Source organism: Rhododendron vialii, chromosome 6a, assembly GCF_030253575.1.
Source record: "Rhododendron vialii isolate Sample 1 chromosome 6a, ASM3025357v1".
In the NCBI taxonomy this organism is placed as follows: domain Eukaryota; kingdom Viridiplantae; phylum Streptophyta; class Magnoliopsida; order Ericales; family Ericaceae; genus Rhododendron; species Rhododendron vialii.
In genome coordinates this window covers 36,446,014-36,516,179 of record NC_080562.1, presented here as the reverse complement: position 1 = coordinate 36,516,179, position 70,166 = coordinate 36,446,014, and the positions used below count along the sequence as shown (strand labels likewise).

The window sequence follows — 70,166 nt, the reverse complement described above, 5'->3', positions numbered from 1 at the left end:
ACCGGAATTTTTTGTCAATTTAATACTTGAGTCAAAAGGTGTATTAAAATCTTTTAAACCGAGATGCTTAAATTTAAGAAGCATCTTATCAATGTAGTGCTCCTGACACAAAGCATAGCCCCCACTATGCTTTCTCACTTTAATACCCAAGATAGTATCAACTTCTCCAAGATCTTTCATCTTAAAACTTGAAGCTAGATACTTCTTGGTTTCCAGAATTCCAACCATGTTCGTGCCTATGATGAGCATATCATCAACATACAAACATACGAGCACACCATAGTTTTTGGTAAACTTGGAGTAGATGCATTTATCAGCACTATTATGAGTAAAACCAAATGCCAAAATGCATGAATCAAACTTCTGATGCCACTGTTTAGGTGCCTGCTTCAGACCATATAAAGACTTAGTTAACTTACACACTTTTCTTTCATTTCCAGGAAGGACAAATCCTTCGGGTTGATCCATATAAACCTCCTCATCTATATCACCATTCAAAAATGCAGTTTTCACATCCATTTGATGAATTTGCAAGTGATATATAGAAGCCAATGCCATAAGAATTCTTATAGAAGTAATTCTAGCAACAGGAGCATATGTGTCAAAATAATCAACACCCTCCTTTTGTCTAAATCCTTTGGCTACTAGTCTTGCTTTGAAAGTATGTACTGTGTTATCAGTATTATACTTTCTTCGAAAAACCCATTTGCAACCAATAGACTTTGAACCTGGTGGTAGATCAACTAATTTCCAAGTACCATTAGACAAAAGTGAATCCATCTCATCATTGATGGCTTCTTTCCAAAATGCAGCATCTCTAGAACTAATGGCCTCTGTAAACGTCTTGGGGTCAGCCTCAATTTGTAACACCATGGGGATTTTATTTGTTACCACTTCTCTATCTCCTTCTACTAAAAAGATAATAGATTGAGATGAGATATGATCTGGATCTAGGCCTTTTTCTTTTCTTTGCCTTGTACTTCTTCTTGGCTCTTCATTGAGCACGTGTCGTTTGACACCGTTCTGTGGTTCTACTTCTTGATTAGGACTAGAACCAAAATTCTCAGTCACCACACTCTTAGAATCTGCTCGAAATTTATTCTCAAAAAATTCCACATCACGAGATTCTACTATTGTGTTAGACTCGAGATCAAGAAGTCTATAGGCTTTGCTATGTTCAGCATACCCAACGAAAATACTTTTCATTGCTCTAGGACCTAATTTGGTCCTCTTAGGATCTGGAACCCTATAATATGCCAAACACCCCCACACTTTAAGGTATGACAAATTAGGCTTTCGCCCTTTCCATAACTCATATGGACAGAGATTAGTTTTCCTTGAAATGATTCTATTGTGTAAATAACAAGCAGTGTATAAAGCTTCACCCCACAAATATAAAGGAGCATTAGCATGCACAATCATACAATTTGCCATTTCTGTAAGCGTGCGGTTTTTCCTTTCGGCTAAACCGTTTTGCTGTGGTGAGTAAGGTGCAGTTTTTTGATGTATAATACCATGCGTTTCACAAAAATCATCAAACTCATGAGGAAAATATTCCATGCCTCTATCACTCCTTAAGACTTTTATTTTCTTGTTCAACTGATTTTCAACTTCATTTTTATAAGCCTGAAACTTGTTGAAAACTTCATCTTTTGTTCTTAAAAGATAAACAAAAGTGAACTTTGAAAAATCATCTACAAAAGTGGCAAAATATCTTTTCCCTCCACGAGTTAAAACTCCATTCAATTCACATATATCTGAATGAATCAGATTTAGAATTTCAGAATTCCTTTGAACACTAGGAAAAGATTTCTTAGCTATTTTTGCCTTAGCACAAATTTCACACTTATCGCAAACATTATCATGGTAATTGATCAAACCAAATCTGCTCATGTTTTTGATGGACCGAAAATTTAAATGTGCTAATCTATTATGCCATAATGAAAAAGACTCAACAATATAAGAAGAAGCTGTGTTATTCTCATTGATACTCAACTTAAACATCCCATTACAACCATACCCCTTTCCAACAAACATCCCATTCTTAGTAAGGATTAACTTGTCGGATTCAAAAACAACCCGAAAGCCTTTCTTACAAACGAGATCAACAGAAACTAAATTCTTTCTCATATCCGGAACATGAAGAACATTCAGCAAAGTCAGCATTTTTCCAGATGTGAAGTTCAATTCAGCACTGCCTTTTCCAGCAACCTTGGCGCAATCATGGTTTCCCATTTGCACTTCTTGACCATCCAGTTTTTCGTATGTCTTGAACAGCAATCTGTCCTTGCACACATGAACCGTAGCCCCGGAATCAAACCACCACCCAGAAGATGTGTCTGCCATATTGATTTCAGTCACCATTGCGACCAACTGCTCTTCCACCATATTGGCAGAAGTTTTTTGCTTCTTGGAGCGACAATCTTTAGCGTAGTGCCCTTTTTTACCACAATTGTAGCATTTATCGTTCTTCTTCTTATTGTTCCTCTTCCTTTTGTTGTTGGGACGGTTAGAACTAGAACCAAATCCAGATTCAATGTTATGAACATCAGTTTTAAAAGAATTCTCTCCCTTCTTATCTCTATTACGAGATTCCTCTTCAATTCGGAGATGTTTCTGAATTTGCTCAAGGGAGAAATCTTCCGCCTTATGCAGAAGTTTCTTCCTGTAGCCTTTCCACGACGACGGCAATTTTGCAATAATAGCCCCAACTTGAAAAGCCTCAGGAAGAATGATGTTCATACTACTGATGTTATTAACAACAGTTTGCAAAGCATGAATCTGGTCTAAAATGGGCTTGGTATCAATCATACGAAAATCGAAGTATTCGGCAATTAGAAATTTGTTTGTACCTTCTTCTTGAACCTTATACTTGAATTCCAGAGCATTCCAAATTTCTGTTGCAGTCTTTGTTTCTTTGTAAAAATCATAGAGACGATCTGACAAAGCATGCAAAATATGCCCACGGCACATCAACGCATCTTCGGCACGTTGAAGCCTTTGTTCCTTGAATTTATCTGCTCCCGACTCCGGAGGGTCTGGAATTGGTTGAGTGTTCGGATCAAGGATGTAGTATAACTTCAATGCAGTTAGAAGGAAAATCATCTTGTCCTTCCAACGGGTGAAGTTGTTGCCATCAAACTGATCCAATTTGATGAGATCCTGATTCATCATCTTAATAGAAGACTCGTTCTTCGCCGCTGCCATGATCGGAAATTACGTTCTAAAATTGTTGGGACAAAAGTTAAGATGATGAGATTCGAAGACTTTGAAGCGTATCTAAAGACACTATCTTTAGAACGTAATTTGCCCCCACTCGATAGAGTTTGTTGTTGAGTTCAGGCAAAGTCGTCCCCAGGATTCAACAAAGCCTTAGGGTGAAGACTTGCAACCAACAAAATTGAAAGACTTCCAAGAAATCCTTTTTTCTACTGTAACTATTATGAGAGAGATGATATCTTTTGTGGAGCAGTAAAAAACGTTGGGGTGGAGGAGTTTATATTGATACATAAGTGCTCTTTGGGAAAGGTTACAACTCTTGAAAGAATCACATCACTGGGAAGAGTAATCACACCCTTTCATTTAAGCAACGCACCCCTGGAGCAATTAGTTTCTTTCACACTCTTCTGTTGGAAAAACACACCCCTTGAACAATTAGTTCTCTTCACACCCATTCGTTTAAAAGACATCCATTCGTTCAATTAAAATCGGACCGTTGATCAGGCGCTCCAACTCCAACAGTTTTAGACCGTTGATTTTTGTTAACGAACCGGAACCACGCGATGTGTACAAAGTTTATAATCAAACATGAGACAAAATGTCTCAACAATACACTGCCCAGAATCACCTCGTCGCCTCCATATTCGCTACCCAAAACCCATGGCCTAAACGGCCAAAAACCCCCACCACCCCACCATCTCCAAACCTGCCCTAGTTGCCTCTTTCATCGCCGCGTGCCCTAAAACCACCATGCACCCACGGCTGAAAAGCATTAAATTTAACGTAAAGAAAAAATGACTAGCTAGTGGATACACTAGGGTTCTCCCTCCATACGATAAAGTAGTAGCTAGCTAGGTACATAGGGTCAGGTACTGGTAGTTAAGTTGGTAGGAGTAAGGGGTTGTTGAATTGCATGCATGATTTCAACTGGTGATTATTAATCTCTTCCTGCACTCTATGGGAAGTGAAGTCCACATGCACAAGGGACCAAAACGTTTTCAGACTAGTATGGGAAATAGTGATGAAAACGATCGATGTCTCCGATTCATTAGGAAGAGGTTGTGGAAGTTGGGAAAAACATGATAGGCATGGCTTGGATGGTCAGTATTCATTTCCCCCTTTTTCCCTATCCATGACTCCATATGTAACGTTAGTGGTTACTAGTTGTAATTTTGTCCATATGTAGCGTCAGTGGTTATTAGTTGTAACACAACGCAACCCGACTGTAACTCTACCTACTCAAACCAGAGACCTCCACTTGGGCAATTAGGCCCACCTCCCGTGGCGGTGGGACAGAGCCTCGTTGGCTTCCTTTTCCCATCTAGTCGATCAGTACTATCCTAGCGAAACCCTTGTTCAAGTTCAAAAATCCCAACTCCATGATTGTGGTGGACAAGTATATGACTGTATGAGTAACCCATAATTGGTACAGTGGCGGTAGTTACTTGGTAATCACGAGCTTCAAGAAATTTTCGATCCGGAATTGGATTCTCACCTTTGTACTGTTATTACTTCGCCTAAATTCGACTCTCACTTACGTGCAATTCTTGTATTGGGCCAGTTCTTGAAGAGTTTTTCTCCGTCTTTAGTTAGGACCCTTAGTAATACATGTACCCCCAAATTAGTTGGTTTGTTGGGCCAAATATCGAGTTGTGAAAAAATTTGTGTGTGTAGGCCTCTTGAAATTATGCAACATGCATGGGGTCCATCTCTGGTCTTGTATATTCATCAAGATCTTGCATTTAGATGAAATTGTCAATTGTATTTCTCTTAAAAAAATGAACATTAATTATGTATCAAAGATATGACCGTCGGTGCACAAATCATCTTGGTCCAGTGGCATACCATCTCGACCAGACTCGAGATGGACAACATTTTGACGCACAGCAACGGCTTTTGTGCGCACAATAGCTATCGTATAGGAATCGGATTTACGTTTAGATTTCTCAAGACAAATTAGAAAGTGAAAAAAAACCCTAACGTAAAAGTTTTACGGTAAAACTAACAAAAGTGCAGAAAAATGAAAAATAAGCTTCATCTAATTTGGCCCCAAAGGAAAATATAGTAATTCCGTGGTAGAAAGATGTCAACAGATCATATGGAAGAAGACATTTTCCAAGGACCATTAATCTGAATTACCAGTACGAATGTGAAGTATATATGTTGGGGGATCTGAATCATCTGACAAAGACAAGTGCTTATAATGGTGATGCAAAAACTTCTTAATGACAGGAAATTATTCGGACATTGCCGCTATTAGTGGTCCAAGGAAAAACCAAAGAGTACTCCACATGGATATCTCACATGGGCTAGCTGCATTGCACACATACGGTCCCCCTTGAGTGTCGCATAATTTAGGTGCAGGCGCGTGAGCGGGAGCGCATACGAAAAAAATGTTTTTGAAACACGTTTCAAGCTACTAAAACCCGCGAGAGAGATAATTAAGAGCTCGAGCGGAAGACGTTTTAGGAGTGACAATCCTTCCCTACTACAGCTACGGCCCAATTGATTATATGAGTTCCTATGCCCAATCCCATGTGCTGTCATGGATTTGGATCAGGCCTGGTCCATACTGCTAGTTGTTTTTTGGATTTAAATTTTTATTTCATAGGTCATGTAATGAAGGCTAAAGCATGATGTTGCAATTTGTAAGGTTTGTATATCTGACATGGAATCCACACCAATATGCAGCGATAAGAATTTTTTTGGAGCGGTACCTTAAGAAATGTGAAATGTTTTTTCTTTCTCTAAAGAGACTAGACAGTCCCAATAGATCTATCCGTTGTGCCTTGATTCGGAATTCATTGAATGATACAATTCATTTTGATCGTCTAATTTATGTTTCGCTAACTAGGAGATACGAATAGAAAAGATAAATGGCTTTAGAAGTTAAAAGTGATTCTCGATATTTCACTTTTATCATTATCACTTTCATTGTATTTTTTATTTTATTTTTTGCTAATCGAACAGATTCTTAGAGTTTAATTTAGAAAGCAAAAGAAACTTATTATTAGGCTCTGTTTGGAACATATGGAAAAGAAAAGAAAGGAAAAGAAAAGAAAAAAGGAGGAAAATAAAAGGGAAAAAAATACTATTCACTGAACTTAAAATTTTTATTTTCTTCTATTTTTTTCTCCCAACCAAACAATGGAAGGGAAAATTTATTAATTTTACTTTCTTTTCCATAAGTTCCAAAAGAGCCTTTAGCGAAAGAAAGTGAAAACATATATTTCTCTTCACGCTTTTGACCAAAATAGAACATCCGAGTGCAAAATTCATTTAAAGGAAAAAAAGAAAAGAAAAGAGCAACAGAAATAAATAAAAATAAACCTCACATATACGCAGCCTTCTCGGGCCCAAACCCTAATTCGAGCCTCCAGTTCTAACACAGAAGAGGCTTCTTCAATCAAACCCTAATTCAAGCATACCCTTACATGGAGTCTCCGACGGATAACATTGAAACGCTCTCTATCTCCTCTCCAGATCAAGCCCCTTCCTCCGGTTCCGCATCCAAGTAAGCTTCTAAAACACCTTCTTATACATGTTCATGTTCATGTCTGTGTGTACTTGTGTATGTGTTTACGGGTACGTATAATTGTACGTGTTGTGGATTGGTAAATTTGTCTTAACAGGGGGATGAGTGTGGAGGAGAAGTTCAGGATTGTGAGGAGTGTTGGGGAAGAGTGCATCCAAGAGGATGAGTTGCTAAACCTGCTATCGAAGAAGCCCGAACCCGTTTGCTATGACGGGTTCGAACCCTCCGGTAGAATGCATATTGCCCAGGTTTGCGATTGACAACGTAGTCAATTGTCCTTAATGTTGTTTACGCATTTGAAGAATTTTGATTGTACCAATTATGCTGCAGTTTCTTAAGTTCATTTTTTTGCTGTATGGTCCTTGTGTAGCTATCCGTTTCATAGTTGTCCTCAATGCTGTTACCTATTTGAAGAATTTTGATTTTGTCTGTTATGTTGCTATTTTTAAAGTTCAGTTCTTGCTGCAGGGTCCTTGTGTAGCTAACCGTTTTGTAATTGTTCTCAATGTTGTTACCTATTTCAAGAATTTTGATTTTACCAGTTATGCTGCAATTTTTAAAGTTCATTTCTTGCTGTATGGTCCTTGTGTAGCTAACCGTTTTGTAGTTGTCCTCAATGCTGTTATCTATTTGAGGAATTTTGATTTACCAGTTAGGCTGCAAGTTTTAAAGTTCAGTTCTTGCTGTATGGGCCTTGTGTGGCTAACCATTTCATAATTCAGCTATTATTGTACAAATGTTTGGGAGAGGTCTTTTTCACACCCGGGTATTCCCATCTCAAATGATAGGAAAAACAGTGGTTTAGATAATGTCACGTAGACTGGCGTGATGATGGGAATTTTTTAGATAAAAAAGTTTCCAACTACGATTCACCTAGAACATTATATTGTTTGTCATTAGAGGGGGGACACAACTTGTGTGTGTAATGGAACTCTCCATGATATTCGTGTACTTTAGAGGATCGTAATCCCCTGGTTTCCTTAAAGTGATATGCTTCACTAGTATTTAGGATGAGCATAGATATTTTTTTCCGCATTTTTTTTAATTTTAATAGTGTGTAATTACTTGAGAAGATGCAGTGGACTAAATGTAGATGTTAATATTCTGGATCGTATACTTTTCTAGTTATAGGTATGGCCAATAGTTTGTTGAATCTTATACAAATTAACGCATATCCCGTACTCTTAATCTTTTATTACTTTTGTTTTTATTTTTGTGACACTCAAAAATTACGGGATCACAAACCCTGGATATGTTGAAAGTTGAATATTTTGTCTCTGTCGTTTTTCAAAACTTTGATAATAAGTTTGGGAGAATTTGTACATGTAGATTTGCTGCTTCTTAAATATGATGGATGCATTTTGTTTTGTTGGTGAGCAGGGGGTCATGAAGATAATTAGTGTGAACAGGATGACTTCTGCTGGTTGCAAAGTAAAAATATGGATTGCAGATTGGTTTGCACAGTTGAACAACAAAATGGGGGGTGACTTGAAGAAAATTCAAACTGTGGGAAAGTACATGATTGAGATCTGGAAAGCTGTGGGTTTGAATCTCCATGGAGATAAAGTGGAATTTTTATGGTCTTCGGAAGAAATTAACTCCCGGGCACATGAATACTGGCCTCTTGTAATGGATATCGCAAGAAGGAACAAGCTTCCTAGGATATTGAGGTACCAGATTTATGATAGGAATTACTTCCTTGTAACTATCGATCTAGTCTAGTACATTAAGCTTGAGATCCTCCTTGCAGATGTGTCCAGATTATGGGTCGCAGTGAGCAGGATGAGTTGACGGCAGCCCAGATTCTCTACCCATGCATGCAATGTGCTGATATTTTTTTCCTTAAGGTGCCTTTATTTCTTACTAATCATGGGTGTATCTATATTGGTCTTGCTGAGTTCTGACTCGAAGACTTATGTCATGTTCACTGTTTAAAGTTGTCATGAATTGATACTATCATTTGATTAATTATGTGAGCTTACTAAGTCAAGTTTGATTTAAGTTCTGCTGACTATGGAGAAAAACCATCATGCCGCACACCGTGGCGGTTGCATGAGTGTGTGACTGAGTAATCATTATTAGATTGTTAACCACCAACTCATCTAAAAGCTTAAGCTGTTAGAGAGAGGGACAACTTTATTATTTATATCTTCAACACGCTCCCTCACGTGTAGCCAGGCTCTCCTTCATAAGCGGGCTAAACATGTGTAAATATTTTAACATTAGGTAGGCGGTGATGTTTGAACACAAGATCCATTGCTTGCTTTGATACCGTATTAGATTGTTAACCACCAACTCATTTAAGCTGTTAGAGAGAGGGGCAACTTTATTATTTATATCTTCAACAATCATGAAACAAAGTGTCTAACAACATTATTAGAAAAATTGGAATAAAAACCATGGATGGTAATTGTTAACGTTTTGAAACATGCAAATGGATAAAAACTAGATCTGCCTTGATGAGGTTTCGTTTCTTGAAATCGTGGCATTATTGCCTCATCCTCTTTGTTGTTAAGAAAAAGTCCGATTATCAATGCTATCAAATAAATTTCTTTTCTATCTTTGCTGGATATCATTGTGATTGGTTGTGTAACCTGTTGGTTAGCCCGTACATGCATATTTTTTATTGGCTTAACCTGTACATATTGGTGATCATGTTTGATTGATTACTTTGGAGAGGTAGCTTTGATCTGTGTTTTGATTGTGCCTAATGACATAATGGGACAGTAAACAATGTTTTCAATCTGAACAGGCTGATATCTGTCAACTGGGCATGGACCAGCGGAAAGTGAATGTTCTTGCTAGAGAGTACTGTGATGACATTAAGAGAAAAAACAAGCCTATCATATTGTCTCACCGTATGGCCCTTTTCTGATTATCCGGACATCACATTTGTTTATATTAATTTGTTTATTGTGATATGGTAGCTTCTCTTGATTACTGTTTTATGCAGACATGCTTCCTGGTTTGCTGCAAGGGCAAGAGAAGATGTCAAAAAGCGTTACAGACTCTGCCATTTTTATGGAGGACAAGGAGGTATTGTTTTGTGCTACAAAAAAACAATTTAAGGAGTCAGTTTTTGTTGTGCCTAATTAGTAATATAAGTTAATTCTTCTTCAAAGTGCCCTGTTCGTTAAGGCCTCATTCAGAATTTGACGTACTTAGTTTTTGGTGTTCGCTCAATTAATAAAAGTATGTTATTGCCGCAGGCAGAAGTTAATCGGAAAATAAAGAAGGCGTACTGCCCTCCAATGGTAGTTCAAGGGAACCCCTGTTTGGAGTACATTAAATACATTATCCTCCCATGGTTTGATGAATTCAAAGTTGAACGTAGTGCTGACAATGGTGGTGAAAAGTGAGTTTCCTCCTCCTCCTCCAGTATTAGCCATGAGTCTTTTATGCAAGCAGCCATGAGCCTGAATGTTGAAAGTTGAGCCCATTGTAGTGCTTTCTCAGATTTACCTTTCATAAGCCATGCAGGCTGCAGCTGTTCTAAATTTCTAGATTGATGTATTTGTCTGGTGCTTCCGATTCTATTTCCTTTGGAATCGCTAATTCTTATTCGTTGATGAGCTTGTCTTCTTGGGCGTTTGTGTTTGGAATTCAGGACCTTCAAGAGTTTTGAAGAATTAGTTGCGGACTATGAAAGTGGGAACTTGCATCCTGCTGATCTAAAACCTGCTCTATCAAAATCAATAAATAAGATATTGCAGGTCTTGTACTTCTTTAATCTGCACTTTCCTGCTTACATGATGTTGATGGTTTCTTTCTAAGTTTCTAGTGTAGGTATACTCCCAGTTCTTAAATATTGGTGCTGCAGACCATTGGTCCATTACTAGCTATGCACCAGCTTGAACTTAAAAGAAATAGAAGTATCATGTTTCCAATACTTTTTGGTGTGCTGTTTAATGTTTGTGCTTGATTCTTTTCCTTTTTGCCCACTCTTTTTTTTTTTTCATCCTGTGTTGTATATTGTTATACTGTTGCGACTTATCAAAAAAAAAGTTATACTGTTGCGTATCCTTCCATATTTATGAGTAGTCCTCTAGAAATTAGCGCATAATCTCATCTATTAGCAGCATTAATCTTGCATTAGATATAAGAGTTCTTTTGCTTGACGGATATGAGCATAAGATTGGACTATTTCTAAGGATCTCTTATCCGGTGTTTGGTGAAAAGTTTTACCGCTTTCCAGAAAATGTGCGACATTCAATACCAAAAACCAAACGGGTGTAGTATTTATTATTAATCCTATCCCAATTAGTCCGAAGGAATTACGAGTCCTGTGCCTTTCAGTAGTATTTTTGCCAAACAAACGGGCCCTAAGTTCATATTTTTGGACTGCATTAATCATGCATGGTGACTCAGCTGATTGTGGTTCTTTTTTGGATAAGTCTGCTGATTGTGGTTCTTGTTTGTCAAATTGATCAGTGGTTGGTCTTAGATTGGTCGGGGGGAATAGAGGCTAACTGTTGCTATAGGTTTTGATTAAGCGTTCATATTTGAATATACTGGCCATCTAGGCCAAGGAGCCTGCCCATTGCCCATTTCATTTAGAGAATAAGTTCTGTCCGGTTGATCTGGACAAGTGGGGCTGTCCGGACAGCACCCGTGTGGGCCCCCTTCGCGCATTTTTTTGGAAAATCCGAACCGTGCATCTTGTAGGGCCCGCAAAATAAAGTATCTACGCAAAAAATCAGCTTGTCTGAACATTGATAAGTATGTTGAAAGTTGAGTTTTTACACGAAGAAATGGATGACCATGAACAGTTTAACTTAAAAATAGTTGACAGATCACGGTCATCCATTTTTCTGTGTAAAAACTCATTTTTTGACATACCTATCGATGTCCGGACAAGCTAATTTTTTGCGTAGGTACATTATTTTGCGGGCCCAACAAGATGCACAGTTCAGATTTTCCAAAAAAACACGTGAAGGGGGCCCACATGGGGCTGTCCGGACAGCCCCCCTTGTCCAGATCAACCGGAAAGAACTTTTTCTCTTTCATTTATCTGGATAATAAGTTCATTTTTCTCTGCAGCCCGTACGTGATCATTTCGAGAATGATCCTACTGCGAAGGAACTATTCAAAAGGGTGAAGGTATGAATGAGTTCTTATCTTGCCTTGTTAAGATCCTAAATTTTTTCCTTATCTGTCTTTTGTAACGTTAATGATTGTTTTCCTCCAAAATTAAATCTATGGCATAGTAACTGCTCCTTTAAAAATAAAAAAGAAAGAGAAGTAAGGAAATATATATTTGTCACTGTGGTTTTGCTTTCATTTCATTAATCTGATTATTTGCTTTATTTTTTTTTATCGCAGAGCTACGATATTACAAGATGATGCGACCTCGAGTGTGCACACATAATGTTATAGGCTTTGTTATTGCAGGTCTTAATCAGAAGTTTCTTTTTCTTTGCGACGATACTTTTTCTTTTACTTACTATTTGCAACAATTTAGGTCATTTGGTGTAACTTAACTAGATAACCCGTTAATGGAGTACCCTTTATTCGATTTAGATGAACTCGTGTTCTTTGGGGGTACGATGTTTTATAATTCATCGCGGAATTTGGCAGTGGTGATTCGACTGAAGGTTTTCAGAATGAGAGCCTGTGTTACTTTTGAGCAAATCCCTCTTCAACTATCTGGGTTCCGCAATAAGATTGGTACATTTCACAGACCATAACTAAAACCTCACTTGTTTGGGTATTCTTTCGTGAGATTGAGTTCCATTTTCCACGAAATCTAAATCTCACTCTCATCCCCAAGAGTGTGTTTTTTGGTCCTTTCTGTTTAACTTGATTTCTTCCCAACTAATTTGAGGTCTGATGGCCGTTGAATCTTGAATTCGGTCTCGATGTTTGAAATCTGAAGCACGGGGTTTACAATGTTCTAGCAAAAGCTATGGTCTACTTAGGGCAATACTAACCGGACACAACTGAGTCCGGAGTCGTTTGATGCACATGGGTTCACATGCATCGAACGGCTTCAGATGTAGTGTTTTAAAGTTGTTTGTAGCTTTTTGCTATTTTGAAGTTTTGGTTGTAACTCTGTGGCCTGTGCTTATATGTCTTGGAGTCCAAACAATTAGTGATGCCTCTTTCCTATGGAGTCCAGATTACTGGTCAATGCTATTGACCGGTAATTTGGAGCAACGTTGAAGATGGACATTTTGATTCGGGCTGATTATTCTGATAAAATAGAAAGCACAGAGTAAAATCGTTAGAGCTTAGAGCTTTGGGGTCGGAGATTTTGGAGAGGATCAGCCAGAGTATTTCGCAGGTAATAGGTTGTGGAGCTGATTTGAATAAAAGTGATGCTCCTCTTCTTCTTCTACCACTGTTTTTACTTCCTCTTCTTCTTCTTCAGAGCTCCTCTTTCTGTTTGTCGACATTTTCACTCTCTTCCTCTGCTCTGCTCTCCCCTCCCGTAGCACTATTTAGAACTTCTTGGGTAACAATAAGGCCACTTGCATCTCACAGAATTTCGCAGAGGTCCAATAATGGAGGAGAAAGGAAGGGAGAAATCCATTCAAGTTCGGAAGGGAGCAACTGAGAGTATAACTTTTGGGATCTGCTACTTTTAACTCATTATTGCCAGTAACAGACAAAACTAATGATAATTGCAGCCACCCATTGTTTTGCAACAGCGGAAGAAAAATGTGAACAAGACGCTCCCAATCTCCTCTCTTAACCTAACTGAAAGTACTGAATGAGTACAAAATTTGATTGCGAAAGGGCTTGTAGCTCAATGGTATTTTCTGGTCCTCCCTTGCGGGACGCCAGGGTTCGAGCCCCATCGTGGGCGTTTGAGGTTCAGCACTATAGATAGCTTCTGAAACTCTCTGTGGACTAATAAAAAGTACAGAATTTGATTATGAATCCGATCGTCAACCCAACTAAACTTCTCCCCCTCAAATTCCCTTTACCTCCACTGTCTTCCCCAACTTATAGCACTTTTATGAATCCTATCTTCAACTCTAAAGAAGCTGCTGCCATCTATCTCTATCTTTTCCTTCCCCCAGGGTTTTATGCCCCAAAGGGTGATGGGAGGGGAGGAATTCTCCCCCTTGTGAGATCTTCCCATCTCCCGATTTTAGATCTCGGAGATTTTCTCTCTTTCCCCCTTCACCCCCATCCTCCTCCTCTCCAAACCACCATCCGCCGCCCCTCCTTCGCCTCTTCCGCTGTGCAGTCCGACGACTTTTGGATGTAGTGCTTTGCAAATCGTGGTCGTCGGAGGCGTCCTCCTCCCACCGGAGTGGGAGATCTCGGTGGGTGGATGAAGTCTGCTCCGGTACAGCGGACTCCGTTCGGTTCTGTTACCGGTTTTTCTCTTCTTTTTTTTTGTTCTTTTCTTTGGTGTTCCCTGTGTGGAATTTCTCCCTGTTTGTGGAGCTTCTATCACCCCTGTGTGGGTGTTTTTGGTTGTTTTCTGCAGTACTCCATATGTCTGCAGCGACGGGTTTAGTTGGGGTTGGGCGTAGTTTTTGAACTAATACCCTTCTATTTGGTTTCTTGATCTCTTGTTCAGTGATAGAGTTTTCTCTTGATATTATTGTTTTGGCCAAAAAAAAAAATTGGATATTTAAAAAAAAGAAGGTAAAAGTCATTTATTTTTTTTTAGTTTTTCGATTCCTCCCATTGAGATGAACTAATAATTCACAAAAGTTTGACGTGAAATCAACAAATGCGAAAAAAATTGAACAAGGGAAAGAAAAAAAGAAAACTTTTTTTTTTTTCGGAAACTAGAGTTTAGTCAAAGACAAATATTTGACGGCAAGCTGAAAGTTCCAGAATTTGGAAGTCATACTGTATTTCATAACACTACTCGCTACACCTATAAAACTATAAAAGAGAGTCCCAATCTGCAAATCCGTTGTAGTCTAGTTGGTTAGGATACTCGGCTCTCACCCGAGAGACCCGGGTTCAAGTCCCGGCAACGGAATTTTTTGATTTTTCCCCCCTTCTCGTGTTGTATTGGCAACGGGTTCAGCTGTTCGGGTTTTGGCGTCCAATAATTCTAGTTCCACACCCAACACACACCCACACTCACGTGCGTGGTGCGTAAAGAATTTTAGGGTAAGAAGGCTATTTGGGCTAATGCAATATGTGGTAAGGAAGAACTTCAGAGCATCACGTGACGGTACTCCAAGAGCAATATAATAATCTTCCCCCGCTCATTTGATGGAAAAATCGAGACTCGTCCTTCCCTTGTTGAAATTCCAAAGCTGATGAATTTTGAACCTTTTCTTTGATCGTCGTCTCCAACCGAAATATGTAAATAGGTCCTTGTGTAAGTAGAAAAGGATGCAGATATTGAGCAGAATTAATTTCGTGCTTGGGTTGTGATTGTATTTTCCCTCCTGTTGGGTTTTCTTACATAAACATATACCCATGCATTCTATCCCTCCTCTTGGGTTTTCTTACACAAACATATACCCACGCACAAGTTAGGAAAAATTGCTCCCCATAAATCCGATAGTTTGAGTTATCTCACTTGCCCATAAATCCGATATTTATCGAGTATGCGACTAGTTGTAAACATATCAACTCATTCACATCTCATATCAAATGGGATTACAACCGATAGTGGTTTATCCAAATCAAACTTCTTAGCTACCCGTCGAATTCTCTTGAGCAAAACACACATGAATAAAGTCATGATCGACAAACGAAAATATATATTAGCTAATGAGTGTAGGGAAAAATGGAGGAAAACAGAAAGTGAATTAATTTAGATCACATTAGTACATAGCAAGATAGATGCTGGAAAACATGACATAATTGGTAATTGGAAAATAAGACGGTAATTGAATTTGGAAAGTTAATCGCAAATTGAGGCCCGTGTATCACACAGTGTCCTTAAAACAAATTCGTGCAATGCCCAAACCCGCCAGCCAAGCCAAGCCCAGGACAACGATCCTCGGTCCGACAACCCAGGTCACGTCCTGGCGGCGCGCGTGTAGTAAAGGGGTCGAAGCCCACTTTATCCACGCTGGCCTATCCCATAATGTCCATCTTGGGTTAAATATACCTATCAAAGTTTACTACTGTGAGCACTACAAGGCGAAGTACAAAGAATGACTTTTTCCCTTCTAAACGTACTCACTTCGAAAGATAATTTCTTATTCATCCTTTAATAAAAATTGTTCATTCTTTTACCGGCTTAAACCATTGCTTAGGAGTACTGTGTGAGGTCCCACTTTAATTTTGGAGTGAAAATCCAAAAACTCTTAGGAACGAATCCATTTTTTCCAACAATGAAAATCTAAACATATACAATTAGGCCCTATTCGGCTAAAAAAGCCATTGGCTTTCCCGCAAAAAATAAGCCAAACAAACCCACATAAAAACAAAAATAAGCTAATAAGCCACTTTTTTCGTCTTTATTCAAAAAATATTAGATTTCGATCAAAATTTTATACTTTTTATATTCCTCTCGTCATGAAAATGCAATAATCTCCAAAAAAATGAGGATAAGCCAAGTGATACGAAAAAAATTTGAATAAAGACAAAAAATAAGCCACTTTGACTTATTTGTCCGAACACCCTTAATAACAAGGAGGTGAATAAAATATTAAGGGCTATTTGGCCACTGATTCCAACATGGCCACAGGGTTCACGAACGAACCAAACAATCGATGGTTCATTAAATCGGGTAATATTGTAAAATTACACCCACAGGACCTACACAGTATTGCACTTATAGAATCAAGAATTCCCCAAGCCATGAACTAAAAAATTGAGACTGGCTGGACATTATCTCATATCGATATTAGTATTATACTATATGTTATGAATTATGCAAATGGGTTATTGTAGTCTAGCGGAATGATTCACGTCTTCTAATCACTACGTTGTTGCTTGTTTGAGTTTTGACTTCTTAACTTTTAACGCAAACATATTTCTCTACTTGCGCAAAAAATGACTCGCGACCTAAGGGATCCCGAGTCCCTGCAGTGAGGAGAAGTCACTGCAAGCAGCAGTGCCCCAAAACAACGTTGTTTCGGGGCGAAACTGGAGTACTACTCATGTGGTCACGTGATCCCCCTCTGACCAAACTCTCTCTCTTTCTCTCTTCTGCGTTTACCGCTCTGACCAAACACACACTCACTCTCTCTCTCTCCTCTGTTTGGTTTTTTTTTTTTTTTGGGTAACTGTCTCTCCTTTGTCTTCCTAAATTCATTTTCTTCTTCAAGTGTCTTCCTCCACCTACAAGAAGTACGTGAGCTGCAACAATAATCAAAGAGGGACCAGAGCAATTTGAGTAAACCTTTGATAAATTATCAGAAGAAGATGATTACGGTACAACAAAATAATATGATAAGAATTTGATCTCTATCTTTTTGGGGATCCCGTGTTAAATGTAACCAAATTAGAGATTTGTTTTCTTTATTGGTGTTGGACTTGATATTTGATTGGGTTTATATGGGTTCTTGTGATTCAGTCTAGCTTAGTAATTGATTGGTCCAGGAAAAAAATTTCTGGATTCGATTAAGCAAAAAAAGACCACCTGTTTTCTAACTTAGGTTTCTAAACTTTTGAACCTAAAATTGATCTACGAATTCAAATCTCCATGAACATAGGGTTGGCTCTCTCTCTCTCTCTCTCTCTTTTTGGGCAAGTAAAGAAGACATATGGTGCACTTAATTCTCTCTTCTTTTAGAAATGCTTGATTATTAATTAGTTCCTTCTTTTTAGAAATGCTTGATTATTAATTAGTTCCTTCTCAAACGAAATTCTTTTCCCGTATAAGATTTGGTCTAAAAAGTTTTGCTTGATGACCATAAGAGATGGGGTATTACGGGAACAAATTTTTAAGCACTTGGAGAAGAAAACGCAGAAGAGAGAGAGAGAGAGAGTTTGGTCAGAGGGGATCACGTGACCACATGAGTAGTACTCCAGTTTCGCCTCAAAACGGCGTCGTTTTGGGGCGCTGCTGCTTGCAGTGACTTCTCCTCCCTGTAGGGACTCGGGATCCCGACCTAAGGGAACTAAACATTGTCACGACAATCAGTGACTGCGCCACAAGACAATCTTGCTCTCTATATCGAACTATACTAATATAAAAAAAATTTGAGAGACCCTATTTTAAAATCTCGCCAAAGGCCTCGAAAAATCTCAGAACCCGTGGGCCTGGGCCAATGTAAAGCAATCGAACTGCCTTTTTAACCCGCCCCATAGCCCATCTTTCTGAGTCGGCGACTCGGCGAGGAAAAAATACACCAAAGTAGTAAAACCAAATCCGAGGAGGGAGTCGGGTCAGGGTGGGAGAGAGAGAAACTGCAAGAGCATCAGAGAGGAGAGAGAAAGAACAGAGAGCCTCGAGGGTTTAGAAGCAAGAGAGAAGAGAATAGAAGAAGGGCGTTGATTAATTTTGATTTTGGTGCAGGGAGAGAGAAAGGGCTGGTGATTCGAAGAAGAAGAAGAAGAAGAAGAAGAAGAAGAGATGGGAGAGAGGAAGGTATTGAACAAGTACTACCCGCCGGACTTCGATCCGGCGAAGATACCGCGGCGGAGGCAGCTCAAGAACCAGCAGATGAAAGTCAGGATGATGCTTCCCATGAGCATCCGCTGCGCCACCTGCGGCAATTACATCTACAAGGGCACCAAATTCAACTCCCGCAAAGAAGACGTTGTCGGCGAGGTATCTATATATACACACACATATATGCATGTGTTCATATGTCATCATGTATATGTATGAATTGTATTTATCTTTGATTATATAATTGGTAAAGTCGTTGTTTTTCTTGAATATACTGGCTTGAGTTACGTTTATCTGATTTTAATTCGGCAATTTCGGCATTACCAGTGGCGTAGACAGAAATTCTTAGTGGGACACCTAAACAAACCGAGCCTTGTGTCCCATCAATTGGGATCGGCTACATGAACCCTATTTTTCTCTATCCAGGGCTACCTGTTTAAGTAGATTTAGTAAGCCCTAATCTTTTCGTATCACAGCATCCACATTAGTGAGGCACCTATTAAACAGAATTTCATTAAAAAAGTTTCCAATAAGAACACAATCAATATGTCTTTATGGTTTGTCTTGTTTATTTATTAACTTCTTGGAGAGGAAAAAAGCATCTTTTGTGAGCTTTTTGGATATTTATCTTACGTAATTATTTTTTGATTTTCAGATGAGAATTTAAAAAATAGCAAAATTGGCACATTTGGAAAAAGGACCAATAAACAAGTAATAAGCAAACAAGCCCAATATTATTGTAGTTATGACAAAACAATGCTTTTCTTGGGTTACCATTGAGTTCCATCATTGGTGTACCAATTAACTGAGTATTGCAAAGGCTGTTGCACTTGCCAGGTAGAGTTGTATTATTGTAGTTATGACAAAACAATGCTTTTCTTGGGTTTCCATTGAGTTCCATCATTGGTGTACCAATTGCCTGAGTATTGCAAAGGCTGTTGCAATTGCCAGGGATCTTGTGCTATTTTTTTTTACCAATGATAGCCATCAACCTTCTTTTCCTGCTGTCACGTTGGAGATTATGAAGATATTCCTAAGAAGGATGAGGTGATATTCAATGACATTATAATTTTTGAAGCATTGATTGGCGGTCTTGTTGTGGTTTTAATGTTGTTATTTGTACATTCCGTCTTCATAGTTTTGTGACCATTAATATGTGCCCTTCTATGCTTAGATGAGATATGCATGATTGTGTCGCTACTGGTCGACTAGCTGACTAAAATGTTGAAATTGTTTGCAGACATACTTGGGAATCCAAATTTTCAGGTTTTATTTCAAATGCACGAGGTGCTCTGCAGAGTTAACAATGAAGACAGACCCGCAAAATTCAGACTATGTTGTCGAGGCAGGAGCAACGCGGAATTTTGAACCGTGGCGTGCAGAGGATGAGGTATTGAGTTTACTTGTTTTTAATTATACGGATAATTGTTTATGTTTTGGATATCCTTTGCTGCAAACAGCAAACTTGATTTTGGGTGCTTATACAACTTGTATGTTCTATATGTCAGGAAGCAGATAGTGAAAAGCTTAAAAGAGAAAAGGAAGAAATGGGAGATGCAATGAAATCCTTGGAGAATAGAACTTTGGACTCAAAAAGAGAGATGGACATCCTTGCTGCCCTGGATGAAGTGAAGTCCATGAAGGTACTTGTTTAAATACTTCGTCATGGTATCAACATTGCGTAATATAGGATTCTTGAGATCTGAATGTCATGTAACTATGGCTTCAGTGACGTTTATTTGTCTTGATATCTGTTAATTAATGTGAGTCAACCTTAGTAATGGAAACATGGCAGGTGTATGATCCCTCCACTCTCCCCATTCCCTACCTATATTACAGAACTCCCACCCCCTCCCAACCTGTCTTACCTGGATAACTTAATGTCTTAATAAAAATCTAATTACAAAACCGGGAAAAAATTTCTCGTCATAAGTATGAAAAACTGATGAAGTGATGTAGGTCTGTTATGAAGATGGATATCGGTTATAAGCTTCATTGAGCACAATTATGTGACTTCTTTAGAAATAAACACAATTAAATATTTCTATATTTATAGATGCACCGTGCACGTATAGTTGTTAGCATACCTTATAGTTCACAGAATATTCGACTCAGGATGAAGCTCTCCATTGTGGGGCAGTGCTCAGATTGGTGGTGGAAGCCTTGTTGTATTGTAGCAGATCTGCTAGTGCATTTATTCTAGCCACCATTACGAAGGAACAAAGCACGATGACATGGAAAATCCAGGGTTAAGTACTTTCTTATACCGGGTATCTATGCTATATATATGAGTAGTCGAGTAGTACAAGGGTGTGTTGATAACTCATATACAACTAGGGGGCCGGGCTGGGGCTGCCGTGATTCCAAACTGAACCTAACACTGATGTGTAGTTTTTATTACCCCAAACCTTGCCCCACCATATGCCCGCGCAACTGGGGCAGGAGGCCGGAGACCAAAATTGTTGTTCTGTGGTCACACTTGCCATCCCTAGTCAGCATAGGCTACGCTAGGAGAGATGTTTTATGGTAAGCAACTGAACATTAATTCTATGACGATTAACTGAATTCTCAGATCAAAAAAAAAAAAAAAAAAGATACAGAATTCATGGTCTTCATGAGTTCATATGTTTGGTTAATATTTTTGGGCCCCAATTTACCTATAGATGGGAGTTTTAGCCAAGTGCATGTAAGGTTTCTGTTTCATTCATTTTCCTCAGATGGGATTCCTGTGAACCTGTGTTTATATGTATGCATTACTGAAACTATTTTTCTGTATGTCTTTCTCAGTCAAGACAAGCAACTGTCAGTGTAGATGCAATGCTGGAGGCTTTGCAGCGCTCAGCTGAGGATAAGGTAAGTGCCCTGCTAGTTCAGTTTTCAACCTTTTGGATGTAGAAACAACTTGTGAAGGCCTTGAAAAATATAAAACAATATGCATTTTGGAATTGCTTTGTTGACTTCTATATGGACTAGATTTTGCAAATTGCAGTGTTGTCTAATTTGGATTTGAAACTAACTTTATCTGAAATACAATTTGATCCTTTTAGTTATGAGTTAATATCTATGTCAGCTGTATTTATTCTGTTAGTAGACTCTTGTGTTGCTATTCCAGGCCGTAGAAATTCCTCAACCATGAGATTAATAGGATTTTGCCAGAACAATTGTAGCTACGAAACTGCCACTTGTTTTACTGCCTCATACTCTTTCAAGTGGTTCATTTTTTACTGAACGAATGGAACTTGGAGAAACTTCCCACTATTTTATATATATTAAGAAGTTGGCTCCCCTGCATAGTGTTTTGTGAATACTTATCTTCATCACTTTACTTTGTTTATATCTCACTTTTTTATTTATACAAACATGCTCTTTAATTTACCTAGTCTTCATTCAAACTAACAGTGCTTCAGTCAACATAATTTGATTTCGGTGCTTTGTAATCATCTTTCAAGCCCTAACCAAATTTCCCTTGGTTTAATTTACAAACATAACCACTTTGCCATGCTGTTATACATCTCTAAGATATGTAGATCGGGTTGTCCTGTGTCACTTTTTGTGAAAATTAACTTAAAGCAGGTAACCGTCCTTTGCCCAGATAATACTTTTGTTTTTATTTTATTTTAGAAGTCCTCCTTTTTAAATAGAGTTCAGCAATGTCTTAAAAGCAACATTGACTCTAATCTTCTGCTTATTTGGGCATAAACTTTGTGAAGATTTCGGATGAAAGTTTGCAATTTTAATGGGATGGGACTTTACGGGTTGGTTAAGCAACAGTTCAAACTGCACTCAAAAGGTAGGCCGTTTTCATTTTCCCTAGAATTTGTGTACCAGAAACAATGGTATCTCCAATTATAGCCTCTCTGGGAATATGTCTGTTCTCACCTCCAGTAGATGAGACAAATGTATGCATTTTGATTAGGGTCGTATTTTATTGTTTCCATTCTGCCATTTAAATTGATTCTACACTCTACAGTACTAAAGATGCGTATGACTTCTCATGTATTACAACCTCCACAACGATGTTGTCCATTTATTGATTTATTTCTGAGCAATGATAATAGTTTACCAGTTTGCTAGTTTCAAAGCTTGCTTACATTTAGGTTTCCATAAGAATTTTACTTGATGCAATGTATGTTGCTGCTTATCTTTATGCTTGAAAAATGTGGATTTGGACACTGTTCACCATCAATGTGTACATACTCACTTTTCTGTGTGCTCTATGCCTGTAAATGGCTCTGTTGACGGAATTCTAACTATGTCTTGGGGTTTAATTGATGACAGGAAAAGAAATTGGAAGAAGAGGATGAAGCTCTCATAAAATCATTATTTGGAGTGAGTATATGTCATCAAGCTGCTCTAATTTGCTTCATTGCTGCCTTTAGTTTCTGGTAGTTTGTTGTCATGACTTATGCGATGTACTCGGTGTTGAAATTTTCTCTCAGGGGCCAAGGAGAGAGATTATTCAGAGAATCGCCGATGATGTTTTTGATGAAGATGATGATGAGGATTTATCTCAGACTCTCTCTGAAAATGGCGAAACATCAAGCAATCAATTGAAAGTATGTTACCTTCACTATCAACTGGTTTGTTTGGGATTTTTTTTTCCTGAACTTATTGGTAGCTATCATGCAAGTCATGACAGGGTTCTGAAAAAATAAAGTGAAAAACAAAATGCTGACGTTTATCCCCAGATTTAATGATGGGGAGTGACTGAAATAATATTTGTTTCTGTTGTTGATGTCAAGTTATGATTCATATTAGTTCTCTGTCCCTTCCTTTCACACCCCGATATTTATTTCGTGCTTTCAGGCAGTGTCTCCAATTGATAGCACACTGAAAAATAGCACTTGTGTATCTGTGTTGGTGTTGGTGGTGTTTGCAGTGATTCATCTCATATCGCTGGAACAAAAAAAATGATACTAGAAGTTAATAAATTTTCATGATTATGCAATTGAAGCAATTCTTATCGAGTTCATTATGTTTCGTGTGCAGAAGAGGAGAAAGGTCTCTGAAGAACCTGCTCGTAACCCCACGGATTGTCTAGCAAAAACAAGTGACAGCTCCAAGAATGAAGGTCGGTTGAGTTTTCTGATTCAGTTGGTCATAGGTTGTGAAGTCTATGTGCTTTACTGTTGTTTCGGTCCCTTATTAGTAATGATGCGTAGCAACAGTGGTGCATATTTCTTATGTTATTTTCTAAGGATACGTAAGTTGATTTTTCCTTTTTGGAAAGTACTATTTCCTGGAGAGAAGATAAATTCAAGTTCGTGCATAAGCATGTGGGAGGAGAGGGAAGAAAACAGATGTTTATCTTGTTCTGTTCTGCTCCATAATAACTACTGGACAACTAATTGTATGCAAATTGGAAAGTATATTTCGCCTTAATTGTGTCTGTTCTGCAAAACTAAAATTCTGGTAATTTCAATAACAAGTATTTTTCTTTACAGTACCTACTGACGCATTTTTGTGATTCTGTGACAGAAAAGCAAGGGGCTTCCTTGGCACCAAAACACATTTTCAAGTCTTCGTTAGTCAGAGTTTCTGTTGTTAGGAAACCTTCTTCGGCCTCCAACAGTAATGGGCCAGCACATCAGGCTAGCAAACCGACAGAAGAGCACAAAACAAATGCTACTAGCACTGGGCTACTGTCACTTTGCCAAAACTACGAAAGTGACGAAGATGATTAGATTGCAGTTGATTGACTTTACATCAAGCTTTCTTCTTTCTTCTTTCCTGGGGAGGAAATGCCAGTCCCCCAATGTATATTTCATATCACCAGCACCATCAGCAAAATCTCTGGTACTGTTTGATGTGCCATGGAGCCAGTTTGTGGTAGTACAGCAGGTTTCTGATTGGGAATGAGAATTTACATGTTTGACTATGAGACTCAGTACCGTGGAGTATCGGTAGGTTTTTTTTTTTTAACAGAGGGAATTTGGATTCATAGTAAAAGTTTTTTGGGCCAATAAGTTAAGAGGGTAATCAGTGGGTTAACAACTAAAGATGGTTTGATATTTCTTCATATGCTCGAACCCTAGACCTTCCCCTTGGTTGCCAAGAAGTACGATCGAATGGGCTGAGGCCCAAGAGTCACATCGGATTCGAACCTCCGTCCTAATTTATTTGTCTCAGTTCTATTTTAACCGGATAAAAAAATTAGTTATATCTTTAAATTGGTAATGAATTTTATATCTAATATGGATCTTGTTTGATAGATCTCGATTTGTTCTATAATACAATGTTTTCAAAATTACCTAAAACATTATAAATTATAAGATATAATCAATTGAAAAGTGGCATTAACTCTCAAAAGTGACAATTAAATTGGGACGGAGGGAGTAGTTAAAATGACTGGACAAATGAAGTTCTTTTGGCAGAAGATCGATGTGAAATCAAAATGAAAACAATGGGGAATTCACAAAAGATCTATGTGAAAATAAGCGAAAACAACATAAAGAGCCTCAGATGTAATAGTTTACGTTCTTGACGCGAGCGCCATACGATCGAACGATATTAACAAAAAGCAATGCAACCATTTGCTCAGCCAAATAGGAGTACAACATAACAACAGCAAAAGAAGTTTTCAAGGGTCAGATTAACAGGGAGAGACTTTCATTTCTGGCCCTTCTTTTTCCACAGGTCCCCAAACATTTTAATACCAGAGCCCTTCCTCTTCCCATTTCCAAAATCATCTTCTAAATCTTCCCCTAAACCAGGTGAACCAACAAAGCCTGTGTACCCTGCAACCGACGGCTCGTATATGCTCCCAAAGTGCTTATCCATTGACCCAGACCTCTCAGAGATCCTTCTGCCATTCATATCCACACCATCAGCAAGCACTGCGGCTGCAGCATCTGCCGCTTTCCTCCACTGCTCCGTTTGCACTCTTAGTTTCGTCATTTCACTTTGCAATTCTTCCTTCGCCACTTTCTCAGCTTCCAACTTCTTCCTCAACTCAACTTCCTTATCTCTGCTTTCTTCTAGCTGTATTCCCAACTGGATCAAACTTGAACTTATTTCCTCTTCCTTGGCTCGAATCATTGACCTCTCTGAAGCTGTTTCACTCAGCTGACTTTTTAGGTTCTCATTTTCTTCACGAAACACTTCTAGTTCCTTCTCTTTCTCTTCCCACTTAGATTTCAACAAAGTTATCTCATCATTCTTCGAAGCCAACTCATCAGATGTCGGCATTTGTGTGTCTAGTGGTGGTTCCGTTGATATGCTAATTGGTTTACTTCCCACATCTTGTTGGTCATGCAATTGATTCAATTCAACCTTGGGCTCCACTCTCATTTTCTCCATAGGAACTTCAAAAACATCAGTTTCACAGCGATTCTCATCGGGAATCTCATCTGGGGTTCTCTTCTTTTGGACTTTCACCGGATCTTTAGCACTTGGTTTACTTGGTTTCTTAGTTTTGTTTCCCAATTTCTCTTGAGCTGCATTTTTTTCCAGCTCTGCAGAGGCTAACTGCTTCTTCAAAACCTTGAGCTCTTCTTGAGCTTGCCCAAGTTGAGATTCTAGATTTGAAACACGAGTACCAAATCTCTTTTGATTCACGGAAACAGACAGGGCGCTTTTTGGTGACTGACGATCTCCTAGCTTGGGGCTCCTCCTGTCGGTATTTGGTCGATTATGCAGTGGATCAGAGTTGGAGCTAGATGTCCTGAGTTGTGGGGCTCTGGGAGATGGCTTTTGAGGCATTTCTGATCCCCTACTCCATATAGAATGGAAATTCAATTAGAGAATAAAGTTGCTATCCAATTGAAATTTCTGAAGCTTATCGTCTCATCCAAAATTTAATGAAGTTAAACAGTTCAAGTTCATCAGAAGTCATATTGAGGTGCTTCAGTAGGTACTAAAGCTATGCAAAATTGCAAACAAAAAAAGGGGCTACCCACTTTGGCATGAACACTTTTGTGAAGTTGTGACACAAAAGTGATCCAGATTTACGCCCATGAAATAACCCCCGCTTGCACTCCCCATGTATTCACACATGCACACATGGTGTGTGTGCCCAACCTCTATTTATGTGGCGTGTTTATATGACAGTTTGCAGATTCCATTTCATGGATAATCATGTCGAATAGAAAAGGATTGTGAAACAAATTAACCCCAAAGCAACCACCGACGACGCAAAGTTCAAAAGAAGTGAGAATTACTGTTCGTTAAAACCATAGTAGGCAAGAATACTTTATAAATATCGTAAAAGATCAAATATGCAGTAAACAGTCTATGAGGACTATATGTGTTGTATAAGTTCTCTAACCTTGATCTTGACATTTGAACAGCTCAAAAGGCGATTGATTGAATAAGAGCAATTATACGGCTAACTAGTCAGAAGCATTCACCTGCGCAGCCTCAAGATCAAAATGGGAAAAAAGGGGTAAGCAACCAATAGGAGGCATTTATCAAATGTAAGTACACAAGCCACAATGGTGATTAAACATACAATTACTGGAGACCCCCGATCATAGTAAAGCATTATCAACAAGTAATCATTTTTCAAAATGAAACATTTAGCATCAAGCTAGATATATCCATGATGTAGATTGTACTCCATTATGTTACCAATAAATGGTGGAATCCAACAACGAAATTGCACAAGTTGTTAAAAGTGAGACTATAGGATCAGGGAAAGGCATATGAGTCCCACGTATATTATAATATCATCATATGTTTCGTATTTGAACTATTATGGAGTAATTACGTAACTCAGTAACTCAATGACTTTTCTGGTCAGTATAAAGTTCAAATGGTAGTTTTGGAGGCTGCAAAATACACGACTTAAACACTGTTCCCCATTCATCATTCTTACATGAATGCAACCACTCATGTGAGATGGAAGATAGTGAAAGCATCAAGTTTGTTCCGCATTGAGCAATTTTCCATAGTCTGGAGATTTTATGGCTTACTTTCGTTTTTCTGAACCACCCTATTTCTTCTCAAATTACCCTATCCTAAGGCCATGTTTGTCAAGGATATAACGAAAGCCCAATTATTCCCTTGTCCCACTCTAACCAAGTATGAGCAACAAATGAACCAGAGAGTACAAACCAGGTGGGCAGGCAGCTAATTCCCATATTCGGGTTAGCTATTCAGTTGTCTCGAACCACCACATCAGCTTTGATCCCAAACCACTCGTAGTTGAACGCAGAAGAGAGTGGGGACCGGAAGATCAACCACCTAAGTGAATTTTGATAAGCTAGGACCTCAAGCCTCACTTTTTCATGGCGATCGATCATGAGTGGTCAAGACCAAAACTGACGTGTTGGTCCCAAACCACAGCATAGTTTTCCTCCCAAATAGAGGGATAACCTGGTTTTTTAGGTATCCCACCATTGATCATATCAGGGACTTCATCAAAAGGTGAGGATAAACCATCACATCTTATCGCCACCATTCACTTCTTTCACCCATATTCGTATAAGTGATCCTATGTTACATATAATCTGATCCCTGAACCTGGTATGATACTCTCTACACCTAATGTTGTGGTACACATTTTCCCATGCTATTATACCAACTCTTGTCTCCTAATATTGCTGAACTTCAATCCGTGAATCAAACAGATATAGTCAAAGTTTGATTTATCATCTGATCCCTCAAAATATAAGTCTACAGCCAAACATGATGCACACACTTGCACAAACACTTGCATACATCCACTTACATGGTGTTAGGGTCCCACACACTAGAGGTGGTGTGTGGAGCCCACACATCATGTGAGTGACTGCGTGCAAGTGTTTGTGTAAGTGTGCGGTTTTAGAACTTTCGTTAATTAATCTCACTACGTACAGTTGTACATTATGCCATTCCCCCACCTCATTTTTCTAATCCTAGATGCATGTGGAAGTTGGAACACAACTTCTCCACCTCCTGTATAATTCCCAACAGCCCAAGCAACCACACAAACACACCTAATCATGTGAGTCCCTTTTGACGTTTGAGACAGGCCCCAAGTGATTGCCTCACCGGAGTGTTTGAGGGCCTAGGACCATGGAATTTTGTCTCCATGCTTTCGGTCAATGCCCAAGATCCCACGATCCACGCAATCATGCAGTGCCTCTCTGAGTCAGGGATAGGCCCCACGTGATCGTGTGGCTCATAGGACAGTTGGGAGCCAGCCAAGAGCATATGCAATGACTTCTCTATTACTTTGTGCATAGAAATGACTAAACTTTGGTGCATATCGGATTTATGCGTGGCATTTTCAATATGATTTGGTTTCCTTTCGATTTCCCACATGGAAAAGGTTGGTCAATGGCGAAGGATTGTGAAAACTTATAAACAGCAAGAACTGTGGACTTGAAAAGTAGAAGAAAACGGACACGTAGAGAGAGAGAGAGAGAGAGAGAGAGAGAGAGAGATTGATAAGCCAAACTACTAACAAAAAACCACTCTCAAATTCAATGATTGAGCCATGCTTCAACCTAATACGGGCGGGCATCACTAATTAGATCTCAGGCACAACACAACACAGCGCAGCAACCCCCAAATCCCAATTGGCTGTGGTGAGATGAGATTCCTTCACAAGTTCATTTCTTTTGATACCATCTTTCAGCTTTCTTAGGAACCAAACAGATAAGAAACAAATCAGGCGTGCATTTCATACATTTAGCCATGAAACAAAGAAAAGAAGCAGAACAGCACCAGAAATGGTAAAGCAACGAACAAGAAAAATGAATCTCACCGTGAAATCTTGCCTGAATTCCTGCTTTATACACCAATCTCTGTGAGGAAAAATTCCATCTGAAGATACCCTTTTTGGAAATGCATCCTGGGTATGTTGGTGATGAAAGAAAAAGGCTAACTTTGGCTGAGCAGAATCTACAGATCTGGAGTGTATCCGTGTGTCTATATATAAAACAGAGAGAGAGTTTGAATTAAAGCGTAGGTGGGACCGTGGGGGAGAGTGAGAGGGAAGAGCCGGAAGAGGACAAGAGAGTAAAAATTTCTAACGTTAAAAGGAACAACAAGACACGTTGGATTCCACAACCTGGTGTCAGTTTCAGATGATTAAAGAAGTGTTTTACTATTTCCTTGACTCTCTTGCCCAAAATTTACCCGATTGGTTGATAGATTTGTTTGTTTCCATAATTAATTAAAATATAATTATTCAGGTCATGCTACAAAAAAGTACTATTATTACAGAGTAATTTTTTGTGATTTTGCTAGTTTTGGCATGAATGATCTATCTTAACCAAGGAAAAAATCAAATGAAGTGGGAGTAAATTAGCCCGAATAGTCTGACAAGAAAAGTTTTTACTCTGTCTTTTTGTACCTTTTCGAACCATTATTCTTGTTTATAAAGAGCAATGGATTAATTAAAGCACCTCCACTTCTGAAATGCAGTGCCCTTTTATTAGAGAGCCTATCCTTTCCATTTACTACTTCCTTTTATTGGAGAAGTAAAAAGTTCTTTACTTTACTTTGAGATTTCAACTTTCAACGTTCCAATTTCCCTCTGCTGCCAAGAACAGCCTTTCCAACTTTGAATTCTATTGGAGTACTACTTTATTTTATTAATAAGGGATGACAATAAATAGGAGTAATTGGGTCCTGCTACCCAATGGACATAAACCATGCTGTTGTGTTTTTGTTTTTTTTGGGATTTGATCGAATTGTTTATGTTATCAAGTTCAGTGAGAGCATCGTTAAACTAGACGGACCTATCAACCAAAAATGACAGAAACAGAACAGTTCGGTCATTGAGAATGACCGATGATTACTCGTTCCGTCCTAATTTGTTTGTTCAATTCAAAGATACTCCATCAACTTATTAAGAGGACGCAATGATTATTGAAAAACTTATAATTTTTTCGAGAATACATCCTTCTTCGTTGGTATTGAATGAGAGTGCACATTTATAATAAGTCAAACTTCGAAGAGCACGGGCATTAATAGAACATTTATAAGTCAAACTTCAAAGTGAACAAAGATTTTGTGACACGTAAAATTTAAAAAGTAGACAAACCAATCAATACAGAGGGAGTACTAAGCAAGTTAGCTTAGGTCAACTTTTTCAAAACAAGAGTTTACTGCTATTATCTTTTCTTTTCTTTTCTTTTTTAATGAAAAATCATAAAAACTTATCATAGATAGTAAAACCAGTACAACCACACAAATACGAAACCAGACAAACAACCACATACAAAAAACAATACAACACATCTTGCCAAAAACAAAAAACAAAGACCCAACGTTACCAAACAAGGCCAATCAAAACATCCCGCAATTCCCAAAAGAACACCAAAAACATACCGTCAACGCCGAACACACGACCAACGATACTTGCAAAACAAACACTAATATTAAAACATCAACAAAAAAAAAAAAATTCATGAGCAGAAATGCTTCATATTAACCAACTGGGGCTACCTCAGTTGGTTAGGATTCTTGCATCTCATCACTAGGAAGTCAGGAGTTCAAATCTTCTCACCTACGCATGAGTGTTCTTACCTTAGATGATTTTTCCTTTCTTTCTTTCCTATGATGAACTTATTTCTAGTTTTGGTTGAGTTGTTACGCTTGATTATCTCATGGACTAATAATTCTATAACCACAAATACTTACACACAATCACACATACTCACACACTTGATGCGAGTGAGTTTGTGTGACTGTGTGTAAGTATTTGTGATAGTAGCATTACTGCTTGTATACTCTCACAATTGATACAGTGTCCCAAATTTATACTATTACGTATTTCATATATGGTATAAAAGATCTCTTCTATCAATTGATAAAGAAAAAAATGCTTCCTAGTTCCTACTCTCTAAAATAAATTAAAGGTTTGATAGCAACCTATCATATTATGGTACTCTTTTAGTGTTCTTTGTCTTTTGTTGCCGAATTTCTGGCTTCCATCAACGGTGCCATCTATGTACTGTTGCATTTTTTTTCACACATTGCTTTTGTCACTATTCATAAAAAGATTCTGAATTCTCTTTACACCTGTATAAAGGACAATTTATGATATGGCATGAATAGAGAGGAGAAAAAAGAGTCCAAAAGGATAAAACGGGAGCGAGAAAATAATTTTCCTACTAATATTCAAGTTTTCATAATTGAAAGAACTCCTAAAATACACCGTAAAAACTATAAGTCTTACGTTGTCATGTACTGTAATAATTAAGTAGCAAAACTAATCTATGCTAGTGAACGATGGATCTGGCCGGCTTGTAGATTACTCCGTCCATTAAGCCGGATTACTAAGCAGTACTAACAATTCAATTAGGAAAATGTAGTTTTAGCGTGTTATTTTGAAGAGTTTTGCTCGTACAAGTTACAATGACATTTTATCAAATTTTGTTGACATCATGTTAATTAGGACATTACATTTTACCAAATTTTGATGGCATTCTGTTAGAATACAACGTCGACATTTGCCAAATTTTTTTATATTTTTTTCTGGTACAACTGAAATGAAACATTTATCAAGTTATGGTGACATTATGTTAGAATATCAAGATCGTTTGTTGGCTTGACCCATCATCAGTCAGTAATATGGCATCGGTTGGACCATCTCCATGAAGATTTCGCCCCTCCTATTGGAAATATGGGTTGGACCATGCATTAAAAAGTTAAAAACAAAGGAGATTTGTTTATTCACTAGCTTTAAGATCTCAAAATTAATCAAAGCGAGCGTAAATCGACTCGGATAATTCAGTACTAAAAATAGAAAAATTAAGCAATATATTTGCTCCGAGGCCAACCATGGGTATATAAATGTACACTAGCAACTCACACTCGAGGTTGGTGCGCTCTCTCTCTCTCTCTAAAAATACCCTAGCTGCCGTAAATATATTTGTTCTCCATTCCCTTCCCTCCCTAGGGGTTTATACCCTTGTGCAGTGGAGGGAGGAGAAGGTCATTTATCCTTTTGTCTTTGTTTTGTTTTTCTAACGTCCCATGATATGTGAAAGGTTTTGTCTCTCGTCTTTTTCAGAGTTATTAGTTTTGTCTCAATGATATCCGTGCCAACAATGCTCTTATTCTACATGATATTTTTGGCGGGGTAACTTGTAGTGCGTTCATACTTGGTTGGAATCCATCTAATCGTTTGGATATTCGACGTCTTTTATTTTTGACTAGCACTTTATCTCATTGCTGATTTTATGTATGAATCTAGGGCAGATCTTGATTACCATTCTATGCATGGAATGGTGTATCCATAGTTTTTTTGGGCCCCCTCTCCTAGCTGGCTAGCTCGATCGGTCGGTTACAATAATTAGTCAAAAGGGTTTTATTGGCGTTCAACGGGATTCAGGTGCCTGTCCTCTCCTAGCTAGCTCGGTCTGTGATGTGAGGGCCGTAATAACTAGGTCCACCGTAATATCAATGTGTCGAATTAAATTTCCAAGGGAAATAATATAGGTGCCATTATTGTTCCCTTGGACCACCAGAATTGTTTTACTCCTACTTAATTAAACTCAGTGTTTTGATTTTAAAGAGCATCTCCAAGAGGAGACGCAAAATTGAAATTTATAAATATTTGAAGAGTCATGTCAAATGACCCTCTTTAGAAAAGAAGCAAAAGCGCTACACTATTTTGGTGTAACGTTCAAGTTTGAAAAGATGAAGAAATGACTCTTCAATTTTACAACTCATCAATATCAAGAGGCCAGCAATGAGAGAGAGAGAGAGAGAGAGAGAGAGAGAGAGAGAGAGAGAGAGAGAGAGAGAGAGAGAGAGAGAGAGAGAGAGAGAGAGAGAGAGAGAGAGAGAGAGTATTTATTTTATTTAGACATAATAAGGCTTGAAGCTCACAATAATGCACATAAGTTAATCCTTTCTCATGTGGTGGTTGTTCAAATATACTCCAGTATGACAAAATAATGGTTGACCTTTTTTTAGTCCATTTTCAATAATGGGCATATCCCCTGTAAACGAATCGAGCTCGGTTCAAGCCTTAAAGAATTGAGCTTAGTTATTCACTAAACGAGTCTTTTTAATCGAGCCGAGCTTTTGTCGAATGAGCCAAGCAGAAGTTTACTAAACAAGCCAAGTGGAGCTCGAGCTTGACTCATTTACTAAACGAGCTGAGCCGAGCGTTAACAAGCCGAGCAGACGAGCTGCTCGATTCGTTTACGGCCTTACACACCACATGCTCATCATTCATGAAATCCTTAACCACTTCACTAGCAGTGATGATTTTTGCACGTCCATCTTATCATTGGTAATTTTATTGGCTTTTATTTACATGCATGGAAAAATGATCCGACGAAGGCAAATAAAAAGTGCGAAAATCTTTATCCACAGAAGAGTTGCAACTTACAATCTTTGAGTGAAAGGCCAAGGTTGTGTTGAAAGGTTAGCCCATGAGAATGTTATGGATTCAGATTGAAAAAAAAAGTAGCTGGGGGGTATAAAGGTAGCTGAGTTCCCCATTATTCCAACGGAACAATGTTATTACTGTTATGAGATTATTCGGTGCTCCTGAAGTATTGCTCCGCAGGCTCGGCACTATACATACGTGCGGTGTAGCCTGTGGACTGTGGAGCAATGCTTCAAGAACAATGAATAAATTTTGCATTAGAAAACCACCGTTGGTCGACACTCGTCATGCTATTACCAAGGCCAAAACCACAAGTCACAATCTGTACTTCGATGGTTTGATCAATTAGTTAGCCATAGGTTCAGGCAGACAATTGAAACAGAATGTGATGAATTAGCGAATTCAGTCAGTCATGTTTTTAAGAAAGGCACAAGATCTTCAGGAACATTGGCAACAGGATTTCCTCGTCAACTGGTTGGTGCAACCCAATTGATTCCATATTCCTTAAACAGGCATGCATATCTAGAGTTCGAAAAATGCCTCAAATGGGAATTTAAGAGCTATCATGCAAACATACTATCGACTGGCAGTTGAAACTTATGATCACCACTGATGAATTGCAGCTTATAAGTTTTTTTAGAGCAGGACCAATGTACCACTTCTTCAGAAAGTACAAGAACATAGCTCAACTTGGGAAGGAGTGGGGGAGGGGGAGAGGATAGGAGTGCAACTTCGTCCACCCAATGAATGGGTGGGAGTTCGATACGTCACAGCCAAATTTCGTGCCTCATAAAGGGGCACAAGCTAACTGGCAACAAGCACAATATGCATAAAAGGGACATCTAGTAAACACCATGTATGATAGAAAGGACTTTAAATATCCCAACGTGACCCTGTATCTTTGAAATGAAAACTAGACGAACTCAATACTTGGACACGTACCCGTACCCGACATCCCTATCCGAGCCCATGTAACGTAGCAAAGGACCTATCCACAGCAAATCAACTCATTCCATCTCATTCTTCATCCCAATCATATGGCAGATTTGAGTTTCACCCCCATTTTGTTAGTCCTATAAACCCAAATTGACTGCACCTAGCCTTTCAGACCCCGTTCATCATCAACCTCACTCTAGATAGTGCGTCATGGTGGATAATCATGATACCACAAAAATGGCATTCCGAACAGCTGCACTGCAAAAATTTGCATGCCATAAACAAGCACCTTTCATTCATCAATCATCTTGTGTCCTTTTACATGTGTATATGGAGGGAGAGAGAGAAGAAGACGAAGAAGAGAGAGAGAGAGAGAGAGAGAGAGAGAGAGAGAGAGAGAGAGAGAGAGAGAGATTACCTTCACCCTAAAACCTACTGCCACGCAACTCCTGGCACGATTGTCCTGGCCTGAGCCTCAGCTAATGAAACCGCCATTGCCAACATCATCTGCTCCTCAAAACTCTCTGGAACAATTGTTCCTCCATTATTAGCTTGAAGACCACCCTGAATTTGATGTTGAGATGGCATTGCAACAACTCCACCACCATCTTCTGCAACATCACAATTCCCGTAACTGGCCCCCACTTCAGCCACCCCAGACTCATGATCCAAGCCCCATTGTCCCTCATCCCCGGTCATCGCCAGCCGACTGTCATGTAATTCTCCAATGGAGCCCCCAGAAGGACTATAACTATCCAGGACTTGCTCTCTACTATCTGAAAACCTGCTATAGGAAGGAGGCATGTTGAATGTAGATGTACTTCCATTGTAGTTATTGCTGGAGGATTCTCCGCCTGTTTGTTGACGCTCAGCTAGGGCAGCAATTGCACAGGCAAGGCCTCCAGATGGTGATGAAGATGATTCCACCGGCAGGGGCAGGGCCTGTGAGACTAATTGGTCTGCCGACACGTAGTGCTCCGATGTAGCGGAATCGTCATAATTTGGATTCCTGATTCTGCCTTTCTCCTGTCATCATCGTGTCCAGTAAAAGCAAAATCAGAAGACGAGCTGAGCTGAGCTTTTGAATTTAAAGAGTCAATGTTCCGGAAAAGCTTCATCAAGATCATGCAATTTCATAGTCTTTTAAAGAGGCCACCAGCTGGGTGGTTGTCATACCAAGATAATGACTTTCTTTGGATGTGCTTTAGGAGTATTTTCATTTAGACATTTCCAAACAACCCTTAAGTAGTGACGGATTTCAAAACTTTTTTCTAAGAAAATTGCAAAGAAAAAAGCTATAATGAATGATAAAGCAAGTCTCTCCCCTCATCGCCAATTGGTTTGAGGTTGAATGCTTCAACTTGGCATCAGAGCTATGCTTTCAGAGGCTTTTGGATAGAATCTCTTGATTAATGGGCCTGTTGTTTGTGCATTAAGTGCATATTATTGATCCTTTCTTTACTTCTCCATGTCCATGTAAGGGTCGCACGTAAGGGGAATTCTAAGAGTTGTGCCACATTATTTATTTATTCACCCACAAGCCTAAAAGTTGTCCATGTCAGGGTCTCCACTTGTCATCAATTGGATTTGAAGAATGAAAACTCTAAAAAGATGTTTTCTAATTCTCAACACCTTATTTGTGCACAAGAAGAAAAAACAGTACAGAAGCAATTGGTGCTTGTGTTTGAAAAACAATTTCTTGAAAAATTGAATTTGATATGGGAAATGAACAAAGATGGCATTTCTCCCTGTATCGCCTATCTACAATGAGGGAACACCCTTTTATCTGAAGCTTGCTGCTAAATTAAGCAAACTATAACAAGTACCTGAATCGACAACCAGATGGCTTCCATAACCATTATATCCTCAAGGTCTAGGTCAAATTCATCATCCCTGCATTTAGCGCCATAATTGAAGCAATTCACATTTATCGAAAAAAAAAGACACAAGGTAGAACCAACTGAATAGAAAAGCCAAGGTGAGGTGCATGCAAAGCAATAGTTAGAAACCTGACAAAACTATGAACAAATAATGAAACTAAAGTCAAAAAACATCTTTCCTCCTTTTTGAGAGGGAGATGACACAACATACATTTCAACAGCCCTCATGTTAAAACAAATAACTATACCATAAGCCAATGTTTATCATGTAAAAAAAAATTTGTTTATCAGGAAACTTAGTGTGTTTGTGTTTGTGTGTGTGTGTGTGTGTGTGTGTGTGAGAGAGAGAGAGAGAGAGAGAGAGAGAGAGAGAGAGAGATGGGCAAGGCAACATTCACAAAATAGTACCGATGTCAAAACAAATGACTCAACCATAAGCCTATCTGCCTATGCACAGTATAAGGTCGCCTCGCCATAAAAGTCACATAACAACTACACAAGCCCTGAAAGATAAGCTGTCAGTCAAAAGTCTTGATGATGGTACTAAATCCTTCGACTTTTCATATTTGACCAATTGTTTTCGCAGTCAAACATCTCAGCTGCATCTTTCTCTTCGCTTGAATTTTACCATGCAATCACATATAAAATGATAACCACAAAGAAATAGACTATGCCAACCACCTATTCCATTTTTCCCCCTTATCAAACTAATAACCGCATATTTTTCAATTCTCCCTTACACTTGGTAACAATTAATGAAAGGCACTCTAGGAAACCCAAGATCTGGTGGGAACAAAGGATTTGGTTCATGATAACCAAATAAATTGGAATTGATAGCTGCTCTTCATCCAAAACTGACATCACAAATTGTAACAATGGAGCTCGGTGTATTCCTCATGGGATCATATTAGCAAACAAGCATCAAATGGGATTTATAAAACATTGCTATCAGATTATTGGACATGCACTACAACCAGTGGCGATCTATCCAATCTAATTCTTAGTAAAACACTACGGAACTTTCTCTCCGTCTCAATTAACAAAAGAAGACCTATATTCCAAGCTCCAAAAACTTAACCCATGAACTACTAACAGAAGTTCAAACCAGCTTCTAGATCCCAGTTGAGAATGTGCCAGCTCTCAAATGCAGCTTATTCCACAAAAGAAACATCTCAAGAAGGGCTATTGCTTGGTACGTGTCCAGCTTTCCAAACCCTTTTCCATGTTTTGTATAGGAAACGGAAGTTGGGCTATCCATTCCAACAATATGTAATGGCTTTCCACTTTAGAAGGAAGGGATCAACCAGGATTGGACAAATAAAATTCCAATATTCCATGTAATCCGTATATCTACTTTGCTTTCCACAAAATTGAGACCACAACTCTGGCAGACAACACAATAGGCTTTGTTTGGTTTACATTTTAGAAAGTTATTTTTGAGAGTTGGAGTGATAATGAGTGGAGAGAGATAGAGAGAGATTTATTGAAAATTGTGCCGAGAGTTAAAAGTAACTCTCAAAATGTTAAACCAAACGGAGTGTGCCTCTCTCCCTCTCTCCATCAACCCCATCTCCCGTTATGTCCAGCTCTTTCTCATCTCAATTAACCTATGATATTGCACTCCTTTATTCTAGAGTGCCTTATTGAACTGAGCAATACTCCAATCGCTAGCAAACAACGAGAAAATTTTTAAAGTCAGATTACCAATTTAACCAATTGATGACACACGAGGAAAATTGGTCTTTGAAACCCTCAAGAAGTTAACATGTCAAATAGAAAGGAAAAACAAAAATGACACTCACAATGCAAGTACGCAACAGCAATATCTCCACGTATCAGGCATTAAAAAATGAAGACTTCTTCAACAAGGTCAAAAAAAATTTCCATTTACATTGACATCGATAACTATTCATTCAGTTGAAAGCCTGTTAATTCTAAACATTGCTACCATACTAGCAAATATGCCAATGTACCTTGGTGTTGTTGGCCTTTAATATCTACATCACCCCTCGTGTAGATACTACACCCAGCTCGTAAATTTAATCCATCATAACATGAAATATCTTAGTAGATAAGGATCCTAGACTCTACTCAAACAACCCTAGTCAAATAAGAAGATGTTCCAGCTTAATGCTCTTCTTTGGTCCCAATTCCCAACATAAACCAAAACATCAAACATGCTACTACAAAATCACAATACCAGGCAATAAAAGTAGATACATTAGAGACTAATACAAATCAAATTCCTCGCGAGCTATTCATATCACCATCTTTGTTCATAAAATTCATCCTATCAAATGAACAGCAATAAGGTTAGTATGTCTTCACATTTCTCACTGAGACTCCACAGTTGGCACAAATACATATGCCAGCAAGCATTGAAAAAGGTCATGGCAAGGATCTACCCATCACGTTGCAATTCTCAACAAAAACAGAAAAGGTCATCCTAAATGTTTCGACAAGTTTTAGTGAGTGAATTATTTTTCCACTTTGTAGATTGAGTTTGTCTATCAAATTGATGAATTATCTGAATTGAGCTTGCAATGCTTTCTACTCAACCATTCCACGCTCACTAAAGGAGGCACGCCCATGATTCGGTGGTAATTCTTCATGCAACAACTTTTTTACCCGTTCATATCATCCAAGCCCGCACATTCAATTACTATTTCCGCTCAGTAACTGGAAGCAAATCTAGCCAAGCCACGTAGTATGTGAGAATTTCATACCTGTTCTGCCTAGGGCGTAGAGATGGTCTTATCGATGAATATGGTTCTTCCAAAGAAACAATTTCCTCGCCTTCAACAGCCGACGTAAACGATGGTACTGCAAGAAAATTGAACTTATTGTACCACTGGAAAGACCAAAAGGAAAAAGAGGACAAGGTACATGAAACAAATTATATTCCGCATTCCGCATGAACCCAGAATAATAAATATACCTGCTACTGTGTCGTACCCAACCTCTCCTTGTGCCAGTGTCATACTTGAAGAACTTATGTCCGGTATCTTCTGTTTTCTATCTTCATCATCTAGAAGTTCCTGCTGGCGCATCCTTATTTTTGCTTCTATAACCCGTTGTTCTTCCTAAACCCATTACGGACCAAGAAATTGGAAAATATAATCAAAAGTTCCTAACCAAATACGAACAAAAACATTAAAAAAAAAAAAAACCTCTTACAATTTGCTCCTTTCCTTTTTCCTCCTTTGTTTTCCCCCCACGATACTCCACAGCATAGTTTGATGTTTTACAGAACGGACACCTTGTACTGTTAAGGAATACTGGTAACAGAAAAAGTTTAAAGAAGCAGAACTAAGCCTTAAAACACAGTAGGCAAAATTATCACATAATGCAGAAACATTGTACACAAACTCGAGGATACTGAGTAGGCCGAGCTGAATTAGGGGTCTTCATCTGCAGAAAACACTCTATTGCAACAAAACAAAAACCAATAAGCCTCCAAAATAAGAACTACACCAATCATCTGACTCGTGAGAGAAGTAGATAATAAATACCTGTACATATGCCTTTCAAGCAACATCTTGAGCGATTCAGACTTGGATAATACTGAAGAGATGCAAACGATAGAAAAATGGGCACAATTACAAACTTCCATTGTAGAAAGATTACATCCAAATAATTGAGATAAAGTTCAATTCGGGTCTGCTTCAACTGGTTGCCGACAAACCAAAGATCATTAAAACAAAACGGAACCGGTAACTCACATTTTGTATCGTATCAGGTCGTAATAGGGAATTTTCTGATCTATATCATACGATGGAACTAATAAGATCTAATCGAAACCTCTTATTAAACATATGTGAAACCGAACAAAAACCATTAGCCCCAATTTACGTAGACCCTTGAAATGTATGAAGTAACTGTGTCAGAATCTCGACACGTGGTACCGGTATAGAACATGTATAGGGTAGTCTGATTGAACAGTAACTTAGGAAACCAATTTAACTATTCAAGTTCTCACTGCAGGACTACCCATGAAATTCTCATATCATCCCTGAGATGGTTTTCAAGATCTTACAAACATAATTGACAATGGAAACTAAGAGAAACACGGATATTTTGCATTGACCTTGTTTCTTTACCATGAGAATTAGATAAATCCTACAACTAGACACGTACTTGCACTCAACACATGTACCCAAGTGCAAGTAACATAGAATTCGGCTATCTTCATGTAATCAACACTTAAGAGTTAATTAAAATGCAAAAACTCATTCTTTGTGTAATCTTTAGTACTATGTGAAAGCAAATACCTCATTTATTTCTTCCTCCGATGTCCAGTCGTCCGAATATTTTGCAGTGACCTTGTTTCTTTAACATGAGAATTACATAAATCCTACAATTAGACACCTACTTGTACCCGACATTGGCTATCCTCATGACGATGACGAAAACGGAAAAACTTATACTTTGTCTAATCTTACTACTACGTGAAGCAAACGAATTCTACTACTATTATGTCTTCCTCCGATGCCCATTTCCCTCAATTGCACATAAACCAAACCGAAATGAAACAAATGTCGAATTTAAGAATTGAAAAACAAACCAAAAAGCAAATAGGCATTCTTCGAGATCATAGCCGCATTCGAATCCGTACAAGTAGAAAAATCCTACAATCAGACACGTACTTGTACCCGACACTGGCTGTCTTCACACAATCAACACTGACGAGTAAACAGAAACGCAAAAACCTAAACTTTCTATAATCTGGAATCAAATGAATTATACTATGTCCATTTCCTCAGCTCAATTGCACATTAACCAAACCGAAATCACCCCAAAAAACAAAACAAAACCTAAACTTTTCTATTATCTTAGTCGTACGTGAAGCGAACGAATTATACTACGTCCATATTTCCTAAGCTCAATTGCGCATAACCAAACCGAAATCACTCGGAAGAAAAACGAAAAAACATCGAATTAGTCAAGAATCGAAACACGGACCAAGAAGCAAATCGGGCACTCTTCGATGTCGTAGCCGCCGCACTCGGATTCGTCGCCGGGGTAGCACGGGGCGAGCTTGGAGTCGAGTATGAGCTTCTTGAGCTTCTTGTGGTCCACGTCCTTGTGCTGGTACAGTCCCTGCGGCCTCGTGTACTTCTCGTCCACCACCTGCCTCTTCCGCCCTAACTTATTCCCCATTCAATTATTCACAATCCTTCAGAAAACCCTAGGTTTTTTTTTCACACATCAACGTGTTTTTGGTTCCGGCGAGCACTGGGTTCGATGCGGAAACGACGGCGCAAGAACCTGCGAAGCAAGCAAAGAAAGGGAACACGACGATTAAACGGAGTTTTTTTTCCCTAGTTTCGAGAGACCAGAGATCAAGATAGTGGATTATTCGTAGCGCGATTAAGGTGGAGGAATCGATGAGGCGAGGAGAGAAAGGAAGCGAGCGAACCTTTTGACCTGTTTGGAATGATATTGTGTGCCTGTATGTATGCATAGACGGATAGAGAGAGAGAAGGGTGGATCGGAGACTTTTTTTCCTCCTCTCTCTCTCTCTTCTCTCTCTCTCTCTAATACTAATTTAACAGATAGATTGTGTGTGTGTGTATATATGGGGAGAATATATTGATGTGCGTATGTGGATGTTGAGTGTTGGGTTTGTGCTTTGGTTAAATCGGTGCGGTTTTGTTTGCTTGTGCCTCTTCGACGGGAACTACTGGTATGATGAGAGAGAGAGAGAGAGAGAGGGAGGAGAGAGAGGAAGCAAGGGATGGGGTGGGGAGGACGGGTAGAGTAGTAGAGCCGGAAAGAATCGAAAGGATTGCACTTTAAAGTGTGGGGGGGATGACGATTGCATTTTGCGACGCGCTGGCCAGACCGCGCGTGTTTAATTAAGCCTTCAAAGAAAGAGCAAATTACTGCTAATAAGCCATTCGTTAAGAGTAATTAAGACGATGTCACAAAGATAATTGAGGATTTTTCGGGGGGTTTAATAAATTTAGGGTGCTCGACAAGTCTACCATTTGGAAGAGCAGCCAATCCGCTTGGAGCAATGCCATGTCGTGCTCAAGTTTTTATTGTGACTAATCAATACTTTTGTGCCGACTTTTTTTTTTTTTAAGTGTCTTAAGCAATGGTGTGGTCAGAAATTAACAGTTGTGGGTGCACTTTTAAAACACACTTCAACAAAATAAAAAAAAAATTTGCTGATTTTGTCACTTTTTTTTTTGTTAACGTCACTCCCTTGCAAGTGTATTTTTGGTGTAAAAATATATTTGCAAGGGAGTAGCTTCAACAAAAAAGGGAGTGGCAAAATCATTTCCCAAAAAAAAATCGTAATAATCAACACCAAAATAATAATGCTTGTGCTAAAAATAATAAAATTTGATATCCAAGAAAAATTGAGAATGAAATGATATCCAAAATGTATTAAAGTGTTTAAACAAAGAACAATATAAGAAGCCCATTTATATGAAAAAAATACAAATTTGAAAAAAGAAAAGAAAGAGCATTCAGTCCTCAAGTGGCTCCGGTCACTGATTTTAAGGGCCAAAATAACGTTCTGTGCATTATGAATGGATGGTGTAGATAATGTTTTCAAGATTAATGAATAACCATTAATTGTTTGATGATAATCGTGAACTCCTGATTTAGTGAACAATAAACACACAATATTAAAATAGAATAATGTCATAAATGATGTTCTATGATTAAAGGTAAGTTTGTTTATTATAGTGTTTGCTAAAGCATAGAAATGTAGGAAAAAAATTGATTGTTCCACACATAATGTTTTGATCATAATTGCGAAGTTTTTTTTTTTTTTTGATCCAATCGAACTCCTCGTTCACTAAACATAAATACTTTAATTTTAAAAGAGAATAACATAACATGAATAATGTCCTATGATTAAAGATAAAGTTGTTTACTATTATATATTGTTTGCTAAAGCATAGAAATGTGGGGAAAAAATTGTTCCACATATATATTGTATCATTGGGTTTGCTAATTTAGTGAGCAGATAAGTATTTCAATGGACTATGCAAATGTTGATGAAGGATACAAAAGACACAGAACCGAGTGTGTGAAAAGAGAGAAAATAAATTCGTAAAAAGTAAAAACGTGACCTCCAACCTTTCAATGTCTTTTTTTATGGACGATTCGGATGGTGCACATCACGCAACTTTCCTTTCTCACTCACCCACTAGTTAGCTTTGCCTCAGCCAGTGGCCAGTGATCAACAAAGTTAATGGTCTTGTTTGTTTCCAAATTTTACTTTGTTTTAACTCTGTTTTTCAGTCATTACTCTATATTTTTCTCCAATCATTTCTATATTTTTTTAATTATTAATTTCATTTCTCTCTTTATCTCTCTTCACCCATTACCCCTCTCTCCAATCATCACTCTATTTTTCTCTCCACCCACTAAAAAAACTAAAATACCCAAAGTTACCAAACGAACAAAGCCTATTATAATTTTCTTTTTTTTTTTTTGATAATACAGATGTCTGGCCTCACTAACACGCGCACCTCAATCAAATCAATAATACTAAAAGTTAACTGATTTATAGTATTTTGTTTGCCACCATGCATGTAAATGCTCTAAAACTCAATTCTCTACATGTTTAATGGGGATCGCTAAACAAAAACGGAGAGAACAATGAGATAATCTAGATGACATAAAATTAATATGAGGTGGTTCGTAATACATTTATTATACTTCTGCAAGTCTTCATGAAAAGTCATAGGACTTAACTACAATGGGAAACTGTTAAGGGGTTCGGTGGTGCCAAGAGCCCCAATTTTTAATTTTTAATTTTTTTAAATTTCAACGAAAAAACTCCAATAGAACTCTCAGAGTCTCAGTCATGAGAGAAAACCATTTGTGTCGAGGGATTTCTCGACCGTTGAATTTAAAATATATAAAAAATACACAATTCAATACCCAAAAAAACCCTTAGCACAGAAACCCAAAAATTTTCGGAACAGGAAAAATTGAACCCCCGCAGTCATAGAAGCTTTTGGGGGATTCTAGAGATTGTGACTTACCACATGTACTTTAAAGTTTCTCTTTACAAACAAAACAAAACCACATTATTCTCTCTATATTTCCCTCAACGCAGCCTATCCTTTTTGTGCGCAAGGTTATTGGTATTTGTTCTTTTTTCTATATTTGTCAAGTAAGGAATGGACAAATATTTGAGGTTGATTTTTTTTTTTTTGTTATAATAACTTGTGACCCAAAATCTAAATCCTAACTCCGCCACTGCTTAATTATCAATTAACCTCTTCAAACTTCCAAATTTTCAACAATTTGATCAGAGAAAATAGGAATCCACTCCACCAATCTAAAATTAGGGCTGCACAAAAAATTCGGTGAACCGTGAAACCGGTCCGGACCGAACTGATCCATACCTTTTGGATTTTGTCCGTGGATTAATGGTCCAGACATGGATTCGAAAATTAAAAAACTGCAAGATACGGATTAGGTTTGGATTATTATTTGAAAACCGTGGATTATCCGAACCGGACCGTGAGATATTTTAAAAAATAAAAAATATAATATATATGTAACATATAATAGTGAATAATTAATTTTACACATAATTTAGCTTCATTCATATCATTGCAACTCTGGAAAAGATTTCTTTTAATCCAATTATTAGAGAATGAGTTTCATATCTTGCCAGTTGCTGCGCTCTAGAGAATGGAAGATCTACGACGTTGTTTTTATTGTAGTACTTTGCTGGAACGTGGAATAGAATTATTGCTTGGATAGTTGATGAATTGATGTAATGTGTTTTAGAACATAGAATACTTGCTAAGTGGTTACTGTAATCATCTTTTTACATCATTGGAGTATAATTATCTTTTTACATTTTTTTAGTATAGAATCATGTATTTACAGGTGATGAAAATATTTGATTGATGCAATTCATTGACAAAATCGGGACCGAATCGTGACTCGCGGTTCGGATTGGAACCGAAAAGTGAGATTTTTGGTTCGAACATGGATTTCATTTTCAAAAAACCGTGACTCACAGATTAGGATTGAATTCATACGAATCCGATCTGATTCGAACTGTGCGCAGCCCTAACCTAAAACACCCAAGTTTAAATGTGTTCTTCAGGTGTTAGTTGTCCAAAAGTGAAAGTGGACCACTGATTGGTTGCTTTTTGTCGAGATTTGTAATTAACCAGATTGCACTCTATTATATAAATCATAAAGTGGATCTTGTTCCGATTACGTGACAATAATAATAATAATAATAATAATAATAATAATGTAGAGTCCGTTGACCAATATATACCTGAGATATCACGACTTATATGTTTCATTTCATGCACGAAATTAACGGATTTGCAAGAACCAAATTTGTATCTATAGTTTGTACTTAGATATTACAGGGTAGTTTGTAATTCAAAATGAGATTCTCTCGATCGAGTTCCTTTCGGAGTTTGAATTGTGTTGTTGGGTAGTCGTTCTTGCTATGACCGCGGCAAGTGATGATCGGATTTCATTCGATTTCCCAATCGATTCAGTTTGTAGATATATTATATATACATGGTGGTTAGTCTATAATTCAAAATAAGATTTTCTCGAGTTTCTTACAGAGTTTGAGTTGTGTTGTTTGGTAATCGTTCTTGTTTCGAAACTTGCTGCGAACAATCGTCATGTCGAAATCTGTTCTCACCGAATTTCAATCAATTTTTCCAAACGATTCAGTTTACCAATTAAATTTTTTTTTAAAAAGTTATACATGTGTTAAAAAATTGCATTGAGCGACATCTGAAGTGCATGATTTCAAGCATTATTGATCTTCTTGACGACCATTAAAAACATAGGAGGTCCGATGAATATGGACCCACATGCAAATGGGTCCAACAGCAACAGCTGTCTATACCCTTGTGTTTTTTAACCATCCAAATAATATAGCAAGCCCGATTTCCTCTCGGAGTTTGAATTGCGTTGTTGTGCAATCGTACTTGCTTTGACACTTGCCGCGAACAATTGTCATGTCAACCACACATGATGCAGCTAGTATATAGCTTTGATGTTGTTGGCAGTTGTTATGTGAACAACAAAACCACCAATTGGGCGTTAAGTTTGTTTGACAATTAAGGTTGTGTTTGGTTGGTTCACCCACTAATTGGTTTGGTTGTTTGAGGAGGGTGAAGAACGTAGGATCGATGTTAATTTAGTAGGTGTTTGCAGTCAAGGAGGATATATGCAACCCTGCCTAAAGAAAACCTAACCTTCACATCCTTTAGCAGCTAGCAGTACTTTCCGTCTTTTTTCTGCCCCGAAAATAAAATTAGTGCAAGAATGGTACGTATCATGTCATATCCGTCAGAAAGTATTTATTGTCTTGTCACGTCATACTAATACGTACTATCCGTAGAGAACTCCACCGCACTTATGTGTGTGGTTGTTTTCCTCGAGTATATTGAACTGAATTTTCGTTCTTATTTATTCTTTTTGATCATATATATGTAATTTGTTGTGTTTGATTTGTTAGGAAGGTGGAGGTCCAACTACGCATGCAAATTATAGGAGTGCAGAATTTGGTAAAACTTCTTAATTGAAATCTGCCCCGCCTGAAACGGCCCCGAGGGTAGTACTTAGTTTGGTTTTAAAATCTATCGACCATACTTTATAAGTGTGTTTCCGATAGTGACTTTTCAACAAACTTTTTTTTTTTTTTTTGAACGGCAAAAAATTTATTGATTTTTTGAAATTGTTACAAAGACGAAAGGAGCGAGAATTTGACGTCATCATATCTCTAAACTAAGAATAATCTTATGCTAAAAAATCCGAGATTGACAAGATGTCAACCCAAGAAACATCCAGTAGGAGAAGCTCACACCTAAAGGGCCAAGTCCATAACCTAAAAGAAAAAACTCTAACCCTACCGACAACAATTTTTTTATTTATTTATCATAATCAGATGTCTGGGCCAAATTACACGAATCTCGACTAATTTCAAGGTCCCAAAGTGAATGACCGGGCAAACCTCCAGCAACTCCACAACAACAAACTTTTTGTTATAAAAAATTTGCTAGCATACAACAGTTCCATGAATTCATATCCAATGTTGGATTGATGTTTTCGTCATCAAATTCCATTTCGTCCGAAATGTTTGTTAAACCTATCTTGGAGGATAATATAGTTAACCACCGTCGCATGCGCCGTCCCATTTGGACTCAACACCCCCTCCCCTTGCGAGATTAAACAAATACCGGTCTTACCAAATGTAATTCCGTCCAACATTTTGTTATAGTGGCTGCTTATAAGTGATTAAGGCTCCGTTTGTTTGGGCGTAAAATGTTTTATCTATTTTTTGGTGTTTAGTTGTGTAAAAAATGAGAAAAATATTTTACATGTAAAACATTTTTTATTAGTTGGATGAAAATGACTTACCCTTAAATCTTCCGTAAGTTATTTTCTGAAATGAACCCGATGTCTTCTACTGCAATTCTCACTGCTTAGTTTCCTCAATCGTCAGTCTTGACCCACGTTCAATTCCAATATTCTCATATCTCTCTACCATTTACACTTTTGGTTGTTTTTTGAAAATATTTTTAAGTGCCAACCAAACATTGAAAAATAAAAATTTGAAATTTGTTTTGTTTTTTGAAAATATTTTTAAGTGCCAACCAAACATTGAAAAATAAAAATTTGAAATTTGTTTTCTGAAAAAACATTTTACATCGAAACAAACGGAGCCGAAATGAAAAAAATTCAACTGGATGAATGACAAATATACCCAAACACTTGGGAGGAAAGAAATATCTCCAAAGGGGCATGCCTTCCCATAAAACTGCTCTCTCTGATCTTGTACGTACACACAAACATTTCTTGGGTCCAGTTTGAAAGTAGGGCTCTAAATGAACTGAATAACTCGCGAGTTTGAGTTTTGGTTTGTTTAGTAAACGAGTTAAGTGAAACTCGGCACGTTTAACAAAAGCTCGGCTTGTTAAGGAAGGTTTGACTCGATTAAAGAGACTCGTTTAGTAAATGACTAAGGTAGAGGCTAGTTAAGGGGCTCAGCTCGAGCTCAAGTTTTTGGCTCGTTTTGTAAATGAGCTAAGCTCTAACTCGACAAAGCTCAGCTCGATTCATTTGCAGCCCTACCGAAAAGCGACTGGATAGTGATGTTAGACCTATTTGTGAGACTTATCTGCACCTATCTGAAATCTCAACTCTTCATTTTTTAGAGTTCACTGAGAACATTGATTGTACGGAAAATCAGGTTTAATTTATTGGATCCCCTTGTTGCAGGGGAGAGGCATGGCTAGATGTTGCACTTTTAAGGTTACTCGGTAAGCATCGCATGAGATCAGAGAGAAACAAAGGAGGGAGAGAGAGAGAGATCTTTTATCCAAAGAGGAATTGATAAACTTTATTTGATAAATTGCATTCACATAAACGCATTCTAAACTAGTGTACATTAGTACATAATCAAAGCATATGAAGCAAATAGATCATGCATTATGATACAGAATTTAGCCAGTGCAAAGCCGATAAAGTTCATCCAAAGGCGGCAGCTCCATAAGCAACCTATCAAACTCCTTAAATGAAGCTAATCTTGACAAATTCGCCACCCTTCTTTCGGCACCCAAGCCACTAGTCGTCTGCTCCACCCCAACCTTGGAATCCTTTCCGGTGAGTCTCTGAACGACGGACTTGAAGCTTGTGGCATCGGTTTCCACGTACTTCGTTTCGATATACACTACCTTCACCAACCCAGATACGTTGCCACGAGACATGGAAAGAAATAATCTTCAAATTCAGCTGATTAGTGTCTTTGCCTTTTATGGGCAAGCAGGGATTTTTTCTGTGTGTGGATTTGTCGATGGTTTTGGTATGGACGTTGAGATGCTTTTATAATGTTTGGGGGTTGATACGGTTAGAAATGGAATGTGAGAGAAGTTGATCGTTCAGAGAGAGAGAGAGAGAGAGAGAGAGAGGCATGCAGTCTAGAAGGACCAAATTGGGTCAAACTGGTACCGCCGCTTTGAAACTGGTCTCCCATGCACGTGACTAAAAATCTCCAAAATCTAGGTTCAATTAGCCCATTTGTGGCCCTTTCACAACCCGTTTTGATGATCCAATCTGTTCACGTTTTAAGCCAACTAGTTGATAACATTAACATCAACATCATCTATGTGTAAACTCAAGTTGATAAAATACCGGTTGATATAATTTCTCTTGAGATAAAGAGTAATTATTCAGTATTCTTGGAGTACCACCACGTGGTACTCCGGATCACTTTACAATTATACGTTTCTGCGGGGTCCATACATTCGGATGAAGTTCTTCCAGGTCTTTTTTTTTGCTGATTTCTTGCGGGTACCCTTAAAATCAAGTTCTGAACACATTGAGCGGCTCGGATCATCGAAATTCGATCGGAAAAGGGAAGTCCGTATTTTATTAAAATGAGGTGGTCTTTATGGGAGACGGACTGTATATATATAAGTATGCTCTAAAAGTAACGTGTTTTGAAAGCATATCAAATGATATTCGATCAACTTGATTTTTGCGTGAACAATATTTTCGGTAAGCTATATTGCGGACGATTTAGATCATCAAAGTAGATAATGAAAGGGCCCACAAACGAGCCGAAAAGACGGTCCACTCCATCGAGGGAAGCTGACTCCTTTGTTTTTTCGTGGGAGACTTGGTACATGCACGTGGGTAGAAAGTCCAGTGTAGAAAAGTCTGTGAATGAGTTTGAATGTTTCCGGTGTTTGGGTTTGGTAGGAGTGCGTAACCATAACAATCAGTGACGTCTGTCAATTTGCAAACCTTACACCGAGTGTCACTTGGCCCCTTACATTTTCAATTTCGCTTGTCGAGCTCTCACATTTTTCGATCAAGTGTCAATGTCCCCCTTACCGTTACGGAAAACTATCTAAACCCCTGGTCCTAAACACGGTAGAACTGGACGGCGTCGGCAATGCTGTCTAATAGTCCTCTTTTCTCTTTTTCCACCATAGCATAATTCCACGTCATAAACAAAACGATGCTTGATTAATAATTACGCTTGCACGCTACATGAAAGAAATCAAGATCGCACCTCTTCTGTTTTCCACTTAAAAAAAAGGTTAATCGAGTCAAAAAGTTATGCAAATATATGCATCTTTTTTTTCTCATTCATGGGTAGCGTTAGTGGGTTATGAGTTAGGTTACTATAAGGAGTATCGATGTTGCTCCATCCGCCCGAACTCCTAATGTTCTAGCACTTAACTATTGCATGGCGCATGATCGTTATTGGTTGGAAGTTGGAACTTATGGGGAAAAAAAAGGAAAATACTTTTTTCTTATTTGGTTTGAGATCTAGGAAACAAGAAAGAAATCAAAACAAAGAATAATTTTCCTCTACACTTTTCTTCCCTTTCATTTCTTTTATTTTTCTTTCCCTAAGTTCCAAACAGGCCCTAAAGAAAATAATGGGACGATGGCTTGGAAACGTTGACACATACCATTGATTATACAATAATCGATCGGGAAATGACATGTTTAAGCAAGGTAAATTTAAAGTGGGGAAGCAAGGGGTTGGCCGATCGAGTGATCTTGGCCTGCAACTTAGGTGTTTGCTCCACTTAAGATCTCAGGTTCGATTCTCATTGTCAATAACTCTTTGGGGTCATCTCACCCCCACACGTAAGCGTGTGAAACGGCTGTGACGCTGTGACAGGGGTTGTAAGAATTAATGTGAGATGCTCGCAAGTTAGTCCGAGGTACCCTGCATTACAAAAAAAGAAGAAGCAGCAGCTTGCTTTTATGAGAAAACGTTTTGTTCGGATCAACCGGCAACCCATATTTGTCCGGGTAGCAAATGGAAAAGTCTCACGTCCTCAAATCTCCCCAGTTGTGGTACTTTCCTTCCCTCCAAATAATTATGATGCGGGTCCCCTTTTAACCTTGGTTAACTCTTTTTCCCTTTGTTTTTTTTTAATCGTTTTTTCCCTTTAGTTTGTGAGTTTCTTCTGATCCCCTTCCTTGTCTGTTTGGTGGCTTGATTTTGTAGAGCTCATTTCGAGTCTCACAAAAATGATTTAAATTGTAAGTTATTTTTAATTTTTGGAAAAAAATTGAAATGGTCCTTGTAGTTAAACGTTTGTGTCAACTTGGTCCCTGTAATTGTAATGGAAAATCCTATGTGTACCGACCATTTTTGGACCGAAACCGTACCGACGGCCGCGCGCGGCCGTCTCCGGCCACCGGACGGCCGATCCGAGCCGTCCAAAAATTTTAAAAAAAAAAACCGAGGGGCCCAACGCGGGAATCAACGTCATCCGATGTGTGTAGGGTGCTTGATCTAAACACCCTATTTTTCGTGTATACATATATACACGAAAAATAGGGTGTTTAGATCAAGCACCCTACACACATCGGATGACGTTGATTCCCGCGTTGGGCCCCTCGGTTTTTTTTTTTAAAATTTTTGGACGGCTCGGATCGGCCGTCCGGTGGCCGGAGACGGCCGCGCGCGGCCGTCGGTACGGTTTCGGTCCAAAATGGTCGGTGTATATAGCAGTACTCAATTGTAATTGGCTCGATTTATACTCTGTACTTTCCATTTTGTTCCAATTTGGTCCAATTACTAACTGCCGTTAGTCCTTTTAAATAAAGACAAAAATAAGTCAATAAAAACAAAACTAAACCAATAAGCCAATTTTTTCGTCTTTATTAAAAAAAAATGAATTTCGATGGTAATTTTTTACTTTTTAGATTCTTCTCGTTATGACGAAGCAATAATCCCGAAAAAATTGACAAAAAACTAACAAATGCGAAAAAATTGAACAAGGACAAAAAAAATAAGGGACATGATTCTTTATCATGTTGTGACTTTTGAATCTATATCATGTTGTGACTTTTGGATATGGTTCTATATGCATTTTCAGTACTATGCAGAAAAATAAGGCATATCAATATTTGTCCACAAGTTGAACAGGAAAACAATACCAGTGGTTATGTTGCCTCATGGCTGATCATGAAAATGCTGAATTAGAGGGTAACTTTTTGCAGAAAACTATTACCAAATTTCATTTCAGGTGCCTCCTTATCAATGGAGAATGAAAAAATGAGCTGTATTTTAGTTTAGAGGTATATTAGGTAGGCCTGTGCAAAAAACCCGTCTACCTGCGGACCCGACCCAACCCGAAGGGTCCCGGGCGGGGTCTAACATGTGCTTCGGACCGGTACGGATTCATTTTCTGTTAAAAATCAGATTTTGGTTTGGGGTCCGGGTTGATGCGTTTCTTACCCGACCCGACCAATTCATAAAGATTAATTCGGTTTCTGGTCAAACCCGACCCGACGTAAAGAATCGGCTCGCGGACGGTTCTTACCCCTTTTTTGTTCGGTTTGCAGGCCTAAAACATTTGTTACCCGCCATGTCGGGTCGGGATCGAGTTCAGGGGTCAAACCCGACCGCCCGACCTGTGCACACCCCTAATATTATTGCAATAGGAGAATGAGAGAATTACTGTTTTAACCGCCAAAAAAGGCCATTTGGTTTTGCTGTTAAAAGGACTAACGACGGTTAGTAAATTGGACCGAGTTTAAACAAAATAGAAAGTACATAGTGTAAATCGAGCCAATTATAACTACAGGGACTAAGTTGACATAAACACTTAACTATAAGGATCATTTCAGTTTTTTTCTCTTTAATTTTTTTGGTAGGTTCTTATAAAAAATTAACTCAATCAGGTATCTGACTTTTTCAGCATACGTAAAGGTCCTACGAATTTTGAAACACTTTACGGATCAGCCCTTATTGATATCAGATTGAGCTAATTTTTTTCAAGTATCGATGAAAAAATAATTTAAGAATAACTTCAATTTAAATCACCTTTGTGGGATCCGAAATAGTCCCCACAAAATCATACTCATTTATTTGGCGCCAAACGGTGCTGTTTTGCACCAAAATGGTGAGGGGTGAAAACGAGGGGTGGGTGTAGACTTTCCGTTTCTCTTTTGATCGGGCTATTACCCAGTCTAACTTGAAATGATTTTTGCCTTTTGAAGTTCACATCAAAGATTAATTAAAAGGAATGAAATATTTATAAAGAGCAGTTAAAGTTTTAAAATTTAAACGGTGACTATGAATGATTATTACTCTTATAAAGACCAGTTTAAAATCTTAATCAGGAAAAAAAGAGAAGTTTAAAGTTTCAAGATCTCTAATTTCGCATGCCGAATGTTAACAACAAACTAAAATTTCACCAAAATTCTATACCACCTCAAAATAATGAGTTGTCTACTAGATCACAAAAATTACAACTTCATACATAAAACAACTAATAGTTTCAACAATGTCCAAAACCAATTAACATCTAGTTGTTCAAAGTTCAAACTCTCCCATCTGAAAGATTATCCCTAAACCATAAAAAATGTTGTCCTTTCTTCCATTATCAATCATATCTCATGAAAATTATGGTAGGTAGGCACATAAGGATTGTCCGCGACACCTTTTTCTGCATTAGACTTGAATAATTGAAAAAAAAAATTGAGTTTAGAATGACATTAAGATAGAATATCAAGTATTATTAAATCACCAATACTTACGATGCTTGCTTTTGTGGACGACAAGTAGTTTTTGTATGCCCTGGTTACTTGCAAATGCTACATTTACGTTTGCTACCTGTACAATTCTCTTTTGAATGTTTTTGTCTAAGAGATTTGGATCGTCCCCTTGAAACAACATGTGGTGGGTCATGCAAAGTAAATGCTATGTTGGATAGAACTTGACTGGTACCTTCAACCAGTGTTGCACCTTCAAGATCATCATCATTCTCAATTTCATCGCTCCCATTATCCATGGTTAAAAGTTCACAATGCAACTTTTTCAAAGCAAGTGTAAGATGATCACGTTTCTTTTGCGACTTTTGCCCTTTTTCAACTACTTTCATTACTTCAATCATCAAACCATGTCTCATCAAGATAGGAGAAATTTCTGTGCCTTCTTGTACACTATTTTGCCTCATCAAATAAGATAAAGTCTCATGTGCATCATCACTCTTTGCATTAGTTGTCCACCTCCTAAGAACATATTGTTGTGGCAAGCAATGAGCAAAAGATTTTTTAATAAAAACCACAAGGATGTGCCTACAAAGAATCCCCAGAAACTCAAATTTATGGCATGAACAAGTTGCTTTCTTTGTCATCACATCAAGAGCTATCTCATATGGTGGACTTTCCTTTCCATTTGACACCACCTTATAGATCTTTGTCACTCCTTTCTCGTGATACTTAGATACTTGTTACTTTTGACTTGAGAAAAGTTCATATTGAAAGAATTTAAAAAAATTTCTTGTATAAATCTTTGCTACCTCTGCCTTTATTTTGTAACTAGTCTTCAAAATTGCCTTCGTGGTTCTTGTTTTTACATCTTTTTCCTTTTCACTTTGATATCTTTTGTCTAATGTTTTCTCATATTGGTAAATAAAATCACTGACCAACATACTAGAATGCACAAAATCTTTGAAAAATTTGTTCATACTCTCACTCCTTTGTGTTGTCAACATCCCAGCACAAAAGCTTGTTCGTAAGCCAGAATTCATTTTTCACGTTGAACGTATAAATCTTTCACCCACTCATTCTTCCTTAACTCATATTTGCATATCAAATGTTTCCATTCTATTTCAAACTCTTCAATGGTTATTGTGTCATGGATGCAATGATGAAACTCCCCTTGAAAAGATGGATGTTTATTAAAAATGTGGCCCAAATATTCGGGAACCTTTTGCAAGATATGCCGCATGCACAACCTATGAGTAGTGTGGGGTAGTACCTGTGCAATTGCCGTAGCCATAGCTTTGTCATGATCTTTTATTATAACAGATGGCGTATACCTGCACATTGCCTGAACGCAAGTTTGCAATAGCCATACATAGGATTCAGTTGTTTCATTCACAAGTAAAACACATCCAAACATAATTGATTGGTGGTGGTGGTTGACTCCTGTAAAAGGAACGAAAGGCATATGATAGCGATTCGTTAATATGTTGCATCAAAGGTCACAATATCTCCGAAGTATTGACAGGCCAGCCTTGATCTGGCATCGACTCAAAAACAATTTCCCATGCAATTGTTCTCATCCACCTAGATTGCATAAACAAATCCTGGACTTTCTGATTGACACTTTATAAAATAGTTGTACATTCGTTGTGCATCACCTTCTTTTAAGAGTCTTCTTCTCTTATTTCTCAAATAATTTTGAACATCTATAGTCGCACAACCAATTTGAGAATCACCACCAGATTTATGTTACAACACAAACATTATCTTCCTCGAAGCTACACCAGCTTCATTTAGCACATCAATGAGATTTTTTTGAGCAGGAGTTATTCCTCTATGTCCTCTAAGTAATAACGTACTTTCGGGGAGCAAAGCTCGTGATTGTGGTTAGTTACAAACTTGCTCACAATCCATCTTTCACTATCCCTAATCGAGCTCATCATTGTTTTACATCCATTCATGGTCTTGGAGCGATTAGCAACATTTTTATGTTTCTTATAATAACTTGGACGACGATATCCTTCTCTATGACAAGTAATTTCTACTCCAATCAATGAGTTGTCTATGTTAGATCATTGAATATGATTTTTTCGGATGTTAAAACCCTTTTTCCTTGTATATGCTTTGTAACAAGCCATGGCAATTCTAAATCATCAAAAATCATACATTTGCAAGGTTTGATGGGATCCCTTTTTGAAGATGGTTTGATTGGTTCATGATCATCCTTTCCATTTTCCGACAAATCTTGAACATTTGAATCAGACATTGTTTTTGACTCTACAAAATTTTCTTCAAAACCGTGATCAACCATCACCTTCTCAATCATTAACAATCTGAGTAACACATTCAAACAAAGTGTATTTTAGAATTTTATATACAAAATTCATCTCCAAAAATTAAAAAATTAAAAAAGGTTTTGCTGAAGGACAACAGAATAAATACAATTTCGGTCTTGCTGTTGTCAACCCACTGGACTGATGATAAGTACGCTAGAAAACAAGGAAAGCACGTGTTTCTATATACTTTTTACACCCTTTAATACACATTCACACACTTATTATTGTTAGTCTATTGGGCTGATTTTAGAATTTTCCATACAATTTTAACCAATAAAGAAGAAGTAGATTAGTAATGCATGCGTACTCTGAAGCACTGACTTCCTCGGCGTTGGAACAGAAACTGATAAGCACCCGAGAATTTAATGAAGGGTGCGCTAGAGTCTAGTTTTAGTTTAATTTAATTGTTAATTAGTTGTTTTTAACTAAGTTGGCTCGTAGAGTGTGCTAGTTTTGTTTTGCAGAAAAGCCACCAAATAAGGAGCTTTAAAGGCTAAGGCATGTCACAAGCCTGGGCGAGGATGACCCGACGGCCAGAATTGCCAAGGCAGAGCAGGATTGCCAAGGCAAGGCAGGCCAAAGCAAGATCAAGGCAAGGCAACGCCAAGGCAGAAAGCAGGAGCAAGGCCCAGCTGCAGAGCTAAGCACCTCGGCATCGATGGAAGTGAATTATCTCAATCGGTACCGAGTTGCTTAGCAATGAGCCTTATCAACCTCGGTATCGATCGAGATAATTCTGTTCAATCGGTACCGAGCCCCTATCTCAGTAGCGTAAGGCTATAGCCATCGATACCAAGAGCCTTAGCAGGGAATTTTCAGAGCATCTGGGGATTATTCCAAGCGCGGATCTTAGAAGTATAAAAGCTTATGTCATTTTTGTACGAAAGGAAGCAATATAGATTTTTGATTATGTCATTGTAGATCTAGATCTAGATTTGTTTTTGCTTTTGAATGTTCTTCAATTTCTAGCTTGAATCTTTATTTTCTGTCTTCATTAATTAGTTTTTGGTATTGTCTTCTTTATTAAAGTTGTAGTGAATCTTCTTATCTATCTTTTAATCCAATTTTCTTCTAGTGTTGTCAATTCAATTATGTTAAGTAGATTTTCACTTACTCCTATCTCACTAGATATGGGCGAGTAGTTTTCCAAGGTTAAGTCATGGGGTGATTAGCACCTCATGGCTCAAATAGAATTGCGTTTTTCACCATAAAGTTTAAACCTTTGGTTTCAATCGTTGATGTGGGGTTCGGGTTTATTTGTCAAATCGCTAAGGTGTTAATCTCCTTGATCATGTGTAGGTAGGAGCATCGCCTACCTACCACACATGATACTTGGAGCTCTGACGCACGAGGCATTTGCTAAGTAAATTCTAGAGCTAACTTGGTGATCGAAACCATTCTATTTTCCGATTCGGGAACCTTAATTGCGTATCCTGAATTGCGTATTTGGGTAAGAAATGCAGTTTTAACTTGAGTTGTGGGTGTTAGTAATTCCTAGACCTAACCTGTCTTTTATCTTAGTTTATTAGCTTTTCAATTTAGCCCCTTTTAATTTCCACTACGCACGTAAAACCAAGTTGGCTGTCTAAAAGCCGAAAGCCCTTACTTGCATCTACAAATCCAGCAAAGCCGTATTAATTATTCCCTTGGGTACGATCCCGGATTTCCGGATTATCATGCTTCAACTGACGTATTAGGCCCTACGCTTGGGGCGTTATCTCTTATATCGGAGCGAACGAAGCAAAAATGCTCGTCGCTTTCCCCTGCCTCCATTACTTTACTCTTTTTGTCCTCGTTAGAAAGAAAAGTTTAAAGGGGACCTTTTCTTCTCCTTTTTCTCTCTCAGAAAAGTTACATTGACTAGGGTAAAAAAAAGTTAATCAAGATTAAGAGATGACCCACATCATTTGTTACTTAAAGGGAAGAAAAGTAGCATAGCCGGAGAGATTTGAGAACGTGGCGCTTTCCCATTTGCTATCTGGACAAATATGGATTGTCGGTTGATCCGGACAAAACTTTTCTCTGCTTTTATATTCGACTTGTCAAACTTCATGGTGTGTGGATGTAGTTAAAACTCTCTTGAAAGGGTCAATGAGAGAGATAATTGATGTTTACAACTTTTTGGTGCAAAATGATTGTGAAAACAAACAGGGGCTAAAGAAAGTCTATTCTTGATCAATTGCACTTTTATCTTTTGAACAAACAAGACCAATCTGTAGATCACTGCCCCGAACCCTTTCCCCATGTTGAGAAAACCTTTACCCCCGCTTAAGCTAGCTAACTAGATGATGTTCAATTAATCGGGACAGTTGGTTTAACGGTTAATTTAATTATACTTAAGTACAATGAGGTTCACTGTGGCCGAACAATAAACCCTATTGATCGATGGAGAGATGTAGTAAAAGTTTTGGAAATTGATATTCACGCTTCATTTTTTTACTGATGGTGTTCCATTTTGTTCATGAAGTTACTTCACGTTAAAAATAGAGCACCATCAGTAAAAAAAAAAAAAGAGCGCGAATATCAATTTCCAAAGTTTTATGATACATGTATAGGAGGTACTCAATGTGTCCCAACTTGCATCACAGATGTAAAAATGGGAAAAACCACTCAACAAATTTCAAAAAACTTACCGACTGCTTTGTTATTCATGTTTTTTCATCTTAAGTGATTTTAAATTTATTTGTTACTTTTTGGTTGTATATAGCGCAGCGCACCTCTATACAAAAAGTAAAAAAAGAACTTGTTGAAATGTTAAAGAAAATTGACCAAAGACCCAAAAAAAATGCAAATCTATACAATTCTATTCTCGAGCCACAATAATGATTTGAATCGTTTATCTTGTAAATCTTGTAAACTACTCTTATAATGTTCTTGTGAAAAACCGATGTAAAAAGACATCAACAAGTACCTTAACAGATCGTGTTTTGTTTTACAAAATAGAAAAATATATAATTTTGAACTTCAACCATGCATCTTAAACAGGTTGTTCATTTATCTACTAATGACTGGTTGAATTGATTTTCTTACAGGATATCGTTCTTTGTGAGATTTACGACAGATTTACGACGTGAACAGTTTGGAACACACTTAACATAAATGAAGATGCCTCATGGCATCAGGCAAACAACCATTGGCCATTTTCTTATACTGGGCCATTGAGGATTGGGCAAGCTTCGTACACTTGAGAAAAGCACACTTGAGAAAGCACAAGGCAAAAGATCAGTGCTCGTGGGTAGGTACTTTACATTTCTTTATTTCTTTGGTCTGATCATTCATTTTTCTTATGCTCAAGAATAATACTAGTAATTTTTATCATTTCAGAATCTTATCTCAAAACCAACCAAGGTTAACCTTCATTTACTTAATTATCTAATCCACATTAATCTATAATCACTTCATTGACTTATCTAATCCAATATTCCATATTCCACATTTTTAACAAGCACTTTAATTAACCACATGCTAAAATGACTTTGCTTTTAGGAGGACTCATTGGCCAAAGAATTGTTCCCTGTTTGTGTTATCCATTTTAGAATCTGGAAAAAAGAAGCCAATATTCTCCTTTCCTTGAACCCTCCAACATCACATCATTCAAACAGGCCATAAGTCTGAGCTGGTCCTCACCTCTGGTAGGAGTGGCAATCTTTAGTGATGGATGGAATTTTCCTAGTCAAAAGTGGGTTCCCATGGAAAAAGCTTGCACATCTTGTTGTTTGCACATCTTGTTGTTTGCACAAAAGTCCAGTTTCGCATAGAAAAAACTAGACCAATTTACCAAAATTGACAGCTCCTCTTTTTCTATTTTTTCCTTTGGGGCATCTCTTACGCATTCACTACCTATGAATTTCTTAATTTTTTTTAGAACTAAAAACTTAATTTCCTCCATTTTAGAGGATGGGCGGGGCTGGTCAGTTATCTTTCTTGATTATTTTAGAGCCACTAAATTTGAGAGGACTGGTTGAGATAACGATGCTCTATATCTAGAGGGTTGTATGTGAATATTATTGTATCGATTGGAAAATTACTCGGTATATCCAAAATAGAACCAGTATTGAATATTTTAACCGAAACTGAGAAAATATTTTATTTAAGTTTTGGAGGGAAAAAAATAAACAATGTTCGAGTGTTATAATGAATTTTATAGAAAGCGATATAGTATTATTATTTCCATAATCCACATAAAGGACCAAAGGCTGTTGAAGATGATTAATTGAAGAGAGGAATCGAGGATGGAAAAGTTGTTCAGCACTCCAACCCTGATATTTATGGGCAAAGGAGAGATATTAATTATGGTGCTCGTGGGACATTATGATATCCCGTGTCATTGATACATGAATTAATTTGTCAAAAAAGTTAAGTCTATCTCGAGATTGGTAAGAGTTCGTTCTGAGTATCAAAATTCAACCTCTCTCTTTGTGCACGGTCCCTAATAATTTTTTTTATCTATTTATCTTTACTCATTATTCCAAAAATCTCTCTCAAAATCCAAATCGAAAATCTCGTATCAAGAACAATAATCAAAATGATGGGATCGAGGCAAGCAAGAGTTGAGTCAACACCTGGTGTTTCGGTTTGGATTTGCCTTCAGTCTTACTCAATCCCAAGTAAACATCGCCCACAAGGAACAGATTCCGTGATGGCTAATTCATCATACACTTAAAAGTAATTCAAAGTCTAAAAAACTTTTTGCTTGACATGTTATGATATCATGACTTGGGTCGGGCACACAAAACAAATCCAGGGCCTCGAAATTGTCCGGTCGTTAAGTTGAAGGCCACAGAATTAGTCGAAATGCGGGCAAGCTGGCCCAGACATCCGGTTATAAAAAAAGAGAGAAGTAATAGGAGTAGTATTATTCATATAGTCAGACACATCCAATTACACCTAAGGCACATGATTACCGTATCCAACTTTAAATTGCCTTTGCACAGAGCAAACCAGAGAACATAAAAATGTTGTCGACATAATAATCAAAGGTGTGAGCACATGTACATTTGGTTATCATTATCAAGGAAGGCTCGAAGGCTATTAGGAGGTCTCGGGACACTACTGCGAAGTCCCAACGCCACACATTCACGATGAAGGCGTAGGCTAATCCACTTCGCATTGATTGACAATGCCATCCTCTTCTTGTAGCTTGACGTTAAACGCTTGATTGGTGTCGATCTTGATGAAACTTATCCTTTGAGGAAAAAGCGCCGAGGATGAACTCTGACCGGATAATATCTAAAGGAACCAAAAGAAAGACTCAATGTGCTATGAACTTGGTGGGTTAATCAATCATTAAAAACTTTTCGACTTCTTGCTCCTCTCTCTCTCTCTCTCTCTCTCTCTCTCTCTCTCTCTCTCAGCCATTTTTCTTCGTTCTGCTTCTAGCTAATGAACCTGCTCCGATCAGGACAGAGAAAATCATCGAGCCCAAAGAAGAGCATAGCAACCATTGAGCTCACGAAAAGAGCCCATAAACAACACCATTATTTTCACGAGGACGAGTTAATAGGGCCAAGGCCAACTATCCGGGTTTTTTGGCTCGTTAAGGAGGAAAAATCGTGGTGTCCCAACTCATCCCTCCACCACACATTTGTGTGGTCTCTGCCACGTGCGTGGAGTCCACACAAATATGTGACGGAGAGAGAGTTGGGACACTACTTGGCAATGCCTTTGGGGCATTGAATAATTACTCGCTAAGGAGCGGTGAGTGAATAATTCAACCACAAATAAGCAAATACTGCACCAGCCATTGAGATGGTTTAAACCTTTAAGTTCCTGCACAAGCAACTACAACCCATGAAATGGTAACCGGAACTAGCATTGACAAAGTCGATATATTGCATTGAGAAAAAGAAAATACGGATGATGGTAAAAGTCAAATGGGACCGTCCCCCAGAAAAAAACTTCAACTGAAGCAGGGTTACGATATCGTTCAGTGGCCGGAAAAGTTACTGTTGCTGTGGAAAGGACAGAAATAACGAAAATGAAACAAAAGTTCTGCACTCCATCACAACATAGTCTCTCTCAACAGGGAATACACCGACTTTCGTCCACCGATCTCAGGCTCCAGGGCGAGGAACACGCGGCCTCACAGGTGTCTTTGAAGGACTTACCCTTCATTACAAAATCACGAAGAACGAAATGGTATCAGTTTAATCAGAAAAATCTCAGTAGTTATAGACATTGTTCAGTTATTTTACCTGATGGGTTGGGTTCCCAAGAGCCTTCCGCTACAACTCAGAGCTGCAATGGCACTCTCTGCCTGCGCATAAAGGACAAAAAGAATCAGTTTGAGAGAGAAATAAATTAAAAAAAAAAAAATTACATAGCCACTTAAATATGACAGGCAGTTGTGTTTACAGATTCTTTATGATAAAATAACTACTCCCTATCTGAGAAAGGAAAAAGTATGTATACGTGGCCAATGAGGAAATGGTACTTCAGAAATGACAATGAGCACCCATCCTGAGATAATGATACACTCCTCCAACAAATTTACTAGGTATGCACTATGCAGCAATCCCCGCAGTCATTCGGGCAGTCCTCGGATGAGAAAATTCGCATTTGAGAACCGTATTGGTTTTTCTCAATCTAACTTCCTAGAAGACGAACCAGTTTAGAATTTGGTGATCGTTGAAATCGACTCGTACAATGTCAAAGGAAGTATTTCTGGTCACATTTCCCCGTAAACTTAAACCTTACGACTTCTGAATATGTGTCTAGGGATCATTCATGGGTAAGAGGACTCAATACTTTATTTGGATATTATAGTATTTTACATTCTAAGATAACTTGCTTTGAATAATCTACAGCTGCACTTGAAATGAAATGAAATAAGGGGAAAAGGCTATAAATATTTCTCTTTTTAGGTAATGTGCTACTTTTGATCCTCCCTCTTCAAATATCAGGAAAATAAATCTTTGTTTGGTTTGAGTTTTTAAGGAGGTTTGTTGGGTAATGAGGGGAGAGAGAGAGAGAGAGAGAGAGAGAGAGAGAGAGAGAGAGAGAGAGAGAGAGAGAGAGAGAGAGAGAGAGAGAGAGAGAGAAATGAAAGTAATAATTGGAGAGAAAACTTATTTGGGACAGAGGGAGGGGTTGGTTTTAGAGACCCAAAGCGAACACAGTCGTGTCTACACTAGGTACATTTCTTGAATATAGTTCACACCCACCCACCCATATCATATCCGTATGACACAGCCCTGTACAGGAGATAGAAGAGTCCATGTAACGTAGAACCTATGGCTTCCCAAAGTTGATAGGTCCAAAATTCAGGGGTAGACAATTGATAATATTTCATAGACCTGGTAGATGATGGACTTGGTCACGGGGGGAGTGGGGACTATATGGACAGTTGGACATGGTGATAAGCCGGGTCTCAGACACCCTTGCCAGCCCCAAGAAAAGAGTCAGAGATAAAATATGGATGAAAAGGTTCAGTCCCAAATGAAGTAACTAACTCTAGGCAAGTGACATAGAAAGAGAACCAGTCATGACTCATGTCAACAGAAATAAGATTGATAGGAATCAGGATAAGGGCACTGAGCACATATAAAAGGACAATGCTATATGCCATATAAACTATTTCCCCATATGGGCTTATTAATGCACCTAAAGGTGAGGACATTTTTAAGGAACTAATCAGATAAAAAAAGCATATCCACTTTGGACAAACAAATTGTGTATTGCCATGTTGCTTGCTGCTTGTACACCCAGAAACAGATAAATCGAACCGTAGGAATCAGCAATGACCAGGTTATCACTCAAGCATATTCAGAAAAACAAACTCACCATAGCAAATTCAACAAAAGCAATACGGGTAGAATGCACATTATCCCCCAAAAGCCTATGGCGAGAAACCTGTATATGAGAAGTTTAACCAAAATTACAAGAAAATTCTTGGCTACCCAACTACAGAGCAAAGAGAAAACTCAAATACCTCGCCGCAACACGACTCAAAAAAGAACTTGACATCAGCTTGAGTAATCTGCATCATCAAAATAACATTTTATTTTCTGCATAAATGAAAAATCTATTCATTCACTCAAAGTTTCTCAATTAGCTATCAGCCTATCAGAAGTTTCGACCCACAATTTTTATGAAGACAAGCAAGAGAAAATAAGCACCAAACAAGCAGTCATCATAGAAACTAGGCATATGCGGTGATAAATATATAGCAGGAAACATGGAGATCACAACTTGGGAATGATAAAAGGCCCAAAAGGGGAAATACCATCTTATCAATGTTTGTACAATAGACCGTCCTAGCACACATTTCTCGCTCATCTTCTGACTGCACGTATAAAAGTCAGTGAACAATAGTTCATGACGGAAGTTTGAATATTAACACAGCAGTAATGGCTAGAATCATTCATACCCTAGGAAGAAATGTTGGATTCACTGGAAGTATGGCAGTTTTCGAAGGTAAGACCCTAATTGGATAGAAACCAATGATCGTCCCACAAAGGTTAAGAGCTTCTCTTGCACTTCCTGTCCAAATAATTTTACATGACGAGTGAGCCCTGAGAAATCAAGCAATATCTATCTTCAATGATACTTAAAAGATTTTCAGCCCAAAGAAACCAACTTACGGTCATCAGCAAACTCTACAAATGCAAAGCGAAGACGTGAATGAGGATCGCCACAAATTCGACAATCAACCACCTTCAAATTAAACATACAAAGAACAAATGTCAGAATAAATATGGTTTCCAAGGCATTGAACATCCAGGAAGCATAATTATGCTGGGTAGTCTCTACAGGGGGTGAGAAAAAGATACAAAACAAGATTCTAAGAAGTATCATCGAAGAAAAAAATTCATTAGTCAAATGGAGTGACAAAAACACAAGAAAAGGACAATATTCCCCAGATGAAATGAAAGCCCTAAATTAAGAACTGATACATATTTTTGCAAAATATCCAAAATGGTACAGAAAGAGGAACATAACTATATACAGCAACAAAGTCAGATAAGGTTGTAGTTTTCAGGCATGGAAATATGAACGAACGAGAATAAAGCAAAAAATTTGGCAAGGGATGCGGATGAAGCACTTTGAAGAAGGAGGTTCTTCAACAAGTCCCAGCAGGAATAGAGATTAGGTGCAGTACCTCTGGTATGCCAAAACTAATTAGAGTGGTTCGAAAGAAACATGTGGTACAACAAAAGTGTGCTCATAAAGCAGTACACAAAGGGCCTGTACCGCAGTTTCTTTCTGCAAACAGGTACTATGAAACATGACATACATCAGAACCCTGGATTCAAACCAATATGTTAATGAAAGCTTACAAAAGCATTTTCACAGGATGCATTCTACCCTGCCAATTATGTAGGAGCATTCTTCATTTAAAGTGGGAAATATCAAATCACTTCACTAACTTTGTGCCAGACCAAGAAAGCTTTCAAAAAGGCGATTGGTCTGTCATATATACATGAAGCATCTAAACCAATCAAACCTCATCAAGCCTCATAGTGTAGCTATCCTTAAGTCACCATCTTGGTTTTTCCTTACTAACATAGACGTGATACAAAATGTTTACACATTAAATTGTATAACATTACCCATTCTTTCCTCCAAAATAACTTAGAATTCATGTCATGCACAAGAGAAATGACAAGGATACCATATAGTTACACTGCTACAGCCACATTCCATAGAGGTCCTACATTTCCACACTCACTGCCAAGGACTAAACAGGACGTGGTTTACGAGACACCATCTGTATCCAGATAATGTCATGTTCGAGAAATGTCAATATCGCCTGGGAATTCACGACAGGTGCTCATACGTAACCAAGGTCTTTTAAGGCACACACAGGGGGAGAAGATACAGTTTTTCATCTCACAAAATTGATGTCATTTCATTCTCCATTGATTCTACTTTATATTCCTGTAGGAAGACTGCACTCAGACTCATGTGCATGATATCTCTAGGGCCTGCTACAATAAGGAAGACATAATCTCAGGACATGATGCTTAACCAAATCTGCTTCTGCTTGTTATGCCAATCTACCATAAGCAACATAAACCATAGATCCTGCTAGCATCATGATTTAGATCTGCTCAAGTTCATTCCAACAATGCATCAATATAGAGCCAACAGCCCCAAAAGAATGGAACTGAAGGTAGGTATCATGATCTAGAACAAGGGCATATACAGCTTACCTCTTCTTTGTTTTTGTATTGGGAAGACAGCTTACCTTCGCTCAAAAGATAGCTTTTCAGGGTGCAAGGATGTTGGATAGGGTAGGAATGGGCAGGGGTAATGGCAGGTAGAAGCTATATTGGGTGCCCATTCCCCTCGGTTGCTTTGGAGCTCTGTTTTTACGTGAGGTTCATAATTGGTTAGCTGTTGTAGTTAGTCTTAACCCAAATCAAGAAAGCTTAAGATACAATTGCTAATCACTTTTAAAGACCCATGAATTTGTCCACCAAAAGTGAAAATTGTTCCCTAAAAAATTACCTGGGTTGTTTAGGCACATAAAAAACCTCAAGCTTGGACATTCTCTGTAGCGTTTTGGCCTCAAGAGGGGATTCCAACCAGTCACATCCTCTTTGGAGTGTTCAATTAAAGCCCACTACTAATACCTATAGGATTAAGAAAATCGTCTTGCAAGCAAACAAATGAATAGGTCGTCGACAGCAAGTTTCGAAGATCACATAAATGCATTCAAAGCCTAGCAGGTTCGAAGTCTGCCTCTTCACCACTCACGTGTAAAAAGTTGGTTTTTGTCTCTTCAAAGATAGATCCATGCATTCTACATCAATCAAAGGCAATTAAGAATCGACTTCTTAAGGCAAGTCGAAAGGTAGGTCATAGGTGAAAGCACTAGTCTTTAACTTGCCAAGGAGTTGAAACGAAGCACCCAATGCTCCACTCACCAAAGCACTCCACAACAATAGATTAACTGTAGTTCAACTGAGCAAACTTACTTGTCCGCATTTGCTAAATAAGGCAGCGAGCCGTTCTTCAGTGACCTGGTTTAACATGATAAAAGACTTCTGTTAATTCAAGTTATCAAGGTCATGGATCAGTAACGTATTTAATATTAGCATAAAAACTGCTTTGGATTTCTACTTACATTCTGATCAATTTCAGACACATACACTGTTCTCCTGATACTATCTTCTCTTTGAGCTCTAAAAGCTCTCCCATTTAACCTCCTCCTCCCTTGATTATAACCGCTTCTTCTCTGGAAAAACACACACAAAAGAGTTCCATAAATACCAACAAAAACAACACATACGATTAGCACAAAAGTCAATGCCACCACAAGACCCTTAGTAAATTCGTTTTTAGCATAGTCAATTTATTATTAAACAATAGGCGCATTAGGAATTTCAGTAGAATGTGATTCCCACCGAGAGAAATCTATGCAACCAGCAGGAACCTATAAATGCCCATAGTAATACATGCAAATTGAGAAAACTCGCTTTAAAACACATGAAGCAGTAGTAGTTGGAAAGTGGTTCAGTAGTACTCCGTAGTTAGATGGCAATTAAAACAAGAGTCAAGATCCATGAGGACGAAAAAAATGCAACCGAAATTCTGAAAACTTCCTCACTTAAAACACCAAAATGTGTACAAATAAGGAAAAATGACTAGCTTGAACATCAGGTTAACCCTGCACTGAGGTGGATCAAGATCACACAACAAAACCCAAAAGGGCCAAAAGACATGAAAAAGGAAACAGCCAACTACTCAGCGAATTCCTGTTCTAACAATCACTGTATGTATGTACACCTAGTTCCAAAAGCCCAACAGTTATAAGCAACAAGATTTAAACAGGCAGTTGGATAAACTCAACATGACAAATTCAATCCTCAAACTCTGGAAATGCATCCTAACACATGCCATTCACAAGAAGTTATTCTTTTCACCTCAGGTAATAAATACAATGATGGCGGAGAAATTGAACGGATTGAAACCTCATTTAGATGAAACCAGCAAACTGGATATTGATTATGGATTATCCATTTCCTGCAAATTGAATGTCAAAAATTCTGTTTTTCTGAGACACAAACACGCGACAATTCTGGAACGCAGCTAACAAGATTTTAACCAATGGTTAACAGTAATGAATACGGGCAAAGCATGAAAAGCATCAATTTGGAACCAACAAACCCGAACGAAACAAAGCTATAAATCTCCGAAAGAAACACAGACTAAACTCAAGTTACGGTAAGCACAAATCTCGAAATGGAAATTGAGCAGATAAAAATCATAAACTCTTTATCTAATATCATAAGATAAGGAAACCAATCCACAAAATGCAGAATTGAATCAAAATCAACAACAGGAATACTCAAATTAATTAAAAAACAAAGAAACAGGATGGAATTCAACTAAAGTTGCATTAAGCATGAATCTAGGAATAGAAACTTAGCAGATTAAAACCCTTGAGTCCTTGACAACTAAATAGGCAGAAACATTTTATCTAAAACCACAATATAAGGAAAACCCATCAATCAAATGCAGAATTGAGACATAATCAAACAAAAGAAATGGTAAAAATCAATGAAGAACCAAGAAATACAAGTATATACCCTCCGATTGTTGTCAGTTCCCAAGTTCTTGTAAGATGGAGAGATATTGTTGGCAGCCAACTGATCGCGATTAGGATCATACAAGTAGGAAGGAAAGAACTCTTTGGCCAAAGGATTCAGCTTCAGCTTGGACAGCATGTCAACTATGTCTTGCATTTTGAATTCCGATTTCGAATCGGAGTCTTTTTCACCATTAGTCACAGATTCAGCATTGCTATCAATTCCATCACCACTAACAGTGTCAGTATCTTGTGAGGACCGAACCTCACCAGTCACCTCTGCACCGGCGGCCATTGAATCAAACCCCACAGAACCCCACAAAGACAGGAGGCTGTAATTATGTGAATAAATAATAAAATTATCAAAAGATTAAAACTTTATCACTCCGACCCAATTTTCATCTCTTTATATAGGGAGAGAAAGAAGCTGGGGTTTATCAGATTTTGGAGATCTTAGACGGTAATCTGGTGGGATTCTTCTAGGGATGCATACCCATTTGGGGAAAAGGGATAGAGATGGGGAGGGACAAAGCAATTAAAGGTTTTGTGCTCAATTTTGATCAAAAGGTGAGCGTTTTGGTTTTTGTTAGTGGTGGTTTATGGGTGAACAGTAGGTAAGTAAATCATTGCAGTCTAAAGTTTAGTCCGGTTAGTTAGGGGGGTTTTGTTCCAAAAAATTGACCAAGATCCAATTGGTTAATGGGTCTTACTGGACCGAAAAGAAAATTAATCGAAATGTACATAAATTGACTCGAACATTATTAACCCGTAAAAAAAAAGAGAGTACTGTATACCATTTCCCTTCCCTACCTATTATAGATTTATAGATAGAGAGAGAAACACAGTGTGTATGTACGTATAGTAGAGAGAGGCTAGAGAGTAGTGTGTGCGAATTAAAAATGGGGGAAGAGGACAGCTAACGTAAGATGGGTTTTGAGGCTTCCCAGCTTTTTGTTACTTTCAGCGACAATAGATAGTATATATGTCATTCGTAACAGCTTCTGGGTTTGTTGGGATCGCAATTTATCCTCCTTTTTATTTGATGTACGTAGTAGTATTTCTTTCCTTCTTATCCAACATTCAATTTGAGATGTCTCAAACCTAGAGTTTATTTTACTATTTTTTTCTAACTCTTTACTCCCCGTCCCCAATTCTTGGACCCAGGGACGCTGTAGGGCAGCCCGTCCCACCACCGTGTAGTGCGGTCGATCTGACCGTCTATTTTGACACGCACAACTCGGATTTTAATTCGAACACTACAATTCTGTAGTACGGCTGTGCACCTACAGGAAACCTCAATCCCCAATTGTTAGTCTTTTCTATCAATATTCGAATATAAAATTGCACATTATCGCAAAAATTATTTTGATACATTAGTTTAAGATTCCAACATTGTTTGGTTGTGTAAAAATAACTAACAAACGGGAACAGGGGGAGGGGGGGTGTAACTTTCCGAGAAATAAA

At 38.1% G+C, this 70,166-nt stretch overlaps 6 protein-coding genes, 1 non-coding gene and 1 pseudogene across 12 annotated transcripts; 3 read left to right on the top strand and 5 right to left on the bottom strand.

The window, feature by feature from the left end:
- The first annotated feature begins 6,479 nt into the window (after window positions 1-6,479).
- LOC131329554 (tyrosine--tRNA ligase 1, cytoplasmic-like) lies at window positions 6,480-12,273 on the top strand. Its single transcript, XM_058362737.1, has 10 exons — window positions 6,480-6,733; window positions 6,852-7,002; window positions 8,135-8,424; window positions 8,505-8,601; window positions 9,507-9,612; window positions 9,708-9,790; window positions 9,964-10,109; window positions 10,362-10,467; window positions 11,795-11,854; window positions 12,077-12,273. Exons 1-10 carry the CDS (start codon window positions 6,654-6,656, stop codon window positions 12,095-12,097), a joined length of 1,140 nt encoding a protein of 379 aa, XP_058218720.1. The 5' UTR covers window positions 6,480-6,653; the 3' UTR covers window positions 12,098-12,273.
- Window positions 12,274-14,629: 2,356 nt separating this feature from the next.
- On the top strand, window positions 14,630-14,702 carry TRNAE-CUC (transfer RNA glutamic acid (anticodon CUC)). Its single transcript has one exon. It is a non-coding gene; the product is annotated as a tRNA-Glu (tRNA).
- Window positions 14,703-17,880: 3,178 nt separating this feature from the next.
- On the top strand, window positions 17,881-24,123 carry LOC131329488 (uncharacterized). 2 transcript variants are annotated; one of them, XM_058362627.1, is made up of 9 exons: window positions 17,964-18,404; window positions 19,230-19,292; window positions 19,486-19,635; window positions 19,754-19,888; window positions 21,033-21,098; window positions 22,524-22,574; window positions 22,685-22,801; window positions 23,235-23,316; window positions 23,724-24,123. In XM_058362627.1, the coding sequence occupies exons 1-9, from the start codon at window positions 18,207-18,209 to the stop codon at window positions 23,927-23,929; spliced, it is 1,068 nt and encodes a 355-aa protein (XP_058218610.1). In that variant the 5' UTR covers window positions 17,964-18,206; the 3' UTR covers window positions 23,930-24,123. The 2 variants fall into 2 exon arrangements, with proteins under 2 accessions (XP_058218611.1, XP_058218610.1); XM_058362628.1 differs by lacking the exon at window positions 19,230-19,292 and having other exon boundaries at window positions 17,881-18,404.
- Window positions 24,124-24,656: 533 nt separating this feature from the next.
- On the bottom strand, window positions 24,657-29,178 carry LOC131329487 (interactor of constitutive active ROPs 4-like). 2 transcript variants are annotated; one of them, XM_058362625.1, is made up of 3 exons: window positions 28,936-29,178; window positions 26,512-26,593; window positions 24,657-25,956 (listed from the first exon to the last, which is right to left on the bottom strand). In XM_058362625.1, exons 2-3 carry the CDS (start codon window positions 26,523-26,525, stop codon window positions 24,855-24,857), a joined length of 1,116 nt encoding a protein of 371 aa, XP_058218608.1. In that variant the 5' UTR covers window positions 26,526-26,593; window positions 28,936-29,178; the 3' UTR covers window positions 24,657-24,854. The 2 variants fall into 2 exon arrangements, with proteins under 2 accessions (XP_058218608.1, XP_058218609.1); XM_058362626.1 differs by having other exon boundaries at window positions 26,512-26,602; window positions 28,936-29,105.
- A 5,185-nt stretch (window positions 29,179-34,363) lies between these two features.
- On the bottom strand, window positions 34,364-42,114 carry LOC131329486 (E3 ubiquitin-protein ligase DA2L-like). Of its 4 annotated transcripts, none has more exons than XM_058362622.1 (10): window positions 41,758-42,114; window positions 41,301-41,606; window positions 39,851-39,902; window positions 39,718-39,763; window positions 39,516-39,597; window positions 39,277-39,421; window positions 39,065-39,161; window positions 36,285-36,351; window positions 34,877-35,484; window positions 34,364-34,716 (listed from the first exon to the last, which is right to left on the bottom strand). In XM_058362622.1, exons 2-9 carry the CDS (start codon window positions 41,496-41,498, stop codon window positions 34,891-34,893), a joined length of 1,281 nt encoding a protein of 426 aa, XP_058218605.1. In that variant the 5' UTR covers window positions 41,499-41,606; window positions 41,758-42,114; the 3' UTR covers window positions 34,364-34,716; window positions 34,877-34,890. The 4 variants fall into 4 exon arrangements, 3 of the variants coding, with proteins under 3 accessions (XP_058218605.1, XP_058218607.1, XP_058218606.1); XM_058362624.1 differs by having other exon boundaries at window positions 34,364-34,711; XR_009200775.1 differs by lacking the exon at window positions 34,364-34,716 and adding an exon at window positions 34,732-34,784 and having other exon boundaries at window positions 34,836-35,484.
- A 6,694-nt stretch (window positions 42,115-48,808) lies between these two features.
- On the bottom strand, window positions 48,809-49,072 carry LOC131328700 (VQ motif-containing protein 1-like). The gene has a single exon (XM_058361609.1). It carries the CDS (start codon window positions 49,070-49,072, stop codon window positions 48,809-48,811), a length of 264 nt encoding a protein of 87 aa, XP_058217592.1.
- A 4,814-nt stretch (window positions 49,073-53,886) lies between these two features.
- Window positions 53,887-54,874, bottom strand: LOC131328698 (protein FAR1-RELATED SEQUENCE 5-like; annotated as a pseudogene).
- A 7,107-nt stretch (window positions 54,875-61,981) lies between these two features.
- Window positions 61,982-69,556, bottom strand: LOC131329485 (polyadenylate-binding protein-interacting protein 9-like). Its single transcript, XM_058362621.1, has 10 exons — window positions 68,704-69,556; window positions 67,239-67,349; window positions 67,090-67,134; window positions 64,750-64,822; window positions 64,536-64,648; window positions 64,392-64,451; window positions 64,098-64,145; window positions 63,950-64,018; window positions 62,362-62,423; window positions 61,982-62,275 (listed from the first exon to the last, which is right to left on the bottom strand). The coding sequence occupies exons 1-10, from the start codon at window positions 68,995-68,997 to the stop codon at window positions 62,221-62,223; spliced, it is 930 nt and encodes a 309-aa protein (XP_058218604.1). The 5' UTR covers window positions 68,998-69,556; the 3' UTR covers window positions 61,982-62,220.
- Between the last annotated feature and the right edge of the window lie 610 nt (window positions 69,557-70,166).

What these genes read in the sequence shown, in the direction of transcription:
- LOC131329554 (XM_058362737.1), top strand. Translation starts at nt 6,654, where the DNA reads ATGGAGTCTCCGACGGATAACATTGAAACGCTCTCTATCTCCTCTCCA. An exon ending in AAGCTTCCTAGGATATTGAG is followed by an intron (nt 8,425 to 8,504) that starts GTACCAGATTTA and finishes TCCTCCTTGCAG; the next exon opens with ATGTGTCCAGATTATGGGTC. An exon ending in GCCTATCATATTGTCTCACC is followed by an intron (nt 9,613 to 9,707) that starts GTATGGCCCTTT and finishes TGTTTTATGCAG; the next exon opens with ACATGCTTCCTGGTTTGCTG.
- LOC131329488 (XM_058362627.1), top strand. Translation starts at nt 18,207, where the DNA reads ATGGGAGAGAGGAAGGTATTGAACAAGTACTACCCGCCGGACTTCGAT. An exon ending in CGTGGCGTGCAGAGGATGAG is followed by an intron (nt 19,636 to 19,753) that starts GTATTGAGTTTA and finishes TCTATATGTCAG; the next exon opens with GAAGCAGATAGTGAAAAGCT. An exon ending in TCATAAAATCATTATTTGGA is followed by an intron (nt 22,575 to 22,684) that starts GTGAGTATATGT and finishes ATTTTCTCTCAG; the next exon opens with GGGCCAAGGAGAGAGATTAT.
- LOC131329486 (XM_058362622.1), bottom strand. Translation starts at nt 41,498, where the DNA reads ATGGGGAATAAGTTAGGGCGGAAGAGGCAGGTGGTGGACGAGAAGTAC. An exon ending in AGTGCCCGATTTGCTTCTTG is followed by an intron (nt 39,903 to 41,300) that starts GTCCGTGTTTCG and finishes GCATCTCTTCAG; the next exon opens with TATTATCCAAGTCTGAATCG. An exon ending in TGGGTACGACACAGTAGCAG is followed by an intron (nt 39,162 to 39,276) that starts GTATATTTATTA and finishes ATTTTCTTGCAG; the next exon opens with TACCATCGTTTACGTCGGCT.
- LOC131328700 (XM_058361609.1), bottom strand. Translation starts at nt 49,072, where the DNA reads ATGTCTCGTGGCAACGTATCTGGGTTGGTGAAGGTAGTGTATATCGAA.
- LOC131329485 (XM_058362621.1), bottom strand. Translation starts at nt 68,997, where the DNA reads ATGGCCGCCGGTGCAGAGGTGACTGGTGAGGTTCGGTCCTCACAAGAT. An exon ending in TGTCTGAAATTGATCAGAAT is followed by an intron (nt 67,135 to 67,238) that starts GTAAGTAGAAAT and finishes ATGTTAAACCAG; the next exon opens with GTCACTGAAGAACGGCTCGC. An exon ending in GTACAAACATTGATAAGATG is followed by an intron (nt 64,146 to 64,391) that starts GTATTTCCCCTT and finishes TTGATGATGCAG; the next exon opens with ATTACTCAAGCTGATGTCAA.